We start from the raw sequence: 72,089 nt of genomic DNA, 5'->3' as shown, positions 1-72,089 counted from the left end.
TCTGCTATGTGACTTCGCGATACAAGACTTGTCCCCAGTGCTCCGCTTTGTGCCTTTCCCTGGGAAAAATGATTTCTCTGATGAGGAACGGGTTGAAAGGCGCCGCCCTGACAGATTCCGAAGTGTGTCCATCAGCCAAGGCATGCTGTGCTTTGTGCACATTGACAATGACTTCCATGGGCCGCCTCCTGCGAGAAAAAGCCGAGGCCAGCAGAAGCGGCCTACCCAGGATATCACCGTTTGGACGTTGGACTCCAACAAGTTCGAGTGGAAGCTACATCATGTGATCAACCTGTATTCTCTCTGGGCACAACCTGGCTACCTAGATCTGCACATAGATCAGCGTCTTCCTGAGTTCCCAACCATCAGCTTGGATGACCCGAATGTTCTTTGCTGCCTGTTAACAGAGGAGGAGTTTGATGGTGATGGGTGGAATATCATGGTTGGCGAAAATGCACATCTGCTGTCATGTGAGTCTCTGGGTGTGGAACATCGCCGTAGCCGCATTCCTGCTACCCCCCTACTTCCATCTGTCTTCTGCAAATACCTTGAAAGGCCAACAGGTAACTAGAAGAAGCTCTCTTAATATTCAAATGCTATGATTCCCACCTAACTGGGTTGCCTTTGCTTAGCTTTCTGTTGGATATGGTACCGTAACACTTAATTTTGCTCGTTTATCTGACCGTATGATGCAATACATATAATAACTACTGTATCATTAGCATATCTCTGCCCAACGACTTCTAGACCCATACTGCTCTACTAATCAGGGTTGTTTGCCCTATGTTATGCTCTGCTGCTTTGCTCCAGTCTCAAGATTCCAATTTTGCTATTTTGCATCATGAATCTCTAGTCTCGCTGTGTTATAATAATAATATATACACCCTCCGTCCTGAATTAGTTGTCTTAGATTTGTCTCTCTAGATATATATCAAGACATGTTCTAGTGTTAGATAGGAGTACATCCTTATCTAGACACATATAGGACAACTAATTTGGGATGGAGGTAATACTCCCTCTGCCCGAAAAAGCTTGTCCCTCAAATGGATGTATCTAGCACTAACTTGATGCTAGATACATCCATTTGAGGGACAAGCTTTTTCGGACGGAGGGAGTATTAATTAACTGAATCATTTAATACATTGTTGCCATGAATCTTCTGTTAGGCTGTTCAAGAGCCGCTCCTATTGTGTAGGTGCACTTCACTGTACTCAGTTTCCAAACATAAGACGTTTTATGTTTGGAAACGGAGGGAGTACATCAATAATAGCTTTGGTACTTCCGCCATCTAGTTGCCCTTGGGAGTTCAAATGTAGGCTATTTTGAAGAGAATTCTAGGAACCACACTATTCTGATTGCTCTTTTACAGCATAAAAATTATGTTGTCCTCTGTTTTCTGTACCGGAGCAAATGTCTCGTGCATTTAGATGATATATACGAAGCCCTTTATACATAATTTTTTCTGTTGGCAAAAAGTTTTAGAATGTGTTTCGTTGGGTACTTGGGTTACTTGTGGGTCAATCAGGGCACACATTTTTGGCTGTTTCTGTTATCTAGAATCCTTTTGTTTCAGATAGCGTGTACTTAGTATATCGTGTAACTGGATACTGGGCCAGTGAAAAGCCATTCTCCCTCCATGAGAATGCCATTAGGTAAAACTCTTGTAGTATTAGCCTTGCTGGTCTTATCATGTGAATCTTCCTCCTGATTCTAGGGATGAGCCTTGTTTTTATTGTCACAAAAAGAAAAAGACAACACTTCGATGACAAGTTAGCTGAAGAGCGTGATGTCCGGTTACCATCTTAAGCCAGATCAAGTATATGATGCAATTACGTTTACATTAATATTGAAGGTGCAACAGTTTCCTTTATCAATATATTCCAATGCATTGTCATTTCTCCTTGTATGTCTTTCTTTTTTTGGACTATTATTGTGTACTCTGTTTTTTAAGTGGCAATTCATCTTATCTGTCCGTACTGCTTGCAAGATGTTCCGATGGTGTATGTACCTGAGTTACTTCTATTTCTATTTGTAAAAGGGATAGCATGTGACAACAAGCCAACTTGTCTTTCAGTGGACCCTAAGAAGCATAAGCAATCTGCCAGTTAAAGGGCTGGAATCTGCTAACTGCTGTGGAACACTTTGGTGTTGCTCAAATCGAAGATGATGTTTGGTTCTGGTTCATCGTGCACTGCAGGCACAATCAAGTCAATTTGGGCAAAATATTGCTTTGATGTGATGAAGATGAAGTACCTATGAATATCTATTAGAGTAAATGATATGTAATGGTATGTTTAAGAGTTATAAAAGTTTGAGATTTGAACATCTTTTCTTTCATATTAGACAGATATGAAATTGGAATTGAGGGAGGCGTTAATTATGTTTTACTGGGCCAATTTTAGTTTCGAACTGACTGCATGGCTGATCGTTTGCTACTTGAACTGTTGATTCTTCATCTGTCACCCGCATTTCAGCAATTTCATTGCTCCTAGGCCACAACCTTCTAACAAAGCCAGCCTACCTAAAAAAAGAAAACTAGCTGTGCCCAGGCGTCGCCGCTTCACGCTGTGCCTGTGTGACAATCCATGGCTAACTAAGTTAGAGCTTGATGTGTTATTGTTCAGATTGTGGAATTCTTCAGCATACAGTGGGGGGTGAATGAAAAAGCATAATAAAATTGTTAGAATTTAGTACGTGGTGGACTTCCATTACGTGAATGTTATCTAGGATGAACAATAAACCTTTTTCAGCTATTTGTAATTGGCGATTTAGTATTTGTGGCCCGGGTTTGATGCAGCTTTGCTGCTTTTCCTTTACATGTATGTGTTCCTTTGTGGAGGTACATCGTTTTGCCTAAATGTAAACATGTGCTCCTTTGTTTGGGAGCAACCACAATAGAAGATGGACTTGAATGCAAAAATAGAAAATGTAGTCCTCAGCCGCCAGATCATACATAAATGGAAACCCCCCCTACCTCGTCTTCCTCTCCAGGGGTGGACCTAGAGAGAAAATGACCCGGTGTCCTGTCATATGATCACTCATATTTTTCATTTAAAGATGGAGTGTCGCACATTATATTTGCATGAAACTTACAAAGAAAATATATTGCACCCGGTCTCCTATGCACCCGGGTAGCTCAACTTGGGTACGCTCCAATCCATTTGTCCAGCAACCATTTATAGTACACTGGCACATCGATGATGCCCCCAACCCTCTTAGTCTTATAAAATCTTTGCACATATATATTGCATGAAGTTCATGTATATTTTAGTGCATTAGGGCATCTCCAAGGGAGACCCACAAAGCTCCGGTATATGTCCGGCCGTACACATTTGTTTACTTCTGCAATTTAATGAAGACACATATCGGTCCGTGAAGTGGTCCGGCTGTCCGTTTTCCGGCAAATTGGTGACAAAAGTAGAAAGATATACCGGAGTCCAGACATCCATTTGACCAACCAAAAGCCTCCGAGTGGTCCTCCTCTTTTCTCTCTCCCCACATGCACAGTCCCCCTCTCCTTTCTCTCCTAACCAGACAGCACTCCACAATATCCCACCACATGTAATAGCGCTGGATGGCTCACTCCCGTATCATGTCCGCGGACCACGTCCGGACACAAAAACGGACGTATACCCGAGGAATTTGCGGGTCGGCATTGCAGATGCCCTTAGTGGATTGTACAACATCACTAATTATGCATGGAAGTTGTACATATTTGTCGCCAAAAGTTATATCAATATCCAGCACAATTATGCGATCCCCTTCAAGCATAACTAAATATACATGTCAGACTAGAACAAGAGACTCGCATACATATCAAGTGATACATAAGAGAATCATTTTTAGTACTTGACTAGCAAGACTAACTCTTAACTATAAAGGACTAATATAATCATAGCTCAACAAGCATTGCTATTAACAATTGCATCAGCTTTACTATCTTCAGGGTACAACATCGAGAAGCTCTAGCATTTCCCTCCAGTTCTGCTGCTTCTTGCTCATCAAGCTTCATGTGCCGGGAGAAATCACGCCAAACAAACACGATTCAGTTAAGCACAGGTATGCCAGTGGATGCTTAATAAAATAATTAGAAATTTCTTGCAGATAAATTCTTGTGATTGCAAGGGAACAATTAAAATTATCTTTGCTAAACGCTTCTTCTCTCCATCTCTAGTCCTTATGCTTCCAGTTATCACATCATCATCCATCTACAAATACGATGACACTTTTATAGTTTACATCACCGGGCAAGACATAGAAAATTATGGAAAATATTTTAATCAAGCATAACTAAATGTACAAGCTGTATTTCTGTGTAACGCATACCACACCAAACAAGGACTCAACCTCCTCAACTTATTTGGAAGACGCTTCAGATTGTAACTACAATAACTTGGAAGAGGTTACTTCAAAATGAAAAAAGTGCAGTGTCACAGAAGTTGTAGCTAGAAGTGAATGCTACTTCTCCCAGAAGTTGGTAACATGTTTCAGAGAAAATACTCTGAAGCATTACAAAACGGATGCTTCATTCTTTGTGTTGCTGCATCTATTCTTCAAGGTACATTATGCTCAAGAATGCTCATCTTTAGAGTTTCTTCTGTTAAAAGTTTTCAGCGGGTTAGCACATTATCTTGTTAGTTTTATTGTCCTAGATTTAGCTCATTTCTACGTGTTCTGTTTCCTGCTGAAAACAGTATTTCAGTTTCCCCTAATCTGTACTATGATGTGCTCTCCAACATATAACCTTTAGTCCTTCATGTTGCTTTATCCCCCTTAATAATGAGGTCCGGCAGCAAAGTAAAACGATTTCCTGTGATTTCGAGTAAATTTCTGGAATACCGATGTAGTATACTTTGAATTAAATTCGTCAACAATCAATTTGTTTGTAGCTAGAGGATATGCTTTATGACTTAGCCATTTCTAACGGAGTATGAGGAACATCATGGTCAGTGGGGATTTGAAATCGCTACATTCTCATTAATACTAGCAAATACAACATTCTTACGTCTAAAAATCCAGTGTGTTGGGTTGAAATTAACTTCTTGTACTGACAGAACTAGTTTCAGGTTAAGTCGGCTCTTAACAGATGGATCTTCGATAAAGTAGTGTAAGATAACTAATGTAAGAGGGTAATAGATCAAAGTGGATTGCACATAGCAATAAATAAATAAACAAATTCAGGGTACATTTATTCAGAGTATATTAGTAATGGAAACATGAGTAACACCCTTCGCCATGACAGTGTTCTCATCTTGTTAAATACACGACTGAGGTTAATTGATTGGAGTGAGCAATATCTTTCTTCTGGTAATAAAGAGATTTTGATAAAGTCGGTTGCTCAAGCTATACCCACCTACATCATGAGTGTGTTCAGGTTACGGCCTCTGTTTGTGATGATCTAACACGGATGATGAGGCAGTACTGGTGGGGAGTGGAGAATGGAAAGAAGAAGATGGCTTGGCTAAGTTGGGAGAAAATGAAACTACCCAAAGCAATGGGAGGCATGGGTTTCAGGGATATGAGTGCTTTTAATCAGGCGTTGTTAGCAAAACAGGCCTGGTGTTTGTTGGACAGCCCTGATAGTCTATGTGCTTGTTTATTGCGCGCAAAATATTTCCCTAATGGGAATTTGTTGGATACAGTATTTCCTAGCAGCTCTTCGGCGGTATGGAAAGGTATTGTTCATGGACTTGAATTGTTGAAGAAGGGCATTATCTGGCGGGTTGGTGATGGTACACTAATTAGAACTTGGCGGACCCTTGGATTCTGCGGGGTTATGATCTAAGACCAGTCACGCCAAAATGGAATTGTCGGTACAATTGGATAGCGGACTTTCTGGATGAACATGGAGCATGGGATGTGCAGAGATTAAGAGAACACTTCTGGGACATGGATGTTAATGAAATTCTGAAAATTAGGACGTCGCCAAGGAATAGACAAGATTTTCTTGCATGGTTCCCGGAGAAGTCCGGATGTTTCTCGGTCCAAAGTGCTTATCGGCTAGCTACAGCTGAACATAATAGTCTGGTGGCGGGTGGGGCATCAAGTACTATTCCTACGCTAGTAGAAAAAGGCCCATTCGTCCCGGTTCCAGAGGCCCATTTGTCCCAGTTTTGGAACCGGGACTAAAGGGTCGGGACTAAAGCCCAATACCTTTAGTCCCGGTTCGCTTACAAACCCGGGACAGATGGGGCTCCACGTGGCCATTGCGGCGAGCCCGGGCATGAGGGCCTTTAGTCCCGGTTGGTAACACCAACCGGGACCAAAGAGCATCCACGCGTCAGCAGCTCAGGAGCTGGGTTTTTTTTTGAAACGGGGGGGGGGGGGGGTTGGGGGTTTTGGAGGGCTAATTTGGGGGTTTCATATATTGTGTTAGCTAGCTAATAGCTAGAGAGAAGTGACCTCTCTTATCTTCGTGCTTGGTCGACGCTACGTACTATACGTATAGAGAGGACTCGACACGCTAGCTAGTAAGAAAATGAAGGAAACCATTAAGTACAGAAGATCGTCATGAACATATACAGAGAGAAGTGATCGACCTCTCCTTCTCCGAGAGATTGGTCGAACAACAAGTTTTCGTATATCTATCCGACGCTACTAGCTACATATATACAATATAAGATCTCTTACAATCCCTAACATCTGAAGTCAAGTTCCACATGGTATTCTCTGGCTTTATTGATGACGTGGTCAAGAAAGAATCCCGCTGAATCCTATTGACTTGCTCGTATGCGATCTTGTGGTAGGAGATCATCCCGCATCTGCCAGATCTAAATCGAAGAAGAGGGTCAATACATGTGTATGAATGAAACTCAACACAAATGATGGTAATAAAATAAAACTGTGAATATTTTTGCTTACGCACTTCATACTGTTTTTCAGAGTAGCCCCGCTTATTCTTGGCCGTCTCGTTGTAGATGAACTCGCAAACGTAGTATCCACAGAAATCATTCCCGCGTTCCTGCCACAAGCACTTTATGAGAAATAGAGGTCAATCAAACTGATAAGCAAGCATGCTAAATGGTATTGATGAAACTAGCTAGAATCAATGGGAGATGCGCAGAACTAGGTAGTAGTACTTACTTTTGGGTGTTTAAATTTCAGCTCGGCCGGCAGTCCCGGAGAAATTGCGGTGAACTCTTTCAAAACCCTGCCAGACAAATAAAATTATTACTTGATATCAGGAAATGAACAAAGTTGCCGATAAGGTGCGATAATGATCGATTGAACTTACTTATGGAGCATTTCAGTCATGTCTGCATACTCCCGGGGATCTTTTCGTCTCGAGTCTAAGACGGTTACTAGTCCCTGCTCAAGCTTAATCTCTAGGAGAATAAAGTGGAAGCTGCGCACGCATGCATAACTCATCAGTTACATTACTATAACCTTGAGTAATAAGGGAAACCGAATATGCACAAGACAGTACCACTCACCTGAAGTTGTAAGGAAAGAGTAGTTTATCTTTGCTTTGATTTTTTAGCAACGATTTGAGCAAGCTATCCTCGGTTTATGAGACATTATTTTTAACCGTCCATTCATGTATGACATTTGGTTTAATGAACCCAATGTCATAGATTTGTGCTTTTCTGCATTCAACGATCTTCAATCTGCATAATATAGTGAGAATAATTATATATACATGCAATGAAAGAGCTGAGCTATATATAGAGACTTAATTACGAAAAGTAGTACTTACAGACAGTAGCAAGCCACGAGTAATTTGTCGAGGGCCTTTTGATTGTAGAACTAGAAAAACTCGTCAAAATCAACAGTTAACAGTTCTTGTCCAATGAAGTCATGGTCCTCTTTAATTCTCATTGACAAAGCATCCTTCCAAGACTCGCTGCAGGTTTTCATGTACCATTCATGGAATCTTCGCATCATCGTTGTTAGAGCAAGAGTTCCATCTTTGACGAGAGGCTTCCTGTACTGGTATCTGAATTCGTCCACCTCCATTTTATCAAAATGTACATCGTCGGATAGGTAATCACTAGGATTGGTACCGGGCAGCATCCGCGGCAGATTTGCGACGATATCGCTAGACACCTTTGATGTCTACTACGCAACTTTATTCTTGTAGACACGTGTTGGGCCTCCAAGCGCAGAGTTTTGTAGGACAGTAGCAATTTTCTCTCAAGTGGATGACCTAAGGTTTATCAATCCGTGGGAGATGTAAGATGAAGATAGTCTCTCTCAAACGACCCTGCAATCAAATACAAGAAATCTCTTGTGTCCCCAACACACCCAATACAATGGAAAATTGTATAGGTGCACTAGTTCGGCGAAGAGATGGTAATAGAAGTGTAATATTGATGGTAGAAATATATTTTTATAATCTGAATAAATAAAAACAGCAAGGTAGCAAATAGTAAACGGGCACAAAAACGGTATTGCAATGCTTGAAAATGAGGCCTAGGGTCCGTACTTTCGCTAGTGCAATCTCTCAACAAAGCTAATATAATTGGATCATATAACCATCCCTCAAAGTGCGATGAAGAATCACTCCAAAGTTCCTATCTAGCGGAAAACATAAGAATAAATTGTTTGTAGGGTACGAAACCACCTCAAAGCTATTCTTTCCGTTCGATCTATTCAAGAGTTCGTACTAAAACAACACAAAGCTATTCTTTCCGTTCGATCTATCCTAGAGTTCATACTAAAATTAACACCAAAGCAAATTCATATTCATAATACTCAATCGAACACAAAGAACTTCAAAGAGTGCCCCAAGATTTCTACCGGAGAAACAAAGACAAGAACGTGCATCCACCCCAATGCATAGATTACCCCAATGTCACCTCGGTAATCCGCGAGTTGAGTGCCAAAACATATATCAAGTGAATCAATACGATACCCCATTGTCACCACGAGTATTCAATTGCAAGACATATATCAAGTGTTCTCAAATCCATAAAAGTATTCAATCCGATAAAACGAAATCTCAAAGGGAAAACTCAATTCATCACAAGATAGAGAGGGGAAAACACCATATGATCCGACTATATTAACAAATCCCGCGATACATCAAGATCGTGACATCTCAAGAACACGAGAGAGAGAGAGATTAAACACATAGCTACTGGTAAAATCCCTCGGCCCCGAGGGTGGACTACTCCCTCCTCATTGTGGTGGCCGCCGGGATGATGAAGATGGCCACCGGAGATGATTCCCCCCTCCGGCAGGGTGCCGAAAAGGGTCTAGATTGGTTTTCGGTGGCTACAGAGCCTTGCGGCGGCGGAACTTCTGATCTAGGGTAACCCCTAAGGGTTTCCGAATATTTGGGAATTTATAGTGCAAAGAGGGGTGCAGGAGGCCACCGAGGTGGGCACAACCCACCAGGGCGCGCCCCTCGGGGAACCCCCCAGGTGCTGCTCTGGTCCATCGGGAGTCTTCTGGCCCATAAAAAATCCACAAAAAGTTTCGCAGTGTTTGGACTCCATTTTATATTGATTTCCTGCGATGTAAAAAACAAGCAAAAAACAACAACTGGCACTGGGCACTGATACGTCTCCGTCATATCTATAATTTTTGATTGTTCCATGCCAATATTCTACGACTTTCATACACTGTTGGCAACTTTTTATACTATTTTTGGGACTAACATATTGATCCAGTGCCCAGTGCCAGTTCCTGTTTGTTGCATGTTTTTTGTTTCGCAGAAAATCCATATCAAACGGAGTCCAAACGGGATAAAAACTGACAGAGATTTTTTTGGAATATATGTGAATTTTGGGAAGTGGAATCAACGCGAGACGATGCCCGAGGGGCCCATGAGGGTGAGGGGCGCGCCCCAGGGGGTCAGGCGCGCCCTGGGCCCTCGTGGCCACTCCGTAAGGCGGTTGGTGCCCTTCTTTCGCAGCAAGAAAGCCAATATCCAGATAAAAACGTGTCCAAATTTCAGCCCAATCGGAGTTACGGATCTCCGGGAATTTAAGAAACGGTGAAGGGCCAGAATCTGGAACGCGGAAACAGAGAGAGACAGAGAGACAGATCCAATCTCGGAGGGGCTCTCGCCCCTCCCATGCCATGGATACCAATGACGAGAGGGAGAACCCTTCTCCCACTTAGGGAGAAGGCCAAGGAAGAAGGAGAAGGAGGGGGGCTCTCTCCCCCTCGCTTCCGGTGGCGCCGGAGTGCCACCGGGGCCATCATCGTGCGACGGCGATCTACACCAACACCTCCGTCATCTTCACCAACATCTTCACCACCTTCCCCCATCTATCTACATGGTGCTTTATGTTGGAAATCGTAGCATAATTTTAAAATTTTCCTACGTTCACCAAGATGCATCTATGGAGTCTACTAGCAACAAGGGGAAAGGAGTGCATCTACATACCCTTGTAGATCGCGAGCGGAAGTGTTCCAATGAACGTGGATGACGGAGTCGTACTCGCTGTGATCCAAATCACCGATGACCGAGTGCCAAACGGACGGCACCTCCGCGTTCAACACATATCTCTCGACCCGGGAATGAGCTTGGAAAACCAATTTCAGCTCCTCGAACATCTCATATGCTCCATGTTTCTCAAAACGCTTTTGGAGACCCGGTTCTAAGCTGTAAAGCATGCCGCACTGAACGAGGGAGTAATCATCAGCACGCTGCTGCCAAGCGTTCATAACGTCTTGGTTTTGTGGGATTGGTGCTTCACCTAGCGGTGCTTCTAGGACATAATCTTTCTTGGCTACTATGAGGATGATCCTCAGGTTCCGGACCCAGTCCGTATAGTTGCTGCCATCATCTTTCAGCTTGGTTTTCTCTAGGAACGCGTTGAAATTGAGGACAACGTTGGCCATTTGATCTACAATACATAGTGTAAAGATTTTAGACTAAGTTCATGATAATTAAGTTCATCTAATCAAATTATTTAATGAACTCCCACTCAGATAGACATCCCTCTCGTCATCTAAGTGAAACATGATCCGAGTTTAACTAGGTCGTGTCCGATCATCACGTGAGACGGACTAGTCAAGATCGGTGAACATCTCCATGTTGATCGTATCTTCTATACAACTCATGCTCGACCTTTCGGTCCTCCGTGTTCCGAGGCCATGTCTGTACATGCTAGGCTCGTCAAGTCAACCTAAGTGTATTGCGTGTGTTCCGAGGCCATGTCTGTACATGCTAGGCTCGTCAACACCCGTTGTATTCGAACGTTAGAATCTATCACACCCGATCATCACGTGGTGCTTCGAAACAACGAACCTTCGCAACGGTGCACAGTTAGGGTGAACACTTTCTTGAAATTATTATAAGGGATCATCTTATTTACTACCGTCGTTCTAAGCAAATAAGATGCAAAAACATGATAAACATCACATGCAATCAAATAGTGACATGATATGGCCAATATCATTATGCTCCTTTGATCTCCATCTTCGGGGCACCATGATCATCTTCGTCACCGGCATGACACCATGATCTCCATCATCATGATCTCCATCATTGTGTCTTCATGAAGTCGTCACGCCAACAATTTACTTCTACTTCTATGGCTAACGCGTTTAGCAACAAAGTAAAGTAAATTACATGGCGTTATTCAATGACACGCAGGTCATGCAAAATAATAAAGACAACTCCTATGGCTCCTGCCGGTTGTCATACTCATCGACATGCAAGTCGTGATTCCTATTACAAGAATATGATCAATCTCATACATCACATATATCATTCATCACATCTTCTGGCCATATCACATCACATAGCACTTGCTGCAAAAACAAGTTAGACGTCCTCTAATTGTTGTTGCAAATTTTTACGTGGTTTGTAGGTTTCTAGCAAGAACGTTTTCTTACCTACGTATGACCACAACGTGATTTGCCAATTTCTATTTACCCTTCATAAGGACCCTTTTCATCGAATCCGTTCCGACTAAAGTAGGAGAGACAGACACCCGCTAGCCACCTTATGCAACTAGTGCATGTCAATCGGTGGAACCTGTCTCACGTAAGCGTACGTGTAAGGTCGGTCCGGGCCGCTTCATCCTACAATGCCGCTGAAACAAGAAACGACTAGTAGCGGCAAGAAGAATTGGCAAACTCAACGCCCACAACTGCTTTGTGTTCTACTCGTGCATAGTAACTACGCATAGGCCTGGCTCATGATGCCACTGTTGGAAATCGTAGCATAATTTTAAAATTTTCCTACGTTCACCAAGATGCATCTATGGAGTCTACTAGAAACGAGGGGAAAGGAGTGCATCTACATACCCTTGTAGATCGCGAGCGGAAGCGTTCCAATGAACGTGGATGACGGAGTCGTACTCGCCGTGATCCAAATCACCGATGACCGAGTGCCGAACGGACGGCACCTCCGCGTTCAACACACGTACGATGCAGCGACGTCTCCTCCTTCTTGATCCAGCAAGGGGGAAGGAGAGGTTGATGGAGATCCAGCAGCACGGCGGCGTGGTGGTGGATGTAGCGGGTCTCGGCAGGGCTTCGCCGAGCTTCTGCGAGACGGAGAGGTGTTGCAGGGGAGGAGGGAGGCGCCCAAGGCTGTCTTCTACTGCCCTCCCTCCCCCCTTTATATAGGCCGCCCTGGGAGGGGGGGGGCGCCGGCCACAAGCCATCTAGGGCAAGGGGCGGCGGCCAAGGGGGGTGACTTGCCCCCCAAGGCAAGTGGGAAACCCCCCCACCCTAGGGTTCCCAACCCTAGGCGCATGGGGGGAGGCCCATGGGGGGGCCCAGCCCACTAGGGGCTGGTTCCCTTCCCACTTCAGCCCACGGGGCCCTCCGGGATAGGTGGCCCCACCCGGTGGACCCCCGGGACCCTTCCGGTGGTCCCGGTACAATACCGGTAATCCCCGAAACTTTCCCGGTGGCCGAAACTTGACTTCCTATATATAATTCTTCACCTCCTGACCATTCCGGAATCTCTCGTGACGTCCGGGATCTCATCCGGGACTCCGAACAACTTTCGGGTTTCCGCATACACATATCTCTACAACCCTAGCGTCACCGAACCTTAAGTGTGTAGACCCTACGGGTTCGGGAGACATGCAGACATGACCGAGACGCCTCTCCGGTCAATAACCAACAGCGGGATCTGGATACCCATGTTGGCTCCCACATGTTCCACGATGATCTCATCGGATGAACCACGGTGTCGAGGATTCAATCAATCCCGTATACAATTCCCTTTGTCAATCGGTATGTTACTTGCCCGAGATTCGATCGTCGGTATCCCAATACCTTGTTCAATCTCGTTACCGGCAAGTCTCTTTACTCGTACCGCAATGCATGATCCCGTGACTAACGCCTTAGTCACATTGAGCTCATTATGATGATGCATTACCGAGTGGGCCCAGAGATACCTCTCCGTCACACGGAGTGACAAATCCCAGTCTCGATCCGTGCCAACCCAACAGACACTTTCGGAGATACCCGTAGTGCACCTTTATAGTCACCCAGTTACGTTGTGACGTTTGGCACACCCAAAGCACTCCTACGGTATCCGGGAGTTGCACGATCTCATGGTCTAAGGAAAAGATACTTGACATTGGAAAAGCTCTAGCAAACGAAACTACACGATCTTTTATGCTATGCTTAGAATTGGGTCTTGTCCATCACATCATTCTCCTAATGATGTGATCCCGTTATCAATGACATCCAATGTCCATAGTCAGGAAACCATGACTATCTGTTGATCAACGAGCTAGTCAACTAGAGGTTTACTAGGGACACGTTGTGGTCTATGTATTCACACATGTATTACGATTTCCGGACAATACAATTATAGCATGAACAATAGACAATTACCATGAACAAAGAAATATAATAATAACCATTTATTATTGCCTCTAGGGCATATTTCCAACACTTTATACTTCATATTATTATCCAATGATGTGTTGCCATCCTATGATGTCTGAGTAGATTTTCGTTGTCCTATCGGTAATTGGTGAATTGCTATGATTGCTTTAATTTGTTTGTGGTTATGTTGCTGTCCTTTGGTGCCCATCATATGAGCACGTGCGTGGATCACACCATAGGGTTAGTTGTATGTTGATAGGACTATGTATTGGAGGGCAAGAGTGACAGAAGCTTCAACCTAGCATAGAAATTGATGCATACGGGATTGAAGGGGGACCAATATATCTTAACGCTATCTTTGGGTTTTACCTTAATGAACGTTAGTAGTTGCGGATGCTTACTAATAGTTCCAATCATAAGTGGATAGAATTCCAAGTTAGGGATGACATGCTAGCAGTGGCTTCTCCAAAATAAAACTTGCTATCGGTCTAGTAAAGTAGTCAATTGCTTAGGGACAATTTCGCAACGCCTACCACCACTTTCCCACACTCGCTATATTTACTTTATTGCTTCTTTATCTAAACAGCCCCTACTTTTTATTCACGTGCTCTTTATTATCTAGCAAACCTATCCAACAACACCTACAAAGTACTTCTAGTTTCATACTTTTTCTAGGTAAAGCGAACATTAAGCATGCGTAGAGTTGTATCGGTGGTCGATAAAACTTGAGGGAATATTTGTTCTACCTTTAGCTCCTCGTTGGGTTCGACACTCTTACTTATCGAAAGAGGCTACAATTGATCCCCTATACTTGTGGGTTATCATGCCCCAACCAGGAAAAGGAATAGTGCTGCAATACTTAATAAGAAGTTTAAGAGGCTCAGATATGCTCTAAAGTAATGGTACACTAGTCTGTCTAAGATGAAGTTGTTGATGCAAGCATGTAATGCCATTATTTTGGCTTTTGATAATCTTGAGGACCAGAGACCACTCTCAAGACCTGAATTCAATTTTAGGAAAATTGTTAAATTACACCTGGAGGGTTTGCTTCATGTGCAATATGTATATTGGAAACAAAGGTGTACCATTAGATGGATTAAAGTAGGGGAGGAAAACTCCAAATTCTTTCAGGCAATGGCAACTGAAAGATTCAGAAGGAATGCTATTTCTAGCTTGAAAAATGAGGATGGGATTGTGGTGTCTGAACATCATCAGATGGCTGGTCTCTTGTGGGGATATTTTAAGAATAGAATGGGAGTTGCATCTGCTATTGATATGAAGTTTGTGTTGGGGAACGTAGTAATTTCAAAAAAAATCTTACGCACACGCAAGATCATGGTGATGCATGATGACCCACAAGTATAGGGGATCTATCGTAGTCCTTTCGATAAGTAAGAGTGTCGAACCCAACGAGGAGCAGAAGGAAATGACAAGCAGTTTTCAGTAAGGTATTCTCTGCAAGCACTGAAATTATAGGTAACAGATAGTTTTGTGATAAGATAATTGGTAGCAAGTAACGAGTAACAAATGTAAATAAAGTGCAGCAAGGTGGCCCAATCCTTTTTGTAGCAAAGGACAAGCCTGGACAATTTCTTATATGAAGGAAAACGCTCCCGAGGACACATGGGAATTATCATCAAGCTAGTTTTCATCACGTTCATATGATTCGTGTTCGTTACTTTGATAATTTGGTATGTGGGTGGACGGTGCTTGGGTGTTGCCCTTACTTGGACAAGCATCCCACTTATGATTAACGACTCTTGCAAGCATCCGCAACTACAAAAGAAGTATTAAGGTAAACCTAACCATAGCATGAAACATATGGATCCAAATCAGCCCCTTACGAAGCAACGCATAAACTAGGGTTTAAGCTTCTGTCACTCTAGCAACCCATCATCTACTTATTACTTCCCAATGCCTTCCTCTAGGCCGAAATAACGGTGAAGTGTCATGTAGTCGACGTTCACATAACACCACTAGAGGGGAGACAACATACATCTCATCAAAATATCGAACGAATACCAAATTCACATGACTACTAATAGCAAGACTGTAGGGGAACGCAGCAGAAAACAAAAAATTTCCGACCTACGCACCAGCCTAGGACCACTATGGAGACTGCATACATGGTTTGATCTTTTTCGTTACCGACTCGTAGCGCAGCGGGAAGTAGAGTCGATGACGATCGGCGGTGCAGATCCCCGCAGCTAGGATTTACAACCTCCCAACCGCGAGGATGTATACCCTCATCTGCTCCTTAGACAGCTCTCCAGGAGGCGGTCGAACAGCCCCCCGGACGGTGTCGTGGACAGCCCTTCGGGAGGACCTTCGAAACTCGAACGGTCACTCGGACAGCCCTTCGGGAGGACCTTCGAAACTCGGACGGTCACACGGACAGCCCTTCGGGAGGCACTCACGAACTAAGACCGAAACTACGATCTCTCTACAGAGTTGCACACATACGGTGTCATCTATCCGGCAGGGCTTCGCCGTCCAGAACTAGTTCCTGCCGGAACCCAGACAGCCTTACGGCTCTACGAAACTCTTTTCGTGGGAGGGAGAGAAGAAGCCAGATAATGCATGGCATGTGTATGAGAGCAAGGGATGAGTGTGGAGGGCTGCCCCTCCACCTCTATTTATAGGAAATCCCAAGGGGGTAGGGTAGTTTCACAAAAAACCCAAAATGCACATGAATGAAGTCCTTCCACAAGGGCCTAGGAGTGAAACCAAGGAACAAGAGGGTCCCCAAGGGGGGATACCCCATGTGGCCGGCCACACCCCCATGAGGGGCCCAAAAAATGGCTCCTATCCATCCATGTCATCCCCAAGATCTTTTGGAGCAAAGCCCCAAAAGGTGGCTTTCCATAAAGTAACCATAAAGCTGATTTTCACTATTCACGACGACATTTTTCAGCGTCTGATCGAACTGAAAATATTTATGTGGGCTAAGAACATTTCCAGTACCCACTAAAATGATTTTCAACGCGTTCCGAAACAATTCCGGTTTTAGTGATTTTCATCTGCGAAACGCATCTGAAGTGGCTCCGGCAGCTCCGGAACATTTCCGGTTTTTATCTCAGAAAATTCCAAAAAGCTTCCAGAATGATTCTGGCATCCTCCAAGAATTATCAGGCATGTGCCGAAACCAATTTGACTTAATGGTGTATCCCGAAACAACTTTTCGGTATCATCGAAACTTATCCGATGACCTCTCTCTGCGGTACGATTCCGCTGTCCGAAACTTTTCGGTGTCCGAAACTTTTTCGGTGATTTTCTCTCAGACTCCCTATCTAGTATTCAGCAGATAGATGACCCTTAAGCGTGTGACCCTATAGGTTCGGTGAAGTATAGACATGACCCGGAACCCCTTCCGATCAATGATCAACATCGGAGCCGTGGACACCCATATTGACCCCTATACCCACACGAATAAATATTCGAGTGAACCTCCAGTTGCCGTGTGCTATTCCTGTTGCTTCGCGATATGTTACAAATACCCGAGGTGAGACATGTTGGCATTCCCGTGGATCAACAACTTGTCCACTATGCTAGTTACCTCGTTACCGGTATTGTTCTCTTTTCTCGTTATCGTGTTCCGGCATCCCCGTGATCAAATCACAAAGTGTCTGGCCAGACGATGATGGATACCGTAACACCGAGAGGGCCCAGAGATATCTCTCCATCGTCGGAGGAGCAAATCCCAATCTTGAGCTATCAAGTTACTTGACACACTTTTCCATGAACCCGTAAGCCGCCGTAATAGCCACCCATTTACGGATGACGTTTAACAAACCCCAAAGTTCATGAAGCAAGCATGAAGAAACTCGATACTCTCATGGTCTAAGGAATCATGCAAACATTAACCATCTCTTTGTTATGTACCAATAAACTTGTGACGAATGAATCTCATAGCATAACATCATGCCGGGTCGATTCAACACAAATGTTCTCTTAACATTATGCCCTCAAGGTTGCTGACATAGACATGCCCATGATCAGGAAAACATAACCATCATGCAACACTTGAGCTAGTCTTAGAGGCCAGACTAGGAATACATTTTACCGTTTATTATTCCACACGTGCATATGAGTCTTCCTCCGAGCCTCGTGGTTATTGCAGACTCGAGAACCATAGCAGTTATAGCATGGAACATAAACATAATTATGAACTCGGAGATAAATAATATCATTTATTATTGCCTCTAGGGCATATCTCCTACAGACTCCCACTTGCACTAGAGTCAATAATCTAGTTAATGCTAATGCACTTTACACCTGTGGCACACCGGTGTAAATATGCTTCGCTTGTGGTATAACCTGATGTCCAACGGATCTGACGACTTCAGTTCCGTGTGTATCTTTGCATGTCCTCGCGTTTTCACGTTTTCACAAAATTCATATTTTGTGTGGACTTGGCTTTGTATGTATGTGAATCACAGGTCGAACCTGGATTCCTCAGACTGAGTTATGGAGCAACTACCTGCAGTAGTGTCCCATTGTCAAAAGCCATCTTGGAACTATACTAAGTTCATGAATGAACTATATGATTCAACATCTTCTTTGTCGCTTCTAAAGCGTCAACATACTTAGCCCTTGTTATAGAATTCGCCACAATAACTAGTTTGAACAAATTCCAACTAACTGTGCCACCACATTGTGTGTTACACAAAACCCTTAACTTAAATCGAAAATCGCACGGTGAAAAGATGAAGACTATCGATGTAACATTTTACAACGAACTCTTCATGATCTCCGCTTGCAAGAAAACATATCATCAGTACTTACTCTAGTACTCAATGACATCTTTCACTGTTGTCCCACGATCAGTACTTTGATCACTTTAGTATCCATACTCGCAACACCTTGGGAGTATCGGACATATCTGGTTGTTTTACATACCATGGAATACATGATTAATCCAAACACAAAAGTGTGTGGAATCTGCATCATGTATTTTACTCATCAGTGTTTTGGGACACCGAGTCTTGCAAAAACTCCTTCCATGTGACTTTGGCAAGAATCACTCCTTGGCGTTTTAAATGCTAAAAGGTTTTAGCATCTTGTCAATATGTATTCATTGCTTAGCCCCATTAGGTAAATCTATCTCCATAGATCATCATGCCTAATATTGAGGCTATTTAGCCTAAGCACTTCATCGAAAAACTATTTTCAAATGAAGTCCTAATTCGTGTCAAGAAATTTATTTCCAATTACCAATGTGCCAAGCACATAAGGTTTTTAGAAATATTATTACGCTCCCACTTACTTTCTTGAATTACAAGCATCTTCGTTACCCATTGATGAAGTCAAAACCCCTTTGACCATTTCATCAAAACACGAAGATTCCAACTCCATTTTGCTCTCTTCTGTCCATTGCTGGAACTCTGAAGTTTGCATACCTACTAGCATCCTCTGGATCGACAAATTACTTTGGACTGTATCATATACAAGTCCTAGCTTTCATTTCCATCAGATGGAAATCCTTTTATCATCCATGTTTCATATCTCATGATTGAAATATGTATTAATTGCTAGTTCAACCCGAACCGACTTTAAGCATCGCTACGATGAAAACAACCTCATCGTAGTCAACTCTTGAACTTGTTATTTCAACAAGTCGAGCTTTATGGATAAAACATTTTTATCCATATCAGTTTTAAGTTCCATAAATATTCTTTAGACTCTAAGTCTTCCGAAAGGTGTATCAAGGTTTTAATCTTGAATCACTTATATGGAAACTAACTTGGGTTGTATTGGCATTTAGCCAATTCCGGAGTCAGGGCCCATCAACGCTTCCTTGTGTATCGTAGGTATAATGTTGTCTAACAACAATATCTCGTTTGCGCACCTGAGAGGTTTGCACGAGCCTTGCCTACGTGGTTCAGCTGCAAGTTCGACCGAAGTTCATACATTTTATTGTAGAGACTTCCGTATCAGTCGCAGTAGGAAACTATGGAATTACTTCCAAGGTCTCTTTCCTTTGATCTGATGACTTAGATACTGTTTATCTCGTCGAGTTGCACTATTCTCCCACTCACCTTTTTGAAAGAACCATTCTCTTTAAAAGCACACCGTTTCGCGGCAAAACTATTTGCCTCGGTATAGTGAGGGAGGAATACCCAACATTTTGGTATAACCTACAAAGTAGCACTTGTCTGATTTGGAATAGGTTTGTAACCTTTTATACAAGCCCCATATTCCAAATGTTAAGAAAAGATATAACATGTTTGGGCGTACCATACCATGGCTTCATTTCAACAGACCCGATGTAGCTCTTTTCAGTGTAAAAGCCGCAGTCTCTAAAGCATCACTTTAAAAAGGATAATGGCAAATTTATTTATGTCATCTTTGACCTTACCATGTCATAAATGGTTAGATTACATCTCCACGGACTTTTCACTTGCAGTGGTGTTCCAGGAGGTGCAAGTTATGAAACCCCTTTCACAACTCATCAGACATTCGCTAAACATGTAACTCAAATATTCCTTTGTGCAATCAAATTGCAGAAACATAATTTTCTTGTTACAATAACTTCTACTTCATTTTTGAAAACCTTTCGAATGATTTCAAAAGATCCAGACTTCCGTCTCATCAAGTAAATATCCATATATCTACTTGAGTCATTTCTGAAGATAAATAAATCCACCACTAACAACACTTATCGGACTACACACATCAAATGTATGATCACTAATAAGTTTGTTGTTCGTTCCTTATTGCCTATGAACGGTATTTTAGTCACTTCACATTTCGGAGGAAAGTTGCAAGTGTCAGATGATTCAAAATCAAAAAGACTTCAAAATCCATCATAATGGAATTTTCCATGCGGGTTTCTCCAATGTGACCAAATGTAGTGCCACACTTGTGTGGTATTCTTTTAGTCTTGCGACATTTAGCGTCAGTGTTATGGATGTATCATATTGCCCTCAATATTCATAACATACGTCCCATCATGGATGGAAGCATGGCCCTTCATGTTATTCATAATACTTAACAACAATTGTTGTTTTTATGAACAACTCTTTTGCAACAAACATTGTGCAATGGGCTAGAGTGTATGAAACTCTAAAATGAATTATGAAAGTAAACCCAGAGGTATTGTATTATTATCAATATTCATAACATACATCTCATTCATAATGAAAGTATGGCCCTTGTGTTATTCATAACATCGAACATAAAAGGTTCTCTTATGAACAACCTTCTTGCAAGATACCTTATGCAATGGGCTAGAGTTTGTAAAACTCTAAATGAATTATGAAAATAAATACAGACGGCAATACACCGATGGAAGGTATAGTAACATTTACTATGTTCCCTGTGTATACCTTAACCTCATTTCTGGCTAGTCTTTTTAGGCCACAATAGCTCTTACAGTGATTCGCAATTGAATGCAATCGAGCGGGTATCTTTGTGATTAACTCACAATACCCAAGAATTAGGGATTAACATGTTTAACCATAATTCCCAAGAACTATATCTTTGACCAGCCTACTATACAACAAAAACTTGTATGACATTCATACATGAGCTGGATATTCCAGTCATCTTTCTTTCTGCCTTTTTACTTCTAACAGTTTAACTTTTAGTATTTCTCCTACTCGCAAAAGAAGCACCCAACTTAAGAGTGGCGTTAGCCCCGGACTTCCTAGGCGTGTAAGTCATACTAACACCCTTTGGACACTTCCTTTCTCTTTAAGTTGTTGTTTTATTCACCTTTCATTATATGACAAGCGTTCTTCTGGATCCCTTTCCCAACAGTCAAATGCATAGTAAACACTTTTACTAATACTTGCAAACAAACATTGCTTTGTTTGTATCTGAAAATAATTTTCAGTTCCATGAATATCATATAACTATCCCAACTTTCGAAGTTTGGGTTTCATGGAAGCAAACATATTGCACTTGACTGAAACGGAAATATAGCTTTTGGATCGAAGGACGAGAGTCACATGATCCATAGCTTTAGCGGGAGGATACGGAAAGCATGCGATAGGACAAAGTCCTTCTCGGCACTTTTGAGGACAATCCTCATATTACGTTACCAATCGTAAAGTTTTAACCAGATATTTAACAGTTATTCAATTTTAATAGGGAAGGTGGAAACGCGAGCCATTATTCTACAACTATTTTGCAAGAAACACTTAGACAGTGTTCATAATTAATTGCACTGAGAATTAAACATGTTAATTCAACAGTACGCTCCCACTCAAATCAATATCTCTCACAATTAATTTTGAGTGATACAAGATCCAGACTTCAATTCATCGCCATAGAATCATCATCTCATAACGGGAATTTTAATCGGTAGGCCAACTTGCCGATCACATCTCTATGTGACTCTTGCTCATCTTTCGATGCGTGTGTTCCGAGCTCAGGACGATCCTGCCATGAACGTCAAGACAACCAAGTGATCTTGCTGCGAGGTCTGACCTCACCCGCCTCACACTTCTCTAATCGTTCGTACCCATGCATCCATGGCGCACCCCGAAAAGATAGGTGCCGTGACGGTGCTACACTTGGGAGAACACTAACTACTTGATATTTTAAGTGAGAGATCACCCTAATAAAAGCGACTACTGCGCAATCAAGAAGGGTGCATCATAAGGGATAAACATCTCAGGCAATTCATAATAGCATGATATGGTATAGCCCTTTCTGACGGAGAAGTATTTCATTTCTTCGTCTTCGGCATTCGCGTCGGTGGTCACCTTCACGAAGATTGCCACCACCTTATCGATGCACCAGATAATATTGCTATCTCTATAGCTAACAAAATAATGCATTACAACAAGGTTGACACGCAGGTCATTAAAATGCAATCATATGGCTCCAGCCATCATGCCGAATCATGACACGCAGGTCATGTTAATCAAATTACATCATATAGTCATCTCATACATAATCGAATTAGTATGAGCACTGCTATACCACATCACATGCACATCCTGCAAAACCAAGTTAGACGCCTCTAATAGGTTTATGCAAAATTTTATTTTACGTGGCTTCTAAGGTTTTGACTTAAACCGCAGCTACCAACGTTTTATCATCAAGTATGATTATTCAGGTTGCTAGATTAACATCTCGGGGTGTATGAAACACGGGATAATTAAATCTCGAGCCCCATACTAAACTTCGTCATACGCATGACCCCCGTGCAGATCATATCTGCAATGCCCTTTCATCTGCGAATTTCATCTTTCTTTTGACTACGGCAGAACCCAAAGAACTGATAGCACTTCCATGATCAATCAGGATCACGGATTGCCAGAACTTTGTCAAATTCCACCATGCTGTCTCGAGATTGAGCAAACGCAAATTCTAGGGAAGCAACAAGAACCTCGGGTAATAGATTTCATCTGTCACCCGCATAAATAATTTTCAGCAATAGATCTCATCTACTACCTAATTATATTATGCAATACCCATACATCTCCATGTATTCTAGATCGAAACCTGCATCGACGCATAGCACGGCTCTTGATGCCACTGTAGGGGAACGCAGCAGAAAACAAAAAATTTCCGACCTACGCACCAGCCTAGGACCACTATGGAGACTGCATACATGGTTTGATCTTTTTCGTTACCGACTCGTAGCGCAGCGGGAAGTAGAGTCGATGACGATCGGCGGTGCAGATCCCCGCAGCTAGGATTTACAACCTCCCAACTGCGAGGATGTATACCCTCATCTGCTCCTTAGACAGCCCTCCAGGAGGCGGTCGAACAACCCCCCGGACGGTGTCGTGGACAGCCCTTCGGGAGGACCTTCGAAACTCGAACGGTCACTCGGACAGCCCTTCGGGAGGACCTTCGAAACTCGGACGTTCACACGGACAGCCCTTCGGGAGGCACTCACGAACTAAGACCGAAACTACGATCTCTCTACAGAGTTGCACACATACGGTGTCATCTATCCGGCAGGGCTTCGCCGTCCAGAACTAGTTCCTGCCGGAACCCAGACAGCCTTACGGCTCTACGAAACTCTTTTCGTGGGAGGGAGAGAAGAAGCCAGATAATGCATGGCATGTGTATGAGAGCAAGGGATGAGTGTGGAGGGCTGCCCCTCCACCTCTATTTATAGGAAATCCCAAGGGGGTAGGGTAGTTTCACAAAAAACCCAAAATGCACATGAATGAAGTCCTTCCACAAGGGCCTAGGAGTGAAACCAAGGAACAAGAGGGTCCCCAAGGGGGGATACCCCATGTGGCCGGCCACACCCCCATGAGGGGCCCAAAAAATGGCTCCTATCCATCCATGTCATCCCCAAGATCTTTTGGAGCAAAGCCCCAAAAGGTGGCTTTCCATAAAGTAACCATAAAGCTGATTTTCACTATTCACGACGACATTTTTCAGCGTCTGATCGAACTGAAAATATTTATGTGGGCTAAGAACATTTCCAGTACCCACTAAAATGATTTTCAACGCGTTCCGAAACAATTCCGGTTTTAGTGATTTTCATCTGCGAAACGCATCTGAAGTGGCTCCGGCAGCTCCGGAACATTTCCGGTTTTTATCTCAGAAAATTCCAAAAAGCTTCCAGAATGATTCTGGCATCCTCCAAGAATTATCAGGCATGTGCCGAAACCAATTTGACTTAATGGTGTATCCCGAAACAACTTTTCGGTATCATCGAAACTTATCCGATGACCTCTCTCTGCGGTACGATTCCGCTGTCCGAAACTTTTCGGTGTCCGAAACTTTTTCGGTGATTTTCTCTCAGACTCCCTGTCTAGTATTCAGCAGATAGATGACCCTTAAGCGTGTGACCCTATAGGTTCGGTGAAGTATAGACATGACCCGGAACCCCTTCCGATCAATGATCAACATCGGAGCCGTGGACACCCATATTGACCCCTATACCCACACGAATAAATATTCGAGTGAACCTCCAGTTGCCGTGTGCTATTCCTGTTGCTTCGCGATATGTTACAAATACCCGAGGTGAGACATGTTGGCATTCCTGTGGATCAACAACTTGTCCACTATGCTAGTTACCTCGTTACCGGTATTGTTCTCTTTTCTCGTTATCGTGTTCCGGCATCCCCGTGATCAAATCACAAAGTGTCTGGCCAGACGATGATGGATACCGTAACACCGAGAGGGCCCAGAGATATCTCTCCATCGTCGGAGGAGCAAATCCCAATCTTGAGCTATCAAGTTACTTGACACACTTTTCCATGAACCCGTAAGCCGCCGTAATAGCCACCCATTTACGGATGACGTTTAACAAACCCCAAAGTCATGAAGCAAGCATGAAGAAACTCGATACTCTCATGGTCTAAGGAATCATGCAAACGTTAACCATCTCTTTGTTATGTACCAATAAACTTGTGACGAATGAATCTCATAGCATAACATCATGCCGGGTCGATTCAACACAAATGTTCTCTTAACATTATGCCCTCAAGGTTGCTGACATAGACATGCCCATGATCAGGAAAACATAACCATCATGCAACACTTGAGCTAGTCTTAGAGGCCAGACTAGGAATACAATTTACCGTTTATTATTCCACACGTGCATATGAGTCTTCCTCCGAGCCTCGTGGTTATTGCAGACTCGAGAACCATAGCAGTTATAGCATGGAACATAAACATAATTATGAACTCGGAGATAAATAATATCATTTATTATTGCCTCTAGGGCATATCTCCTACAAAGACTTCTCCCATGTCCTCAGGAACAAACGTAACTACTCACAAAGAATATTCATGTTCATAATCAGAGGGGTAATAATGTGCATATAGGATCTGAACATATGATCTACCCCCGTATATAAAGGAGCAGGGGGAGGAGGCCGGCCGGCCCTAGGGGGCGCGCCAGGAGGAGAAGTCCTCCTCCTAGTAGGAGTAGGACTCCCCTCTTTCCTACTCCTACTAGGAGGGGGAAAGGAAGGGGGAGAGGGAGAAGGAAAGGGGGGCGCCGCCCTCCCTCTCCTAGTCCAATTCGGACCAGGGGGAGGGGCGCGCGGCCAGCCCTGGCCAGCCCTCTCTCTCCACCAAGGCCCATAAGGCCCATTACTTCTCTCGGGGGGGTTCCGGTAACCCTCCGGCACTCCGGTTTTCTCCGAAATCACCCGGAACACTTCCGGTGTCCGAATATAGTCGTCCAATATATCGATCTTTATCTCTCGACCATTTCAAGACTCCTCGTCATGTCCATGATCACATCCGGGACTCTGAACTACCTTCGGTACATCAAAACACAAAACTCATAATACCGACGTCATCAAACTTTAAGCGTGCAGACCCTACGGGTTTGAGAACTATGTAGACATGACCGAGACACGTCTCTGGTCAATAACCAATAGAGGAACCTGGATGTTCATATTGGATCCCACATATTCTACGAAGATCTTTATCGGTCAAACCGCATAACAACATACGTTGTTCCCTTTGTCATCGGTATGTTACTTGCCCGAGATTCGATCGTCGGTATCTCAATACCTAGTTCAATCTTGTTACCGGCAAGTCTCTTTACTTGTTCTGTAATGCATCATCCCGCAACTAACTCAGTAGTTACAATGCTAGCAAGGCTTATAGTGATGTGCATTACCGAGTGGGCCCAGAGATACCTCTCCGACAATCGGAGTGACAAATCCTAATCTCGAAATATGCCAACCCAACAAGTACCTTCGGAGACACCTGTAGAGCACCTTTATAATAACTCAGTTACGTTGTGACGTTTGGTAGCACACAAAGTGTTCCTCCGGTAAACGGGGGTTGCATAATCTCATAGTCATAGGAACATGTATAAGTCATGAACAAAGCAATAGCAGAATACTAAAACGATCAAGTGCTAAGCTAACGGAATGGGTCAAGTCAATCATATCATTCTCCTAATGATGTGATCCCTTTAATCAAATGACAACTCATGTCTATGGTTAGGAAACATAACCATCTTTGATCAACGAGCTAGTCAAGTAGAGGCATACTAGTGACACTCTGTTTGTCTATGTATTCACACAAGTATTATGTTTCCGGTTAATACAATTCTAGCATGAATAATAAACATTTATCATGATATAAGGAAATAAATAATAACTTTATTATTGCCTCTAGGGCATATTTCCTTCGGTTTGACCTGCAAAATCTCATTCATCAAGTACCATGATTAGAATCTCTCTCATCCCCCTTTACCCAGGATGAAATCAACACAGTGTTGAAGGAATTACCAGTTGACAGAGCACCTGGTCCTGATGGTTTTACTGGACTGTTTGTAAAAAGATGTTGGCATATAATTAAGGAAGATTTCATGTAGCTCATAAATGATTTCTGGGCAGGGAATGTTAGCCTTGCTAGTATTAATGGTTCCCTAATCACCCTCATACCAAAGATTCTTTCTCCTGAGGGTCCCAACGATTTTAGGCCAATCACTTTGACAAATACTTGTCTAATAGGTTGCTGAAAGTTATCTTGGCCTGTATACAAAAAAATCAATATGGTTTCCTCAAGAGTGGATCAATTCAAGATTGTATTGCATGGACACTTGAGTATCTTCACCAATGTCATGCATCCAGGAAGCCAATATTGATCCTAAAGCTTGATTTTGCCAAGGCCTTTGACACTGTAGAGCGTGATTTGATTCTTCTGATGTTAAAGTACAAGGGTTTTGATGATAAGTGGATATCCTGGGTTAAAGAACATTTGGGTTCTGGTTCTTCATCTGTTCTTCTCAATGGAGTACCTGGAAAATAGTTTGAATGCAAGACTGGTGTTTGGCAGGTGATCCACTCTCACCTATGTTATTTGTTATTGCTACTGATCTACTGCAGTTAGTTACTAATGATATGCTCACCAGAGGAGAACTGACCTTGCCCATTGAGACAAATAACCCTGATTTTCCTATAGTCCAGTATGCTGATGATACATTACTAATTATACCTGCTGTTGATGCCCAGATTGTTGCTCTCAAAAACATGCTACTAGATTTTCAGGCCTCAACTGGTCTTAAGGTGAATTTTCACAAATCCTGTATTCTCCCAATTAATGTGGACACTGTGGAAACTGCTAGATTGGCTACACTTTTTGGATGTCAAGTGGGATCTTTACCTTTCACTTACCTAGGCCTCCCAATTGGCACCACCAAACCCAGAATTCAAGACTTGGTACCAGTGGTGGATAGAATGGAAAGAAGGTTGACAACAACTTCTTGCTTTTTATCTCAAGGGTCAAGACTGTAGTTGGTTTTATCTGCATTATCATCCATGCCAATCTATTTCTTATGCAGCTTGAGCCTCCCTTTGGGTATCATAAAGCAGCTTGAAAGGATTCTAAGGCAGTGCTTGTGGAGAGGTAATTCGGACACACCTAAGCAATCCTTAGCTGCTTGGCCTATGGTTTGCAGACCCAAGGAGAATGGTGGTATGGGGATCCTAAATCTGGCAGTGTAGAACAAGGCTCTCCTTACAAAGCATCTGTCGAAATTCTATAATAAGGCTGATATACCTTGGGTTTCTTTAATCTGGTCAACATACTATGATGGTTGAGTACCACATGCCACTATTCTTTGTGATTCCTTTTGGTGGAGGGATATAATGAAATTGAATGACACTTTCAGAGCTCACTCTGAGATCATAGTTCATAGGGGAGATTCTGCCCTTTTCTAGCATGAAACTTGACACTTCATGGGAAATTCTAACCCTATAAAAGAAAGATATCCTAGACTGTTCTCATATGTCATTGATGACAAGATATCTGTCCAAGATTTTGCTCTCAATCCAGACCCAGCTGATCTTTTTCACCTACCCCTATCAATGGAAGCCTTGACTGAGTTTCATGACATTCTAGCTGGGCTAAATTCAATGCAGAGAAATGATATTGACAATGACATCTGGAACTGGGTTCCTGCCAAGGGTCCTTTCTCAGCAAAGAGTTATTACAAAGTGATGCATGCTCATATGCCCCCGGATGAGCCGAGCAAATGGTTGTGGAGTAGCAGATGCACTATGAAAATCAAGGTGTTTGCATGGTTGCTGTTAAATGATAGATTGAATACCAGGGATATGCTCTTGAGGAGGCATTGGAGATCTCTGGATGAGGACAACAATTGTCCAATTTGCCCAACTCAAACTCTGGAAGCTCGGGATCATTTAATTTTTACATGTGTTTTTGCTACCAGAGTTAGGAACTATCTTCAGATCCGTTGGCAACAAGGTTTATCTCCCAAAAAATGCATCTTGCAGGCAAGCTGAAGTTTTGGGCATCCTTTCTTCCTTGAGGTAGTTTTTGTTGCATCTTGGAACATATGGCTGATCAGAAATGGCAGAATTTTCAGGGATGAGCAACCAACTTTTGGAGCATGAAAGTGGAATTTCATCCATGATATTACCCTGCTGTCACATAGGTTTAAGACCTCTGTGAGACCTCTCCTCCTAACATGGATTGAGAATCTGCCTCAGTGTTGTTTAGAGGGTAACCTTGTATATTTTTGTAAATAGTAAGTTTGTATAGGTAAGTTATTTTATGTTTTGTTCATTGTAAGGACCCTTAGTGGTTTTATTTAATAAAAGGTCGTGGGGCTTTTGCCTCACAGTATTCAGTCAAAAAAAAAAAGAAACAAGCGCTAGAACCTGAGAGCACAGCTGTCATGACTTATGCATTGTGTGTAGCTAATGTTGGGTGCATCATGACTGGATCTTTTCTAACATGAATTACAATGTTTAGTCGCTACTTGAACTTTGGAGGTGCTCTGCATTTATATTTTGCGGTGTCATAAAGGGCTAGCGAGATACCACTATTGTCATATTATATCATGATTGTTTTGACAATGTGTTGCCGTTTGAGATACCTTATTATTGCTCGCTAGCCGATTATGTCATTGATATGAGTCATTATAATCTTTAAGAGTTATTTTTGGCATGGTTAGTTATAATGTTGGCCGAAAACTTGGGTGCTGTTTAAGCTTATTTATGCAAACAAGAGCAATAGAATTCATAAAAGTTCTTCTTTTCACTTTCATTTATGAACTGAATTGCTTGAGGACAAGCAAAGGTTTAAGCTTGGGGGAGTTGATACGTCTCCAACATATCTACTTTTCCTCTAGTTTTCGACTCTAATTTGCCTGATTTGAATGAAACTAACCCCGGACTGACGTTGTTTTCAGCAGAACTACTATGGTGTTGTTTTTGTGCAGAAATAAAAGTTCTCGGAATGGAACGAAACTTTGCGAGGAATTTTTATACAGTAAATAAGAATTTATGGAGCCAAGACCTGCCGGAGAGGGGCACCTGGGTGGGCACAACCCACCAGGGCGCGCCCCCTCTCCTAGCGCGCCCAGGTGGGTTGTCCCCACATGGTGGCTCTGCAGACCCTGAAACCGACGCTATAAAATCCTATTTTTCCAGAAAAAAAGTTAGGAAGAAAGAATTATCGCGATCCATGAGACAGAGCCGCCATCACCTCTTGTTCTTCATTGGGAGGCCAGATCTGGAGTCTGTTTGGGGCTCCGGAGAGGGGAATCTTCGTTCTTTGTCATCACCAACCCTTCTCCATCGCCAATTCCATGATGCTCCCCACCGGGAGTGAGTAATTCCTTTGTAGGCTCGCTGGTCAGTGAGGAGTTGGATGAGATTCATCATGTAATCGAGTTAGTTTTGTTAGGGCTTGATTCCTAGTATCCACTATGTTCTAAGATTGATGTTGCTATGACTTTGCCATGCTTAATGCTTGTCACTTTGGGCCCGGGTGCCATGATTTCAGATCTGAACCGTTTATGTTATCACCATTATATCCATGTTCTAGATCCGATCTTGCAAGTTATAGTCACCTACTACGTGTTATGATCCGGTAACCCCGGAGTGACAAAAACCAGGACTTCTTCCGGTGATTATCGTAGTTTGAGGAGTTCATGTATTCAGTATGTGTTAATGCTTTGTTCCGGTTCTCTATTAAAAGTAGGCCTTAATATCCCTTAGTTTCCAATATGGACCCCGCTGCCACGGGAGGGTAGCACAACACATGTCATGCAAGTTCTTTCCATAAGCACGTATGACTATTTACGGAATACATGCCTACATTATATTGACGAACTGGAGCTAGTGCCGTATCGCCCTAGGTTATAACTGTCTCATGATGAATATCATCCAACAAGTCACCGGTCCAATGCCTATGAATTTATCTTATATTGTTTCTGCTAAGTTACTACTGCTATCATCATTGTTACATTTGCTACAAAATATTGCTATCACTGTTACCGTTACCGTTACTACTGCTACTATTATCAAAACTATCATACTACTTTGCTACTGATTACTTGCTGCAGATAATTAATCTCCAGGTGTAGTTGAATCGACAACTCAGCTGCTAATACCTTCAAATATTCTTTGACTCCCCTTGTGTCGAATCTATAAATTTGGGTTGAATACTCTACCCTCAAAAACTGTTGTGATCCCCTATACTTGTGGGTTATCACCTACACAAACAAACACCAACTTGCACCCAACGCGATAAAGGGGTTGTCAATCCCTTCATGGTTATTTGTAAAGTGAGATCTGATAGAGATAGATAAATGGTAAAGTAATATATTTTTTGGTATTTTTGGTTTATGGAACGGAAAGTAAAAGATTGTAAAGAAAGTAAATAGGAAACTAAAATTGTAGATCGGAAACTTATATGATGGAAAGTAGATCCGGGGGCCATAGGTTTCACTAGAGGCTTCTCTCAAGATAAAAGATATTACGGTGGGTGAACAAATTACTGCCGAGCAATTGATAGAAAAGTGCAAAGTTATGACGATATCTAAGGCAATGATCATGAATATAGGCATCACGTCCGTGTCAAGTAGACCGACACATGCTTGCATCTATTACTATTACTCCACACATGGACCGACTCCTGCCTACATCTAGAGTATTAAGTTCATGAAGAACAGAGTAACGCATTAAGTAAGATGACATGATGTAGAGGAATAAACTCAAGTAATATGATGTAAACCCCATATTTTTATCCTCGATGGCAACAATACAATACGTGCCTTACTGCCCCTACTGTCACTGGGAAAGGACACCGCAAGATTGAACCCAAAGCTAAGCACTTCTCCCATTGCAAGAAAAACCAATCTAGTTGGCCAAACCAAATCGATAGTTCGAAGAGACTTGTAAAGATATCAAATCATGCATATAAGAATTCAGAGGAGATTCAAATAATATTCATAGATAAGCTGATCATAAATCCACAATTCATCTTATCTCGGCAAACACACTACAAAAAAGTATTACATCGAATAGATCTCCGAGAACATCGAGGAGAACATGGTATTTAGAATCAAAGAGAGAGAAGAAGCCATCTAGCTACTAGCTATGGACCCGTAGGTCTGTGGTAAACTACCCACGCTTCATCGGAAGGGCAATGGTGTTGATGTAGATGCCCTCCGTGATTGAATACCCCTCCGGCAGGACGCCAGAAAAGGTCCCTAGATGGAATCTCATGGGTACAGAAGGTTGCAGCGGTGGAAAAGTGTTTTCGTGGCTGCCTCTGGTGGTTTGGGGATATATGGGAATACATAGGCAAAAGACTTAGGTTAGGAGGTGCACGAGGGGCCCACAAGGGTGGGGGCGCGCCCTACCCCCCTGGGCGCGCCCCCCGTCCTTGTGGCCGCCTCGTGGCTCCTCCGACTTCATCTCCAAGTCTCTTGGTTGTCTTCTTGTCCAAGAAAAATCATCGCGAAGGTTTTATTCCGTTTGGTATTCCTTTTCTGCGAAGCCCAAAAACAGGGGGAAAATAGGAATTGGCACTAGGCTCTAGGTTAATAGGTTAGTCCCAAAACTAATATAAAATAGCATACTAATGCATATAAAACATTCAAAACAGATAATATAAGCGAGACCCAGGAGCGTTGGATACCTATTTGGCGCTTCAGGCGGCCGATATAGACCATTTTGCTAGCGGGCGAAAACTGCTCATGCGTGCGCCAGGTGTATTTCGAACCTGCGACCTCATGGATTCGTACGCTGCACTAACGACCACATCCACCTCCCTTTACATGATGTGCTCGTTCACATTTTCTTCCTTCTTTTCTTCTTACATCTTTTTCTCTTTTCTATTTCTTTTTTCTTTGGAACGCATTTCTTTCTTCTTATCCGATGAACTTTTTTTCAACATTGAATGGATTTTTTTCAAAACTTATGAACTTTTTTCAAAATCAATGATTTGTTTTCAAAATCAATGATTTGTTTTCAAAATCTATGAACTTTTTTCCAAAATTGATGAACTTTTTTTCAAGATCAGTGATATTTTTTTTCAAAATCAATCAAATTCTTTTGTAAAATCGATGAACTTTTTTCAAATTGAGTGATTTTTTTAAAGATCGATGAACCTTTTCCATTTTTATGGATTTTTTCTTCTAAATTCGTCAACTATGTTTAACCTGTGATCTTTTTTCTGTGAATGAATTTTTTAATTCCTGATTAAAAAACACTTTTTTGAATAGTCAACGGTGAAATAGTCAGATCGGTCAACCGCGGCCTGGCAACCGCGACCAAGGGAATTCCACCACGACCGTCCGTTCGCTGGCTGGGCCAGCCCACGAAGGTGTGCGCGTGAGCGCCAGTTCCGCTCGCTGGAGCTTAAGCCGCCCAATAAGGGCCTGGCGGCGTTCCCTCTAGTTAGGGTTTTGGTTCTCCTGGAGGCGACTCTGCCGCCGCCGTCGAGTTTTCTTGACCTTCCCTCCTCCGATCTCCCTTGACTGAACGATTAGGGCCGAGTGACCTTGATCGGTGTCCTGGGAAGAAAAGAGAGATAGGGTCCCCCCCCTAGCTTATCGCCCGATCTGAGTTTCCTCGGGCAAGTTTCTTTGATTATGGCAGCAGATGGATCTGGGTCTTCGGGACCGAACACTGCTACCGAAGTGGAAAGGATGATGGCCAAGCTTGGTCTGCGGGAGGAAGATCTTGATGATGTGGTGTACGACGAGAAGGATGCGCCACCAGATGCTGCAAGGTGGGTGGCGCTGGCTAGGGTTCACATCGATAAACCCTATAGCCAAACCTGGTTTTTCAAGAACATGCGGGCTGCATGGGATCTAGCTCATGACGTGAAGTTCCGTCCGCTGGAGGACAATCTGTATTCCCTCCAGTTGTTTTGCCTAGGCGACTGGGAACGAGTTATGCAAGAGGGGCCCTGGAATTTTAGGGGCAACGCGGTGGTGTTGGTTCCCTATGATGGTGTCACGAAGCCTACCATGGTGAAGCTCGACACAATTGATATCTGGATCCAAATTCATGACGTTCCGGATAAGTATGCACACCTGGTTGGTGCGCTGGCAGCAAAGGTGGGAGAAGTCTTGTTTGCGGAACCAATCACTCAAGATTTTGCCGGGAACTTTTACCGGGTCTGGGTGAAGATAAATGTTTATAAGCCCCTGAAGAACACAGTCTCAATGATCCGGGGAGGAGAAAGGCAGATTTATTTGGTGAAGTATGAAAGGCTCCCGGATTGGTGTGCGGTGTGTGGACATTTGGGCCACGTCTTCAAGGGACATGGCAATGGAATACATGCCCCATCAGCTCTGTTTTTCAAGGATCTAAGGGCAACCTGGAACATGCGCGTGGGTCAAGGACCGGGTGGCGGCCGTGGCCGTGGAAGGTGCGGTGGTCGCCGGGGTGGACGCTCGGGAGGCCGAGCAAGCAACCAACCTGGAACAGATGACAAAGAGGACCTGGAGCAGGATATGGACCTAGAGATGCAGCATGCTGAAGAAGCGAACAGGAAGCGCGCCTCTGAACTATCTGAACCAATGGACGGTGCCGGGACGGTAGCGTCGGCAAAAGAGACCACACTAGCCCTGCCTCCTCCAGCGATCCCTGCCAGCCCATCGTCAAAGCAGGATCCGAAGAGAATCAGGACAAGTGCTGAGAAGAATAATGGGAATAAAGTACCAACAAGTGAAAAACAAAATGATGCAAAATCGGCGACCTCCCGAGGGGAGGATCGCCGAGCACAATGAATCTTCTGTGTTGGAATTGTCGTGGTGTGGGCAAAGCTGCGACAATTCGTGAGCTTCGCGACCTAGCGAAGCAATTGGCCCCGACAGTGCTATGCATAGTAGAAACTCAGATATCTAAAGCACGTGTCGAAAATCTTGCTGGTACTTTAGGTTTTAATCACTCTTATGTTGTTGGTAGTTCGGGCCGTAGTGGCAGCATTGGTGTTTTTTGTAATGATGGAATAGAGCTAGATGTTTTTGGTTACTCGGAGTATCACGTAGATGCTACTGTTTCTATCCCAAATTTTTCAGAGTGGAGGCTTACTTGTGTGTATGGCGAGGCGCAAGCGGGGGAAAGATACAAAACCTGGGATTTGCTAAAGTCCTTGACGGCTGAAAGCAACTTGCCGTGGCTGTGTATTGGGGACTTCAATGAAGTTCTACACCAACATGAACACTCCGGGGCTGGTCAATGCAGGTCTTCTCAGATTGAAGGATTTCGGGAAGCCATGGATGTGTGTGGCCTTCAAGATCTAGGCTATCATGGGAAAGCATGGACTTTTGAGAAGAAGACGTCAGGTGGGGGTTACTGCCATGTCCGGCTTGACCGTGCTATGGCAAGCTCGGAGTGGACAGCTTTGTATCCCCAGGCAAGTCTGTTCCACGAGACGGGCGCAGCTTCAGATCATTGCCCGATCAGACTAGCTCTCGAGCCCAGTGAGCCGGCGTCTATCCAAAGGAAGCTATTTAAGTACGAGTTGTACTGGGAAAAGCATGAGGAATTTGGTGATTGCCTCGAGGGCATGTGGACAGCGGCACCCCAAGGAGCTGCACTAACCACCGCATCCACCTGCCTTTACATGATGTGCTCGTTCACATTTTCTTCCTTCTTTTCTTCTTACATCTTTTTCTCTTTTCTATTTCTTTTTTCTTTGGAACGCATTTCTTTCTTCTTATCTGATGAACTTTTTTTCAACATTGAATGGAATTTTTTCAAAACTTATGAACTTTTTTTCAAAATCAGTAATTTGTTTTAAAATCTATGAACTTTTTTCCAAAATTGATGAACTTGTTTTCAAGATCAGTGATTTTTTTTTCAAAATTGATCAAATTCTTTTGTAAAATCGATGAACTTTTTTCAAATTGAGTGATTTTTTTTAAAGATCGATGAACCTTTTCCATTTTTATGAATTTTTTCTTCTAAATTCGTCAACTTTGTTTAACCTGTGATCTTTTTTCTGTGAACGAATTTTTTTAATTCCTGATTAAAAACACTTTTTTGAATAGTCAATGGTGAAATAGTCAGATCGGTCAACCGCGACCAGGGGAATTCCACCGCGACCGTCCGTTCGCTGGCTGGGCCAGCCCACGAAGGTGTGCGCGTGAGCGCCAGTTCCGCTCGCTGGAGCTTAAGCCGCCCAATAAGGGCCTGGTGGCGTTCCCTCTAGTTAGGGTTTTGGTTCTCCCGGAGGCGACTCTGCCGCCGCCGTCGAGTTTTCTTGACCTTCCCTCCTCCGATCTCCCTTGACTGAACGATTAGGGACGAGTGACCTTGATCGGTGTCCTGGGAAGAAAAGAGAGATAGGGTTCCCCCCCCTAGCTTATCGACCGATCTGAGTTTCCTCGGGCAAGTTTCTTTGATTATGGCAGCAGATGGATCTGGGTCTTCGGGACCGAACACTGCTACCGAAGTGGAAAGGATGATGGCCAAGCTTGGTCTGCGGGAGGAAGATCTTGATGATGTGGTGTACGACGAGAAGGATGCGCCACCAGATGCTGCAAGGTGGGTGGCGCTGGCTAGGGTTCACATCGATAAACCCTATAGCCAAACCTGGTTTTTCAAGAACATGCGGGCTGCATGGGATCTAGCTCATGACGTGAAGTTCCGTCCGCTGGAGGACAATCTGTATTCCCTCCAGTTGTTTTGCCTAGGCGACTGGGAACGAGTCATGCAAGAGGGGCCCTGGAATTTTAGGGGCAACGCGGTGGTGTTGGTTCCCTATGATGGTGTCACGAAGCCTACCATGGTGAAGCTCGACAAAATTGATATCTGGATCCAAATTCATGACGTTCCAGATAAGTATGCACACCTGGTTGGTGCGCTGGCAGCAAAGGTGGGAGAAGTCTTGTTTGCGGAACCAATCACTCAAGATTTTGCTGGGAACTTTTACCGGGTCTGGGTGAAGATCAATGTTTATAAGCCCCTGAAGAACACAGTCTCAATGATCCGGGGAGGAGAAAGGCAGATTTATTTGGTGAAGTATGAAAGGCTCCCGGATTGGTGTGCGGTGTGTGGACATTTGGGCCACGTCTTCAAGGGACATGGCAATGGAATACATGCCCCATCAGCTCTGTTTTTCAAGGATCTAAGGGCAACCTGGAACATGCGCGTGGGTCAAGGACCGGGTGGCGGCCGTGGCCGTGGAAGGCGCGGTGGTCGCCGGGGTGGACGCTCGGGAGGCCGAGCAAGCAACCCACCTGGAACAGATGACAAAGAGGACCTGGAGCAGGATATGGACCTAGAGATGCAGCATGCTGAAGAAGCGAACAGGAAGCGCGCCTCTGAACTATCTGAACCAATGGACGGTGCCGGGACGGTAGCGTCGGCAAAAGAGACCACACTAGCCCTGCCTCCTCCAGCGATCCCTGCCAGCCCATCGTCAAAGCAGGATCCGAAGAGAATCAGGACAAGTGCTGAGAAGAATAATGGGAATAAAGTACCAACAAGTGAAAAACAAAATGATGCAAAATCGGCGACCTCCCGAGGGGAGGATCGCCGAGCACAATGAATCTTCTGTGTTGGAATTGTCGTGGTGTGGGCAAAGCTGCGACAATTCATGAGCTTCGCGACCTAGCGAAGCAATTGGCCCCGACAGTGCTATGCATTGTAGAAACTCAGATATCTAAAGCACGTGTCGAAAATCTTGCTGGTACTTTAGGTTTTAATAACTCTTATGTTGTTGGTAGTTCGGGCCGTAGTGGCAGCATTGGTGTTTTTTGTAATGATGGAATAGAGCTAGATGTTTTTGGTTACTCGGAGTATCACGTAGATGCTACTGTTTCTATCCCAAATTTTTCAGAGTGGAGGCTTACTTGTGTGTATGGCGAGGCGCAAGCGGGGGAAAGATACAAAACCTGGGATTTGCTAAAGTCCTTGACGGCTGAAAGCAACTTGCCGTGGCTGTGTATTGGGGACTTCAATGAAGTTCTACACCAACATGAACACTCCGGGGCTGGTCAATGCAGGTCTTCTCAGATTGAAGGATTTCGGGAAGCCATGGATGTGTGTGGCCTTCAAGATCTAGGCTATCATGGGAAAGCATGGACTTTTGAGAAGAAGACGTCAGGTGGGGGTTACTGCCATGTCCGGCTTGACCGTGCTATGGCAAGCTCGGAGTGGACAGCTTTGTATCCCCAGGCAAGTCTGTTCCACGAGACGGGCGCAGCTTCAGATCATTGCCCGATCAGACTAGCTCTCGAGCCCAGTGAGCCGGCGTCTATCCAAAGGAAGCTATTTAAGTACGAGTTGTACTGGGAAAAGCATGAGGAATTTGGTGATTGCCTCGAGGGCATGTGGACAGCGGCACCCCAAGGAGCTGCACTAACCACCGCATCCACCTGCCTTTACATGATGTGCTCGTTCACATTTTCTTCCTTCTTTTCTTCTTACATCCTTTTCTCTTTTCTATTTCTTTTTTCTTTGGAACGCATTTCTTTCTTCTTATCTGATGAACTTTTTTTCAACATTGAATGGAATTTTTTCAAAACTTATGAACTTTTTTTCAAAATCAGTAATTTGTTTTAAAATCTATGAACTTTTTTCCAAAATTGATGAACTTGTTTTCAAGATCAGTGATTTTTTTTTCAAAATTGATCAAATTCTTTTGTAAAATCGATGAACTTTTTTCAAATTGAGTGATTTTTTTTAAAGATCGATGAACCTTTTCCATTTTTATGAATTTTTTCTTCTAAATTCGTCAACTTTGTTCAACCTGTGATCTTTTTTCTGTGAACGAATTTTTTTAATTCCTGATTAAAAACACTTTTTTGAATAGTCAATGGTGAAATAGTCAGATCGGTCAACCGCGACCAGGGGAATTCCACCGCGACCGTCCGTTCGCTGGCTGGGCCAGCCCACGAAGGTGTGCGCGTGAGCGCCGGTTCCGCTCGCTGGCGCTTAAGCCGCCCAATAAGAGCCTCACTGTCTCCCTTCCTTCCTTCCCGTCCATCAGTCCCCCCACCAGAAACTAGGGTTAGGGTTAGGGAGGCGGCGGCTGCTTTATTCCCGATGCCGATCGCCATGGACACTGGAGGCGCGCCGTAGCCGGAGCCGGAGGAGGAGACCGTCGTCCTCCCTCATTGGGTGGTGCTGCACCGCAAGGGCAACACCCACCGCCACAACAGCCTAGAAACTGCTCGTGTGGCTGTCGACAAGGACAAGACCGCCGCTCCGGTCGACATGGACGGCGGCCCCTCCTGCTACGTGACCTTCACCCTCGCGGCTCCTCAAAAAGGGATCTCCTGCCTCAACCTCCACTTGCCGGAGGGACCTCCAATTGCCTTACACACCCCGCCCGCCTATGCCTTCCTCCGGGCAACCGACAACAACCTCGTCCTCTTTCAAATGTCCTACCCGCAGAAAAAAGTCAAGGAAATCGTCCTCTTCGACATCAACAACCCGAGCTACTGGGATCCCCCGGCAGATCTGTTCGTCTACAAGGCCGGCGGTCCTCGCCCCTCGGTGCAGCGGCTCCCACCGTACACAATCGAGAGCAATAGGCCGTTCCTGATGGGTTTCGTCACCACAGGCATCCTGCGGCTCAAAGATGAGGATCGCTACATCGTTGTCGATATCGATGTCTGCCGCGGAAAAAATGGTATCTGTGCCCAACTCTGCGTCTTCCGCTCTGGGGCTAAACAGTGGGAACTCAGCCCCGAGATGCCTGCCCCTCATTCGCAGGACCAGAGCAATGGCGGTCAGTTCCCCAACCTCTGGTCAACCGACAATCTGCTTGCTTTTGCCGGCCGTTTCCTGTGCTGTATTGACTACATGAGTGGTGTTCTGCTATGTGACTTCGCGATACAAGACTTGTCCCTAGTGCTCCGCTTTGTGCCTTTCCCTGGGAAAAATGATTTCTCTGATGAGGAACGGGTTGAAAGGCGCCTCCCTGACAAATTCCGAAGTGTGTCCATCAGCCAAGGCATGCTGTGCTTTGTGCACATTGACAATGACTTCCATGGGCCGCCTCCTGCGAGAAAAAGCCGAGGCCAGCAGAAGCGGCCTACCCAGGATATCACCGTTTGGACGCTGGACTCCAACAAGTTCGAGTGGAAGCTACATCATGTGATCAACCTGTATTCTCTCTGGGCACAACCTGGCTACCTAGATCTGCACATAGATCAGCATCTTCCTGAGTTCCCAACCATCAGCTTGGATGACCCGAATGTTCTTTGCTGCCTGTTAACAGAGGAGGAGTTTGATGGTGATGGGTGGAATATCATGGTTGGCGAAAATGCACATCTGCTGTCATGTGAGTCTCTGGGTGTGGAACATCGCCGTAACCGCATTCCTGCTACCCCCTACTTCCATCTGTCTTCTGCAAATACCTTGAAAGGCCAACAGGTAACTAGAAGAAGCTCTCTTAATATTCAAATGCTATGATTCCCACCTAACTGGGTTGCCTTTGCTTAGCTTTCTGTTGGATATGGTACCGTAACACTTAATTTTGCTCGTTTATCTGACCGTATGATGCAATACATATAATAACTACTGTATCATTAGCATATCTCTGCCCAACGACTTCTAGACCCATACTGCTCTACTAATCAGGGTTGTTTGCCCTATGTTATGCTCTGCTGCTTTGCTCCAGTCTCAAGATTCCAATTTTGCTATTTTGCATCATGAATCTCTAGTCTCGCTGTGTTATAATAATAATATATACACCCTCCGTCCTGAATTAGTTGTCTTAGATTTGTCTCTCTAGATATATATCAAGACATGTTCTAGTGTTAGATAGGAGTACATCCTTATCTAGACACATATAGGACAACTAATTTGGGATGGAGGTAATACTCCCTCTGCCCGAAAAAGCTTGTCCCTCAAATGGATGTATCTAGCACTAACTTGATGCTAGATACATCCATTTGAGGGACAAGCTTTTTCGGACGGAGGGAGTATTAATTAACTGAATCATTTAATACATTGTTGCCATGAATCTTCTGTTAGGCTGTTCAAGAGCCGCTCCTATTGTGTAGGTGCACTTCACTGTACTCAGTTTCCAATCATAAGACGTTTTATGTTTGGAAACGGAGGGAGTACATCAATAATAGATTTGGTACTTCCGCCATCTAGTTGCCCTTGGGAGTTCAAATGTAGGCTATTTTGAAGAGAATTCTAGGAACCACACTATTCGGATTGCTCTTTTACAGCATAAAAATTATGTTGTCCTCTGTTTTCTGTACCGGAGCAAATGTCTCGTGCATTTAGATGATATATACGAAGCCCTTTATACATAATTTTTTCTGTTGGCAAAAAGTTTTAGAATGTGTTTTGTTGGGTACTTGGGTTACTTGTGGGTCAATCAGGGCACACATTTTTGGCTGTTTCTGTTATCTAGAATCCTTTTGTTTCAGATAGCGTGTACTTAGTATATCGTGTAACTGGATACTGGGCCAGTGAAAAGCCATTCTCCCTCCATGAGAATGCCATTAGGTAAAACTCTTGTAGTATTAGCCTTGCTGGTCTTATCATGTGAATCTTCCTCCTGATTCTAGGGATGAGCCTTGTTTTTATTGTCACAAAAAGAAAAAGACAACACTTCGATGACAAGTTAGCTGAAGAGCATGATGTCCGGTTACCATCTTAAGCCAGATCAAGTATATGATGCAATTACGTTTACATTAATATTGAAGGTGCAACAGTTTCCTTTATCAATATATTCCAATGCATTGTCATTTCTCCTTGTATGTCTTTCTTTTTTTGGACTATTATTGTGTACTCTGTTTTTTAAGTGGCAATTCATCTTATCTGTCCATACTGCTTGCAAGATGTTCCGATGGTGTATGTACCTGAGTTACTTCTATTTCTATTTGTAAAAGGGATAGCATGTGACAACAAGCCAACTTGTCTTTCAGTGGACCCTAAGAAGCATAAGCAATCTGCCAGTTAAAGGGCTGGAATCTGCTAACTGCTGTGGAACACTTTGGTGTTGCTCAAATCGAAGATGATGTTTGGTTCTGGTTCATCGTGCACTGCAGGCACAATCAAGTCAATTTGGGCAAAATATTGCTTTGATGTGATGAAGATGAAGTACCTATGAATATCTATTAGAGTAAATGATATGTAATGGTATGTTTAAGAGTTATAAAAGTTTGAGATTTGAACATCTTTTCTTTCATATTAGACAGATATGAAATTGGAATTGAGGGAGGCGTTAATTATGTTTTACTGGGCCAATTTTAGTTTCGAACTGACTGCATGGCTGATCGTTTGCTACTTGAACTGTTGATTCTTCATCTGTCACCCGCATTTCAGCAATTTCATTGCTCCTAGGCCACAACCTTCTAACAAAGCCAGCCTACCTAAAAAAAGAAAACTAGCTGTGCCCAGGCGTCGCCGCTTCACGCTGTGCCTGTGTGACAATCCATGGCTAACTAAGTTAGAGCTTGATGTGTTATTGTTCAGATTGTGGAATTCTTCAGCATACAGTGGGGGGTGAATGAAAAAGCATAATAAAATTGTTAGAATTTAGTACGTGGTGGACTTCCATTACGTGAATGTTATCTAGGATGAACAATAAACCTTTTTCAGCTATTTGTAATTGGCGATTTAGTATTTGTGGCCCGGGTTTGATGCAGCTTTGCTGCTTTTCCTTTACATGTATGTGTTCCTTTGTGGAGGTACATCGTTTTGCCTAAATGTAAACATGTGCTCCTTTGTTTGGGAGCAACCACAATAGAAGATGGACTTGAATGCAAAAATAGAAAATGTAGTCCTCAGCCGCCAGATCATACATAAATGGAAACCCCCCCTACCTCGTCTTCCTCTCCAGGGGTGGACCTAGAGAGAAAATGACCCGGTGTCCTGTCATATGATCACTCATATTTTTCATTTAAAGATGGAGTGTCGCACATTATATTTGCATGAAACTTACAAAGAAAATATATTGCACCCGGTCTCCTATGCACCCGGGTAGCTCAACTTGGGTACGCTCCAATCCATCTGTCCAGCAACCATTTATAGTACACTGGCACATCGATGATGCCCCCAACCCTCTTAGTCTTATAAAATCTTTGCACATATATATTGCATGAAGTTCATGTATATTTTAGTGCATTAGGGCATCTCCAAGGGAGACCCACAAAGCTCCGGTATATGTCCGGCCGTACACATTTGTTTACTTCTGCAATTTAATGAAGACACATATCGGTCCGTGAAGCGGTCCGGCTGTCCGTTTTCCGACAAATTGGTGACAAAAGTAGAAAGATATACCGGAGTCCAGACATCCATTTGACCAACCAAAAGCCTCCGAGTGGTCCTCCTCTTTTCTCTCTCCCCACATGCACAGTCCCCCTCTCCTTTCTCTCCTAACCAGACAGCACTCCACAATATCCCACCACATGTAATAGCGATGGATGGCTCACTCCCGTATCATGTCCGCGGACCACGTCCGGACACAAAAACGGACGTATACCCGAGGAATTTGCGGGTCGGCATTGCAGATGCATGGAAGTTGTACATATTTGTCGCCAAAAGTTATATCAATATCCAGCACAATTATGTGATCCCCTTCAAGCATAACTAAATATACATGTCAGACTAGAACAAGAGACTCGCATACATATCAAGTGATACATAAGAGAATCATTTTTAGTACTTGACTAGCAAGACTAACTCTTAACTATAAAGGACTAATATAATCATAGCTCAACAAGCATTGCTATTAACAATTGCATCAGCTTTACTATCTTCATGTGACACCCAAAATTTCATTTGGATTTTTCAAAAAATTTACTTGACTTGAGGGAGGTGATTTAAAAATTTTCTTCAAAAGAACCCTCCCTTTCAAAAAAATTTATTTGGCAAGAGTTTTATTTGGATTCACCCAAGACTTGTTTTTGGTCTTGGAGGTTCTTGCTTTTTATTTTGGACTCAAGCCAAAATGCTTTTCACTTGGGAAAAATGTCTTTTGGAAATTTCTTTGAAAATGCCCTATAGCTTTTGGAATGATCTTTTCCCACTTTCAACAAATCTCTCTTGCCATGACCTTAGTGCAAATCCACTCTCATAAACCTTTCCTCATCTTTGGATCATGTTTTACTTCAAATCCAGCAAGTTGAACCTCCCCATATATTTATTTTCTTTTACTTCTTATCAAAACAATTTCTGCCATATATCTTGGTCCTTGGAGATTTACAAACGAACTACTCCTTCTGCTTTGATTTTTGCCCCCAAACCTTTTTCCCTTCCTAGTCCTTTGAACCCTCAACCAAGATCCATGAAGATCCACTGGTCTCCAGTTCAAATTTTTCAAACTAGACTTGCTGCAAGTTTGGACCAGATTTGCCAAATTTGATGAAATTCATTCAAATCCTTCTCCAAAAATTCTGAGTAAAATCAGGCAGCCTCTGGGTGCATTGAGTGGTCACCTCACCAAGCCCCAGCTCCAGGAAAAATTTTCTTCATACCTAATCATTTCATCGAACACCTTCAGAGCACTGTCAATATCAGGTTCAGTCAAATTCAGTTAACAGTGTCTGAACCACTGTCGTTTCTTCAGTGTCTGTTGTCGATCACACCAGTGCCCCGGCGTCGCCGTGTTTCCTGTCTCCTCCCCCTTGTCCTCTGCACCGCACGAGCACCTGGAAGCTTGCGGACGTCAGCGACGAGCAGCAGAAGGTGCACCGCCCCATGACCGACGCCAGCGGCGGCTTTGCGGCCGTCAGAAGAGTGGCGCAGCGCAGACGGCGCCGTCCGGCGCCGCCCAATCCACCGGAGGTCGCCGCGTGGTCTTCCACTCCCCAGCGCACGCTGCCACCCTCGTCGTGAACTGCTGGGCGCGGAGCGCGCTCTCTGCCGCCGTCGTGCCAGTACGGCGACCCCGACGAGGACCGGCGCCATTACGCCATGCCCGACCGAGTTTAGCAGTGAAACAGGACCAGTAACTCCCACTGATGCTGCCTGGCCACCTAATACCCCTGCCAATCCACTGCCTCGCCGTAATTGCTCGCCGGAGATTCTCCGTTCACGCCACCCCCTCGAGCCGCCTATAAATAGAGGCCCCGAGCTCCAGCTAGTACCCACACCACCTCTACACTCCACCAAGACCCCGCCTAGCCACTGGAAGAGCCCCGAGGAAGTCTCCTTCCTCGACTCCGGCCGCCGCGACCCGCCACGGGATCCAGCTCGATTCACTCCCGTGCGTGCACCTCTGCCTCCCATCTCTTGCCAGAAGCTCTCTAGTGCATCCCTCCTTCTGACCCGCGCTTCAATTCGAAGTTTGCAGCACACCACCGGAGTTCCCCACCATCGCCCGAGCCGCCGTCCGCCGGAGAAAGTGTCGCCGTCGACGTGGTGCTCCCCGACGCCCAAGTCAACCACCCACTGACGCGGAAGGACACGCTGATACTCTTGGTACACTTCGATCTCCCTGACTCGCCGTGGTTCGACGCCGGCGACCACCGCAGCCTTCGGGCGCCGGCGAGGTTTTTCAAACCTGACATGTGGACCCCCCACGTCAGCCTCTCTTCTTTCACCCCCGAAGCGTTTTCTGTTGGCGCCTTCGGGCAGAGTACGTTTTCTCTGCGGGCTGGCGCGTTTCTATTCGAACCATTTTCTGTTTTCTCAGTTAAACCCCTGGAACTTTTCTGTTTCATTACAGATGAGTCCCTGGACAGAAACCCTTATAACTTTTTAATAAAAAGTGATTTCTGAGTGATTCTTTTTCTGACAGTCTTAAAATTTTGTCTAGTTTTTTATGGGATTTATTTGAAAAACAATTTGGAACAACTTTTATGCACGCTTTGGTTTTCACGTTAGTGTGCATTTCTCGCTATACCGTAGGTTCCGGGAGAGGTGACGGAGCCGCGAACTTCACCGAGCTAGGCTCCGACTTCTCCAAACCAGGCAAGCATGTTTGAACTTTTGATATGATAGGTGTTTTGCATGATTGCGTGAAAGATTGTGCAAGGCATATGAGCATCGATGAGTATCTCGTTGCATGTAAGGTGACTACCCGCGTGTTCCGAAGTTACTATGATCTCTGATGAGAGATGGCCTAGTCATGTGGGGACATGAAGGGCAGTAAGGTGGTACTGTTGTAGCATGCCAGCCTTACGTCATCCGTTAAATTCCGACGTTAACGTGGACGGAGTCACGTTATCGTTCTTCCCCCTTCCGTGCCGCCACATGTTTTCTGCCAGAATGCGGTTTAGTAAGTTGGTAACTGCTGGGAATCGTAGCATAATTTTAAAATTTTCCTACGCTCACCAAGATGCATCTATGGAGTCTACTAGCAACGAGGGAAGGGAGTGCATCTACATACCGTTGTAGATCACGAGCGGAAGCGTTCCAATGAACGTGGATGACGGAGTCGTACTCGCCGTGATCCAAATCACCGATGACCGAGTGCCGAACGTACGGCACCTCCGCGTTCAACACACGTACGGTGCAGCGACGTCTCCTCCTTTCTTGATCCAGCAAGGGGGGAGGAGAGGTTGATGGAGATCCAACAGCACGACGGCGTGGTGGTGGATGTAGCGGCTCTCCGGCAGGGCTTCGCCGAGCTTCTGCGCGCGAGAGAGAGGTGTTGCAGGGGAGGAGGGAGGCGCCAAAGGCTGTAGTGTGCTGCCCTCCCTCCCCCCCTTTATATAGGCCCCCAAGGGGGGTGCGCAGCCCTTGGAGATGGGATCTCCAAGGGGGGGGCGGCGGCCAAGGGGGGAAGGGGTTGCCTTGCCCCCCAAGGCAAGGGGGAACTCCCCCCTAGGGTTCCCAACCCTAGGCGCATGGGGGGGAGGCCCAAGGTGGCGCCCCAGCCCATTAGGGGCTGGTTCCCCTCCACTTTCAGCCCACGGGGCCCTCCGGGACAGGTGGCCCCACCCGGTGGACCCCCGGGACCCTTCCGGTGGTCCCGGTACAATACCGATAACCCCCGAAACTTTCCCGGTGGCCAAAACTGGACTTCCTATATATAATTCTTCACCTCCGGACCATTCCGGAACCTCTCGTGACGTCCGGGATCTCATCCGGGACTCCGAACAACTTTCGGGTTTCCGCATACATATATCTCTACAACCCTAGCGTCACCGGACCTTAAGTGTGTAGACCCTACGGGTTCGGGAGACATGCAGACATGACCGAGACGCCTCTCCGGTCAATAACCAACAGCGGGATCTGGATACCCATGTTGGCTCCCACATGTTCCACGATGATATCATCGGGTGAACCACGGTGTCGAGGATTCAATCAATCCGTATGCAATTCCCTTTGTCAATCGGTATGTTACTTGCCCGAGATTCGATCGTCGGTATCCCAATACCTTGTTCAATCTCGTTACCGGCAAGTCTCTTTACTCGTACCGCAATGCATGATCCCGTGACTAACGCCTTAGTCACATTGAGCTCATTATGATGATGCATTACCGAGTGGGCCCAGAGATACCTCTCCGTTTACACGGAGTGACAAATCCCAGTCTCGATCCGTGCCAACCCAACAGACACTTTCGGAGATACCCGTAATGCACCTTTATAGTCACCCAGTTACGTTGTGACGTTTGGCACACCCAAAGCACTCCTACGGTATCCGGGAGTTGCACGATCTCATGGTCTAAGGAAAAGATACTTGACATTGGAAAAGCTCTAGCAAACGAAACTACACGATCTTTTATGCTATGCTTAAGTTGGGTCTTGTCCATCACATCATTCTCCTAATGATGTGATCCCGTTATCAGTGACATCCTATGTCCATAGTCAGGAAACCATGACTATCTGTTGATCAACGAGCTAGTCAACTAGAGGCTTACTAGGGACAGGTTGTGGTCTATGTATTCACACATGTATTACGATTTCCGGACAATACAATTATAGCATGAATAAAAGACTATTATCATGAACACAGAAATATAATAATAACCATTTATTATTGCCTCTAGGGCATATTTCCAACAGTAACCTCTTTCCGTGTACACACCAAATAGAGGGGCCGGGATGAGGGTTCCATGGCCCTGGATTAAAGCCAGTCATCCGGTCAGGGGGCATGGGTGTTTCCGGTTGGGACCGAGAGGGGGGCACCCCTTAGAGCGCGCGTATATAAATTTGATCCCATGCTACGCGAGGTTGTAGCCTCCCCATCTCAAGGTTTTTCTTGAACGTTGCCGAGGGTGATTCCTGGCTTCGAAATGTTGAATGGGTGTGTACTGGTTAGATGTGTTTCTTCCAAAACACCGTAAACGGAACTAGTCCCCGTGACAACAGAAATCCGTTGGCTGTGGTTAAAGTACAAACTCTGCAGAGTCAAATCCTTCCGAGTCATCGTATCCATGGTCAAGTATTCACAGTGATCAGTGTATCCTTATCTACGTCAAGCCCTCGTGGTTTATTCTTCTTTCCGGTAAGCGAGCATGAGTAGTAAACTGGGCTGAACGTTACTCCTGTGGATGGACTAACCCTGTTGTTTATCTCATGCCTGATTATTCTCTGGATATGATTTAAATTCTTGAGCTACTAAGATGTTAAGTTATGAAGCCCTTTACGTGATGTCGCTCAGACGTCCGACTGTGGCATGTTTGTTATTTACTTTTGTATGAGCCCTTTACGTGATGTCGCTCAGACGTTCGACTGTGGCATGTTTGTTATTTACTTTCGTATAAGCCCTTTATGTGATGTCGCTCAGACGTCCGACTGTGGCATGTTGGTTATTTACTTTTGATATAAGCCCTTTCTGCGATGTCGCTCAGACGTCCGACTGTGGCACGCACTATCTTTTATTTTCTATTATAAGCCCTTTATGTGGTGTCGCCCTGACGCCCGACTGCGGCATTGTTATTCTTGCATTTTCCTCTCGAGGAGTCATTCAGACCCTCATTTGGCACCCAGTATTTAATTTGGGATTTCGGGAGGACTACCGCCCGACTTCTCTTTTATTCCCCATGCATTATTGTCTCTATGTCTGAATGCACTTGTTAATCTGTTCAATTGCTTCATGTTTACATTTGTTATATCTTATGTCCGAACTGTCTTGCGAGTACTTTCATAGTACTCACCTGGCTTGTTGATTTGGCCAGATGTTGACGAAGGCGATCTCTTGGATGAAGAGTTTGATAGTGCGTCCGACGCCTAGAGGAGTCCTAGTCAGTCCCGTGCGATCCTGGATATGGTCACTTGTATTTTATACGCTTCCGCCACCCACAATAAGTCTCCTCGAGCCTCACTCCGACGCTCGAAGAGCTGTAGTTTTCAGGAGTAATATCACCCACTTCGCGGTGATATTTCCACCACCGTTGTTATCGTGAGTTAGTAGTTATGCCACCCAATCCACCGTTATGTTTTATCGGCGTTCGTGTAATAAATTGCTGAGCAGTCTCCGCTCAACTTGGTATCATATTCAGTACTCCTGGTATTTTTCTTCTGTGACCAAGATATTGTCTACCAGTGAGAAGGAATTCTTCTTTACTGGTCCGTAAAAGGGATTGGTCTCTCAATAAATATTTTATTGAAAAACCGGTCGTGACACTTCAGGGTACAACATCGAGAAGCTCTAGCATTTCCCTCTAGTTCTGCTGCTTCTTGCTCATCAAGCTTCATGTGCCGGGAGAAATCACGCCAAACAAACACGATTCAATTAAGCACAGGTATGCCAGTGGATGCTTAATAAAATAATTAGAAATTTCTTGCAGATAAATTCTTGCGATTGCAAGGGAACAATTAAAATTATCTTTGCTAAATGCTTCTTATCTCCATCTCTAGTCCTTATACTTCCAGTTATCACATCATCATCCATCTACAAATACGATGACACTTTTATAGTTTACATCACCGGGCAAGACATAGAAAATTATGGAAAATATTTTAATCAAGCATAACTAAATGTACAAGCTGTATTTCTGTGTAACGCATACCACACCAAACAAGGACTCAACCTCCTCAACTTATTTGGAAGACGCTTCAGATTGTAACTACAATAACTTGGAAGAGGTTACTTCAAAATGAAAAAAGTGCAGTGTCACAGAAGTTGTAGCTAGAACTGAATGCTACTTCTCCCAGAAGTTGGTAACATGTTTCAGAGAAAATACTCTGAAGCATTACAAAACGGATGCTTCATTCTTTGTATTGCTGCATCTATTCTTCAAGGTACATTATGCTCAAGAATGCTCATCTTTAGAGTTTCTTCTGTTAAAAGTTTTCAGCGGGTTAGCACATTATCTTGTTAGTTTTATTCTCCTAGATTTAGCTCATTTCTACGTGTTCTGTTTCCTGCTGAAAACAGTATTTCAGTTTCCCCTAATCTGTACTATGATGTGCTCTCCAACATATAACCTTTAGTCCTTCATGTTGCTTTATCCCCCTTAATAATGAGGTCCGGCAGCAAAGTAAAACGATTTCCTGTGATTTCGAGTAAATTTCTGGAATACCTATGTAGTATACTTTGAATTAAATTCGTCAACAATCAATTTGTTTGTAGCTAGAGGATATGCTTTATGACTTAGCCATTTCTAATGGAGTATGAGGAACATCATGGTCAGTGGGGATTTGAAATCGCTACATTCTCATTAATACTAGCAAATACAACATTCTTACGTCTAAAAATCCAGTGTGTTGGGTTGAAATTAACTTCTTGTACTGACAGAAGTAGTTTCAGGTTAAGTCGCCTCTTAACAGATGGATCTTCGATAAAGTAGTGTAAGATAACTAATGTAAGAGGGTAATAGATCAAAGTGGATTGCACATAGCAATAAATAAATAAACAAATTCAGGGTACATTTATTCAGAGTATATTAGTAATGGAAACATGAGTAACACCCTTCGCCATGACAGTGTTCTCATCTTGTTAAATACACGACTGAGGTTAATTGATTGGAGTGAGCAATATCTTTCTTCTGGTAATAAAGAGATTTTGATAAAGTCGGTTGCTCAAGCTATACCCACCTACATCATGAGTGTGTTCAGGTTACCGGCCTCTGTTTGTGATGATCTAACACAGATGATGAGGCAATACTGGTGGGGAGTGGAGAATGGAAAGAAAAAGATGGCTTGGCTAAGTTGGGAGAAAATGAAACTACCCAAAGCAATGGGAGGCATGGGTTTCAGGGATATGAGTGCTTTTAATCAGGCGTTGTTAGCAAAACAGGCCTGGTGTTTGTTGGACAGCCCTGATAGTCTATGTGCTTGTTTATTGCGTGCAAAATATTTCCCTAATGGGAATTTGTTGGATACATTATTTCCTAGCAGCTCTTCGGCGGTATGGAAAGGTATTGTTCATGGACTTGAATTGTTGAAGAAGGGCATTATCTGGCGGGTTGGTGATGGTACACTAATTAGAACTTGGCGGACCCTTGGATTCCGTGGGGTTATGATCTAAGACTAGTCATGCCAAAATGGAATTGTCGGTACAATGGGGTAGCGGACTTTCTGGATGAACATGGAGCATGGGATGTGCAGAGATTAAGAGAACACTTCTGGGACATGGATGTTAATGAAATTCTGAAAATTAGGACGTCGCCAAGGAATAGACAAGATTTTCTTGCATGGTTCCCGGAGAAGTCCGGATGTTTCTCGGTCCGAAGTGCTTATCGGCTAGCTACAGCTAAACATAATAGTCTGGTGGCGGGTGGGGCATCAAGTACAATTCCTACGCTAGTAGAAAAAGGCCCATTCATCCCGGTTCCAGAGGCCCATTTGTCCCAGTTCTGGAACCGGGACTAAAGGGTCGGGACTAAAGCCCAATACCTTTAGTCCCGGTTCGCTTACAAACCGGGACAGATGGGGCTCCACGTGGCCATTGCGGCGAGCCCGGGCATGAGGGCCTTTAGTCCCGGTTGGTAACACCAACCGGGACCAAAGAGCATCCACGCGTCAGCAGCTCAGGAGCTGGGGTTTTTTTGAAACGGGGGGGGGGGTTGGGTTTTGGAGGGCTAATTTGGGGGTTTCATATATTGTGTTAGCTAGCTAATAGCTAGAGACAAGTGACCTCTCTTATCTTCGTGCTTGGTCGACGCTACGTACTATACGTATAGAGAGGACTCGACACGCTAGCTAGTAAGAAAATGAAGGAAACCATTAAGTACAGAAGATCGTCATGAACATATACAGAGAGAAGTGATCGACCTCTCCTTCTCTGAGAGATTGGTCGAACAACAAGTTTTCGTATATCTATCCGACGCTACTAGCTACATATATACAATATAAGATCTCTTACAATCCCTAACATCTGAAGTCAAGTTCCACATGGTATTCTCTCACTTTATTGATGACGTGGTCAAGAAAGAATCCCGTTGAATCCTATTGACTTGCTCGTATGCGATCTTGTGGTAGGAGATCATCCCGCAAATGCCAGATCTAAATCGAAGAAGAGGGTCAATACATGTGTATGAATGAAACTCAACACAAATGATGGTAATAAAATAAAACTGTGAATATTTTTGCTTAAGCACTTCATACTGTTTTTCAGAGTAGCCCCGCTTATTCTTGGCCGTCTCGTTGTAGATGAACTCGCAAACGTAGTATCCACAGAAATTATTCCCGCGTTCCTGCCACAAGCACTTTATGAGAAATAGAGGTCAATCAAACTGATAAGCAAGCATGCTAAATGGTATTGATGAAACTAGCTAGAATCAATGGGAGATGCGCAGAACTAGGTAGTAGTACTTACTTTCGGTAGTTTAAATTTCAGCCCGGTCGGCAGTCCCGGAGAAATTGCGCTGAACTCTTTCAAAACCCTGCCAGACAAAGAAAATTATTACTTGATATCAGGAAATGAACAAAGTTGCCGATAAGGTGCGATAATGATCGGTTGAACTTACTTATGGAGTATTTCAGTCATGTCCGCATACTCTCGGGGATCTTTTCGACTCGAGTCTAAGACGGTTACTAGTCCCTGCTCAAGCTTAATCTCTAGGAGAATAAAGTGGAAGCTATGCACACATGCATAACTCATCAGTTACATTACTATAACCTCGAGTAATAAGGGAAACCAGATATGCACAAGACAGCAACACTCACCTAAAGTTGTAAGGAAAGAGTAGTTTATCTTTGCTTTGATTTTTGAGCAACGATTTGAGCAAGCTGTCCTTGGTTTCTGAGACATTCTTTTTAACCGTCCATTCATGTATGACATTTGGTTTAATGAACCCAATGCCATAGATTTGTGCTTTTCTGCATTCGACGATCTTCAATCTGCATAATATAATGAGGATAATTATATATACATGCAATGAAAGAGTTGAGCTATATATAGAGACTTAATTACGAAAAGTAGTACTTACAGACAGTAGGAAGCCATGAGTAATTTGTCGAGGGCCTTTTGATTGTAGAATTGGAAAAACTCGTCAAAATCAACAGTTAATAGTTCTTGTCCAATGAAGTCGTGGTCCTCTTTAATTCTCATTGACAAACCATCCTTCCCAGACTCGCTGCAGGTTTTCATGTACCATTCATGGAATCTTCGCATCATCGTTGTTAGAGCAAGAGTTCCATCTTTGACGAGAGGCTTCCCGTACTGGTATCTGAATTCGTCCACCTCCATTGTATCAAACTGTACATTGTCGGACAGGTAATCACCAGGATTGGTACCGGGCAGCATCCGCGGCAGATTTGCGACGATATCGCTAGACACCTTTGATGTCTACTACGCAACTTTATTCTTGTAGACACGTGTTGGGCCTCCAAGCGCAGAGTTTTGTAGGACAGTAGCAATTTTCTCTCAAGTGGATGACCTAAGGTTTATCAATCTGTGGGAGGCGTAAGATGAAGATAGTCTCTCTCAAACGACCCTGCAATCAAATACAAGAAATCTCTTGTGTCCCCAACACACCCAATACAATGGAAAATTGTATAGGTGCACTAGTTCGGCGAAGAGATGGTAATAGAAGTGTAATATTGATGGTAGAAATATATTTTTATAATCTGAATAAATAAAAACAGCAAGGTAGCAAATAGTAAACGGGCACAAAAACGGTATTGCAATGCTTGAAAATGAGGCCTAGGGTCCGTACTTTCGCTAGTGCAATCTCTCAACAAAGCTAATATAATTGGATCATATAACCATCCCTCAAAGTGCGATGAAGAATCACTCCAAAGTTCCTATCTAGCGGAAAACATAAGAATAAATTGTTTGTAGGGTACGAAACCACCTCAAAGCTATTCTTTCCGTTCGATCTATTCAAGAGTTCGTACTAAAACAACACAAAGCTATTCTTTACGTTCGATCTATCCTAGAGTTCATACTAAAATTAACACCAAAGCAAATTCATATTCATAATACTCAATCGAACACAAAGAACTTCAAAGAGTGCACCAAGATTTCTACCGGAGAAACAAAGACAAGAACGTGCATCCACCCCTACCCCAATGTCACCTCGGGAATCCGCGAGTTGAGTGCCAAAACATATATCAAGTGAATCAATACGATACCCCATTGTCACCATGAGTATTCAATTGCAAGACATATAACAAGTGTTCTCAAATCCATAAAAGTATTCAATCCGATAAAACGAAATCTCAAAGGGAAAACTCAATTCATCACAAGATAGAGAGGGGAAAACACCATATGATCCGACTATATTAACAAAGCCCGCGATACATCAAGATCGTGACATCTCAAGAACACGAGAGAGTGAGAGATTAAACACATAGCTACAGGTAAAAACCCTCAGCCCCGAGGGTGGACTACTCCCTCCTCATTGTGGTGGCCGCCGGGATGATGAAGATGGCCACCGGAGATGATTCCCCCCTCCGGCAGGGTGCCGAAAAGGGTCTAGATTGGTTTTCGGTGGCTACAGAGCCTTGCGGCGGCGGAACTTCTGATCTAGGGTAACCCCTAAGGGTTTCCGAATATTTGGGAATTTATAGTGCAAAGAGGGGTGCAGGAGGCCACCGAGGTGGGCACAACCCACCAGGGCGCGCCCCTCGGGGAACCCCCCCAGGTGCTGCTCTGGTCCATCGGGAGTCTTCTGGCCCATAAAAAATCCACAAAAAGTTTCACAGTGTTTGGACTCCATTTTATATTGATTTCCTGCGATGTAAAAAACAAGCAAAAAAACAACAACTGGCACTGGGCACTGATACGTCTCCGTCGTATCTATAATTTTTGATTGTTCCATGCCAATATTCTATGACTTTCATACACTGTTGGCAACTTTTTATACTATTTTTGGGACTAACATATTGATCCAGTGCCCAGTGCCAGTTCCTGTTTGTTGCATGTTTTTTGTTTCGCAGAAAATCCATATCAAACGGAGTCCAAACGGGATAAAAACTGACGGAGATTTTTTTGGAATATATGTGAATTTTGGGAAGTGGAATCAACGCGAGACGATGCCCGAGGGGCCCACGAGGGTGAGGGGCGCGCCCCAGGGGGTCAGGCGCACCCTGGGCCCTCGTGGCCACTCCGTAAGGTGGTTGGTGCCCTTCTTTCGCAGCAAGAAAGCCAATATCCGGATAAAAACGTGTCCAAATTTCAGCCCAATCGGAGTTACGGATCTCTGGGAATTTAAGAAACGGTGAAGGGCCAGAATCTGGAACGCAGAAACAGAGAGAGACAGAGAGACAGATCCAATCTCGGAGGGGCTCTCGCCCCTCCCATGCCATGGAGACCAATGAACAGAGGGAGAACCCTTCTCCCACCTAGGGAGAAGGCCAAGGAAGAAGTAGAAGGAGGGGGGCTCTCTCCCCCTCGCTTCCGGTGGCGCCGGAGTGCCACCGGGGCCATCATCGTGCGACGACGATCTACACCAACACCTCCGTCATCTTCACCAACATCTTCATCACCTTCCCCCATCTATCGGTCTAGTAAAGTAGTCAATTGCTTAGGGACAATTTCGCAACGCCTACCACCACTTTCCCACACTCGCTATATCTACTTTATTGCTTCTTTATCTAAAGAGCCCCTACTTTTTATTTACGTGCTCTTTATTATCTAGCAAACCTATCCAACAACACCTACAAAGTATTTCTAGTTTCATACTTGTTCTAGGTAAAGCGAACATTAAGCGTGCATAGAGTTGTATCGATGGTCGATAAAACTTTGAGGGAATATTTGTTCTACCTTTAGCTCCTCGTTGGGTTCGACACTCTTACTTATCGAAAGAGGCTACAATTGATCCCCTATACTTGTGGGTTATCATGCCCCAACCAGGAAAAGGAATAGTGTTGCAATACTTAATGAGAAGTTTAAGAGGCTCAGATATGCTCTAAAGCAATGGTACACTAGTCTGTCTAAGATGAAGTTGTTGATGCAAGCATGTAATGCCATTATTCTGGCTTTTGATAATCTTGAGGACCAGAGACCACTCTCAAGACCTGAATTCAATTTTAGGAAAATTGTTAAATTACACCTGGAGGGTTTGCTTCATGTGCAATATGTATATTGGAAACAAAGGTGTACCATTAGATGGATTAAAGTAGGGGAGGAAAACTCCAAATTCTTTCAGGCAATGGCAACTAAAAGATTCAGAAGGAATGCTATTTCTAGCTTGAAAAATGAGGATGGGATTGTGGTGTCTGAACATCATCAGATGGCTGGTCTCTTGTGGGGATCTTTTAAGAATAGAATGGGAGTTGCATCTGCTATTGATATGAAGTTTGTGTTGGGGAACGTAGTAATTTCAAAAAAATCCTACGCACACGCAAGATAATGGTGATGCATGATGACCCACAAGTACAGGGGATCTATCGTAGTCCTTTCGATAAGTAAGAGTGTCGAACCCAACGAGGAGCAGAAGGAAATGACAAGCGGTTTGCAGTAAGGTATTCTCTGCAAGCACTGAAATTATAGGTAACAGATAGTTTTGTGATAAGATAATTGGTAGCAAGTAACGAGTAACAAATGTAAATAAAGTGCAGCAAGGTGGACCAATCCTTTTTGTAGCAAAGGACAAGCCTGGACAATTTCTTATATGAAGGAAAACGCTCCCGAGGACACATGGGAATTATCGTCAAGCTAGTTTTCATCACGTTCATATGATTCGCGTTCGTTACTTTGATAATTTGGTATGTGGGTGGACCAGTGCTTGGGTGCTCCCCTTACTTGGACAAACATCCCACTTATGATTAACGACTCTTGCAAGCATCCGCAACTACAAAAGAAGTATTAAGGTAAACCTAACCATAGCATGAAACATATGGATCCAAATCAGCCCCTTACGAAGCAACACATAAACTAGGGTTTAAGCTTCTGTCACTCTAGCAACCCATCATCTACTTATTACTTCCCAATGCCTTCCTCTAGGCCCAAATAATGGTGAAGTGTCATGTAGTCGACGTTCACATAACACCACTAGAGGAGAGACAACATACATCTCATCAAAATATCGAACGAATACCAAATTCACATGACTACTAATAGCAAGACTTCTCCCATGTCCTCAGGAACAAACGTAACTACTCACAAAGCATATTCATGTTCATAATCAGAGGGGTAATAATGTGCATATAGGATCTGAACATATGATATTCCACCAAATAAACCAACTAGCATCAACTACAAGGAGTAATCAACACTACTAGCAACCCACAGGTACCAATCCCAGGCTATGAGACAAGAAAAGGATACAAGAGATGAACTAGGGTTTGAGAGGAGATGGTGCTGGTGAAGATGTTGATGAAGATTGACCCCCTCCCGATGAGAGGATCGTTGGTGATGACTATGGTGATGATTTCCCCCTCCTGGAGGGAAGTTTCCCCGGCAGAACAGCTCTGCCGGAGCCCTGGATTGGTTCCGCCAAGGTTCCGCCTCGTGGCGGCGGAGTCTCGTCCCGTAAGCTTGCTTATGATTTTTTTCCAGGGTAAAAGACCTCATATAGCAAAAGATGGCCACCGGAGGGCCAACAGGGGGCCCACGAGGCAGGGGGTGCGCCCAGGGGGGTAGGGCGCGCCCCCCACCCTCGTGGATGGTGGGTGGCCCCCCTCTGGTATTTCTTCCGCTCAGTATTTTTTATATATTCTGAAAATGACTTCCCTGGAGTTTCAGGACTTTTGGAGTTGTGCAGAATAGGTCTCTAATATTTTCTCCTTTTCCAGCCCAGAATTCCAGCTGTCGGCATTCTCCCTCTACATGTAAATCTCGTAAAATAAGAGAGAATAGGCATAAGTATTGTGACATAATGTGTAATAACAGCCCATAATGTAATAAATATCAATATAAAAGCATGATACAAAATGGACGTATCAATGCATAGCAACGAGAGGGGAGAGTGTATCCACGTACCCTCGTAGACCGAAAGCGGAAGCGTTAGCACAACGCGGTTGATGTAGTCGTACGTCTTCACGATCCGACCGATCCAAGTACCGAACGTACGGCACCTCCGAGTTCAGCACACGTTCAGCTCGATGACGTCCCGCGAACTCCGATCCAGCAGAGCTTCACGAGATTGTTCCGTCAGCACGACGGCGTGGTGACGGTGATGATGTTGCTACCGTCGCAGGGCTTCACCTAAGCACCGCTACGATATGGCCGAGGTGGAATATGGTGGAGGGGGGCACCGCACACGGCTGAAATAGATCAACTGATCAACTTGTGTGTTCTAGGGTACCCCTGCCCCCGTATATAAAGGAGCAAGGGGAGGAGGCCGGCCGGCCCTAGGGGGCGCGCCAGGAGGAGTCCTCCTCCTAGTAGGAGTAGGACTCCCTTTCCTACTCCTACTAGGAGGGGGAAAGGAAGGGGGAGAGGGAGAAGGAAAGGGGGGCGGCGCCCCCCTCTCCTAGTCCAATTCAGACCAAGGGGGGATGGGCGCGCGGCCTGCCCTGGCCAGCCCTCTCTCTCTCCACTAAGGCCCATTACTTCTCCCGGGGGGGTTCCGGTAACCCTCCAGCACTCCGGTTTTCTCCGAAATCACCCGAAACACTTCCGGTGTCCGAATATAGTCGTCCAATATATCGATCTTTATGTCTCTACCATTTCGAGACTCGTCGTCATGTCCGTGATCACATCCGGGACTCCGAACTACCTTCGGTATATCAAAACACAAAACTCATAATACCGATCATCATCAAACTTTAAGTGTGCGGACCCTACGGGTTCGAGAACTATGTAGACATGACCGAGACACGTCTCTGGTCAATAACCAATAGAGGAACCTGGATGTTCATATTGGCTCCCACATATTGTACAAAGATCTTTATCGGTCAAACCGCATAACAACATACGCTGTTCCCTTTGTCATCGGTATGTTACTTGCCCGAGATTCGATCGTCGGTATCTCAATACCTAGTTCAATATTGTTTCCGGCAAGTCTCTTTACTCATTCTGTAATACATCATCCCGCAACTAACTCATTAGTTACAATGCTTGCAAGGCTTGTAGTGATGTGCATTACCGAGTGGGCCCAGAGATACCTCTCCGACAATCGGAGTGACAAATCCTAATCTCGAAATACGCCAACCCAACAAGTACCTTCGGAGACACCTGTAGAGCACCTTTATAATCACCCAGTCACGTTGTGACGTTTGGTAGCACACAAAGTGTTCCTCCGGTAAACGGGAGTTGCATAATCTCATAGTCATAGGAACATGTATAAGTCATGAAGAAAGCAATAGCAGAATACTAAAACGATCAAGTGCTAAGCTAACAGAATGGGTCAAGTCAATCACATCATTCTCCTAATGATGTGATTCCTTTAATCAAATGACAACTCATGTCTATGGTTAGGAAACATAACCATCTTTGATCAACGAGCTAGTCAAGTAGAGGCATACTAGTGACACTCTGTTTTTCTATGTATTCACACAAGTATTATGTTTCCGGTTAATAAAATTCTAGCATGAATAATAAACATTTATCATGATATAAGGAAATAAATAATAACTTTATTATTGCCTCTAGGGCATATTTCCTTCAGTCTCCCACTTGCACTAGAGTCAATAATCTAGATCACATCGCCATGTGATTTAACATCAATAGTTCACATCACCATGTGATTAACACCCATAGTTCACATCGTCATGTGACCAATACCCAAAGGGTTTACTAGAGTCAAAAATCTAGTTCACATCGCTATGTGATTAACACCCAAAGAGTACTATGGTGTGATCATGTTTTGCTTGTGAGAGAAGTTTAGTCAATGGGTCTGCCACATTCAGATCCGTATGTATTATGCAAATTTCTATGTCAACAATGCTCTGCACGGAGCTACTCTAGCTAATTGCTCCCACTTTCAATATGCATCCAGATTGAGACTTAGATTCATCTGGATCAGTGTCAAAATTTGCATCGACGTAACCCTTTATGATGAACCTTTTGTTGGAAATATGCCCTAGAGGCAATAATAAAATGGTTATTATTGTATTTCCTTGTTCATGATAATTGTCTATTGTTCATGCTATAATTGTATTAACTGGAAACCATAATACATGTGTGAATACATAGACCACAACATGTCCCTAGTAAGCCTCTAGTTGACTAGCTCGTTGATCAATAGATGGTTATGGTTTCCTGACCATGGACATTGGATGTCATTGATAACGGGATCACATCATTAGGAGAATGATGTGATGGACAAGACCCAATCCTAAGCATAGCACAAGATCGTGTAGTTCGTTTGCTAAGAGCTTTTCTAATGTCAAGTATCGTTTCCTTAGACCATGAGATTATGCAACTCCCGGATACTGTAGGAATGCTTTGGGTGTACCAAACGTCACAACATAACTGGGTGGCTATAGAGGTGCACTACAAATATCTCCGAAAGTGTCTGTTGGGTTGGCACGAATCGAGACTGGGATTTGTCACTCCGTATGACAGAGAGGTATCTCTGGGCCCACTCGGCAATGCATCATCATAATGAGCTCAATGTGACTAATGAGTTAGCCACGGGATCATGCATTACGGAACGAGTAAAGAGACTTGCCGATAACGAGATTGAACGAGGTATTGGGATATCGACGATCGAATCTCGGGCAAGTAACATACCGATGGACAAAGGGAATTGTATACAGGATTGATTGAATCCCCGACATCGTGGTTCATCCGATGAGATCATCATGGAACATGTGGGAGCCAATATGTGTATCCAAATCCCGCTATTGGTTATTGGCCGGAGAGGTGTCTCGGTCATGTCTGCATGGTTCCCGAACCCGTAGGGTCTACACACTTAAGGTTCGGTGACGCTAGAGTTGTTATGGGAAATAGTATGTGGTTACCGAAGGTTGTTCGGAGTCCCGGATGAGATCCCGGACATGACGAGGAACTCCGGAGTGGTCCGGAGGTGAAGATCGATATATCGGACGAAGGGTATTGGAGTCCGGAATTGTTCTGGGAGTACCGGGTGATGGCCAGCATGTCCGAAAGGGGTTTCGGAGGCCCCGGCAAGCGTTGGGGGGCCTTATGGGCCAAGGGGAAGGGGCAAACCAGCCCACTAAGGGGCTGTGCGCCCCTCCCAACCCCTCTCACGTAACTAGGAGAGGTGGGGGCGCCACCCCTAGGGCAGCCGCCCCTCCTGGCTTGGGGGCCAAGTCTCCTAGGGGTGGGGGCGCCCAAAACCCATCTAGGGTTTCCCCTTGGCCGCCGCCCCTCCCCTAGGGCGCCTCCTCCACCCCCCTTCCCCCTATATATAGTGAGGGAGAGAGAGGGCAGCAGCACCCCTTGCCTGGCGCAGCCCTCTCCTCCTCCAACTCCTCCTCCTCCTCTGTAGTGCTTAGCGAAGCTCTCCCTCAACTTCTCCTCTCCTCTTGCTGGATCAAGAAGGAGGAGACGTCCCCGGGCTGTACGTGTGTTGAACGCGGAGGCGCCGTCCGTTCGGCGCTAGATCGGATCTTCCACGATTTGAATCACTGCGAGTACGACTCCATCAACCGTGTTCTTGTAACGCTTCCGCTTAGCGATCTTCAAGGGTATGAAGATGCACTCCCTCTCTCTCCTTGCTAGCATCTCCTAGATTTATCTTGGTGACACGTAGGAAAATTTTGAATTATTGCTACGTTCCCCAACACCTTTTGTCACCTCCATAATCGAGAAAGATATCCTTATTCCAGTAAGGATAATTTTGACCGTTGTCCAGTGATCTACTCTTAGATCACTATTGTACTCCCTTGCCAAACTCAGGGCAGGGTATACAATAGGTCTGGTACACAGCATGACATACTTTTATAGAACCTATGGCTGAGGCATAGGGAATGACTTCCATTCTCTTTCTATCTTCTACCGTGGTCGGGCTTTGAGTCTTTCTCAATTTCACACCTTGTAACACAGGCAAGAACTCTTTCTTTGATTGTTCCATTTTGAACTACTTCAAAATCTTGTCAAGGTATGTACTCATTGAAAAAACTTATCAAGCGTTTTGATCTATCTCTATAGATCTTAATGCTCAATATGTAAGCAGCTTCACCGAGGTCTTTCTTTGAAAAACTCCTTTCAAACACTCTTATGCTTTGCAGAATAATTCTACATTATTTCCGATCAACAATATGTCATTCACATATACTTATCAGAAATGTTGTAGTGCTCCCACTCACTTTCTTGTAAATACGGGCTTCACTGCAAGTCTGTATAAAACTATATGCTTTGATCAATTTATCAAAGTGTATATTCCAACTCCGAGATGCTTGCACCAGTCCATAGATGGATCGCTGGAGCTTGCATATTTTGTTATCACCTTTAGGATTTACAAAACCTTCTGGTTGCATCATATACAACTCTTCTTTAATAAATCCATTAAGGAATGCAGTTTTGTTTATCCATTTGCCAGATTTCATAAAATGCGGCAATTGCTAACATGATTCAGACAGACTTAAGCATAGATACGAGTGAGAAACTCTCATCGTAGTCAACACCTTGAACTTGTCAAAAACCTTTTGCGACAATTCTAGCTTTGTAGATAGTAACACTACTATCAGCATCCGTCTTCCTCTTGAAGATCCATTTATTATCTATGGCTTGTCGATCATCGGCCAAGTCAACCAAAGTCCACACTTTGTTCTCATACATGATCCCACCTCAGATTTCATGGCCTCAAGCCATTTTGCGGAATCTGGGCTCATCATCGCTTCCTCATAGTTCGTAGGTTCGTCATGGTCAAGTAACATGACCTCCAGAACAGGATTATCGTACCACTCTGGTGCGGATCTCACTCTGATTGACCTACGAGGTTCGGTAGTTACTTGATCTGAAGTTACATGATCATCATCATTAGCTTCCTCACTAATTGGTGTAGGAGTCACAGGAACATATTTCTGTGATGAACTACTTTCCAATAAGGGAGCAGGTACAGTTACCTCATCAAGTTCTACTTTCCTCCACTTACTTCTTTCAAGAGAAACTCCTTCTCTAGAAAGGATCCATTTTAGCAACAAAGATTTTGCCTTAGGATCTGTGATAGAAGGTGTACCCAACAATTTATTTTGGGTATCCTATGAAGACGCACTTCTCCGATTTGGGTTCGAGCTTATTAGGTTGAAACATTTTCACATCAGCATTGCAACCCCAAATTTTAAGAAACGACAACTTCGGTTTCTTGATAAACCACAGTTCATACTGTGTCGTCTCAACTGATTTAGATGGTGCCCTATTTAATGTGAATGCAGTTGTCTCTAATGCATAACCCCAAAACGGTAGTGGTAAATCGGTAAGAGACATCATAAATTGCACTATATCCAATAAAGTACGGTTATGACGTTCGGACACACCATTATGCTGTGGTGTTCCAGGTGGCATGAGTTTGTGAAACTATTCCACATTGTTTTAATTGAAGGCCAAACTTGTAACTCAAATATTCGTCTCTACGATCAGATCGTAGAAACTTTATTTTCTTGTTACGATAATTCTCCACTTCACTCTGAAATTCTTTGAACTTTTCAACTGTTTCAGACTTGTGTTTCATCAAGTAGATATACCTATATCTGCTCAAATCATCTGTGAAGGTCAGAAAATAACGATACCCGCCGCGAGCCTCAATATTCACCGGACCACATACATCAGTATGTATGATTTCCAACAAATCTGTTGCTCGCTCCATTGTTCTAGAGAACGGCGTTTTAATCATCTTTCCCAAGAGGCATGGTTCGCAAGCATCAAGTGATTCCAAAAGCCCATCAGCATGGAGTTTCTTCATGCGCTTTACACCAATATGACCTAAACGGCAGTGCCACAAATAAGTTGCACTATCATTATTAACTTTGCATCTTTTGGCTTCAATATTATGAATATGTGTATCACTACGATCGACATCCAATGAACCATTTTCATTGGGTGTGAAACCATATAAGGTTTTATTCATGTAAACAGAACAACAATTATTCTCTAACTTAAATGAATAACCGTATTGCAATAAACATGATCAAATCATATTCATGCTCAACGCAAACACCAAATAACACTTATTTAGGTTCCACACTAATCCCAAAAGTATAGGGAGTGTGTGATGATGATCATATCAATCTTGGAACCACTTCCAACTCTCATCGTCACTTCACCCTTAACTAGTCTCTGTTCATTCTGCAACTCCCGTTTCGAGTTACTAATCTTTAGCAACTGAACTAGCATCAAATACCGAGGGGTTGCTATAAACAATAGTAAAGTACACATCAATAACATGTATATCCAATATACCTTTGTTCTCTTTGCCATCCTTCTTATCCGTCAAGTATCTAGGGTAGTTTCGCTTCCAGTAACCAGTCTCTTTGCAGTAGAAGCACTCAGTCTCAGGCTTAGGTCTAGACTTGGGTTTCTTCACTTGAGCAGCAACTTGCTTGCCATTCTTCTTGAAGTTCCCCTTCTTTCCCTTGCCCTTTTACTTGAAACTTAGTGGTCTTGTCAACCATCAACACTTGATGTTTTTTCTTGATTTCTACCTTCGCTGATTTCAACATCGCGAAGAGCTTGGGAATCGTTTTCGTCATCCCTTGCATATTATAGTTCATCACGAAGTTCTAGTAACTTTGTGATAGTGACTAGAGAATTATGTCAATCACTATCTTATCTGGAAGATTAACTCCCACTTGATTCAAGCGATTGTAGTACTCAGACATTATGAGCACATGCTCACTAGTTGAGCTATTCTCCTCCATCTTGTAGGCAAAGTACTGTCAGAGGTCTCATACCTCTCGACACGAGCATGAGTGTGAAATACCAATTTCAACTCTTGGAACATCTTATATGCTCCGTGGCGTTCAAAACATTTTTTAAGTCCCGATTCTAAGCCGTAAAGCATGGTGCACTAAACTATCAAGTAGTCATCATACCAAGCTTTGTCAAACGTTCATAACGTCTGCATCTACTCCTGCAATAGTCCTGTCACCTAGCGGTGCATCAAGAAAATAATTCTTCTGTGCAGCAATGAGTATAATCCTTAGATCACGGACCAAGTCCGCATCATTGCTACTATCATCTTTCAACATATTTTTCTCTAGGAACATAAAAGATAACGGGGAGCAACATCGCGAGCTATTGATCTACAACATAGATATGCTAATACTACCAGGACTAAGTTCATGATAAATTTAAGTTCAATTAATCATATTACTTAAGAACTCCCACTTAGATAGACATCCCTCTAATCATCTAAGTGATCACGTGATCCAAATCAACTAAACCATGTCTGATCATCACGTGAGATGGAGTAGTTTTCAATGTTGAACATCACTATGTTGATCATATCTACTATATGATTCACGCTCGACCTTTCGGTCTCAGTGTTCCGAGGCCATATCTGCATATGCTAGGCTCGTCAAGTTTAACCCGAGTATTCTGCGTGTGCAAAACTGGCTTGCACCCGTTGTAGATGAACGTAGAGCTTATCACACCCGATCATCACGTGGTGTCTCGGCACGACGAACTTTGGCAACGGTGCATACTCAGGGAGAACACTTTTATCTTGAAATTTTAGTGAGAGATCATCTTATAAATCTACCGCCAAAACAAGAAAAATAAGATGTATAAAAGATAAACATCATATGCAATCAAAAATATGTGACATGATATGGCCATGATCATCTTGCGCCTTTGATCTCCATCTCCAAAGTACCATCATGATCTCTATCATCACCGGCATGACACCATGATCTCCATCATCTTGATCTGTATCAACGTGTCATCACATGGTCGTCTCGCCAACTATTGCTCTTGCAACTATTGCTATCGCATAGCGATAAAGTAAAGCAATTATTTGGTGCTTGCATCTTATGCAATAAAGAGACAACCATAAGGCTTTTGCCGGTTGCCGATAACTTCAACAAAACATGATCATCTTATACAACAACTTATATCTCATCATGTCTTGACCATATCACATCACAACATGCCCTGCAAAAACAAGTTAGACGTCCTCTACTTTGTTGTTGCAAGTTTTACGTGGCTGCTACAGGCTGAGCAAGAACCGTTCTTACCTACGCATCAAAACCACAACGATAGTTCGTCAAGTTGGTGTTGTTTTAACCTTCACAAGGACCGGGCGTAGCCACACTCGGTTCAACTAAAGTTGGAGAAACTGACACCCGCCAGCCACCTGTGTGCAAAGCACGTCGGTAGAACCAGTCTCGCGTAAGCGTACGCGTAATGTCGGTCCGGGCCGCTTCATCCAACAATACCGCCGAACCAAAGTATGACATGCTGGTAAGCAGTATGACTTGTATCACCCACAACTCACTTGTGTTCTACTCGTGCATATAACATCAACGCATAAAACCAGGCTCGGATGCCACTGTTGGGGAACGTAGTAATTTCAAAAAAATTCCTACGCACACGCAAGATCATGGTGATGCATAGAAACGAGAGGGGAGAGTGTGTCCACGTACCCTCGTAGACCGAAAGCGAAAGCGTTAGCACAACGCGGTTGATGTAGTCGTACGTCTTCACGATCCGACCGATCCAAGTACCGAACGTACGGCACCTCCGAGTTCAGCACACGCTCAGCTCGATGACGTCCCGCGAACTCCGATCCAGCAGAGCTTCACAAGAGAGATCCGTCAGCATGACGGCGTGGTGACGGTGATGATGTTGTTACCAACGCAGGGCTTTGCCTAAGCACCGCTATGATATGACCGAGGTGGAAGATGATGGAGGGGGGCACTGCACACGGCTGGAATAGATCAACTGATCAACTTGTGTGTTCTAGGGTACCCCCTGCCCCCGTATATAAAGGAGCAGGGGGAGGAGGCCGGCCGGCCCTAGGGGGCGCGCCAGGAGGAGGAGTCCTCCTCCTAGTAGGAGTAGGACTCCCCTCTTTCCTACTCCTACTAGGAGGGGGAAAGGAAGGGGGAGAGGGAGAAGGAAAGGGGGCCTCCGCCCCCCCTCTCCTAGTCCAATTTGGACCAAGGGGGGAGGGGCGCGCGGCCTGCCCTGGCCAGCCCTCTCTCTCTCCACTAAGGCCCATAAGGCCCATTACTTCTCCCGGGGGGGTTCCGGTAACCCTCCGGCACTCCGGTTTTCTCCAAAATCACCCGAAACACTTCCGGTGTCCGAATATAGTCGTCCAATATATCGATCTTTATGTCTCGACCATTTCGAGACTCCTCGTCATGTCCGTGATCACATCCGGGACTCTGAACTACCTTTGGTACATCAAAACAAAAAACTCATAATACCGATCGTCATCAAACTTTAAGCGTGCGGACCCTACGGGTTCGAGAACTATGTAGACATGACCGAGACACGTCTCTGGTCAATAACCAATAGAGGAACCTGGATGTTCATATTGGCTCCCACATATTGTACGAAGATCTTTATCGGTCAAACCGCATAACAACATATGTTGTTCCCTTTGTCATCGGTATGTTACTTGCCCGAGATTCGATCGTCGATATCTCAATACCTAGTTCAATCTCGTTATCGGCAAGTCTCTTTACTCGTTCTGTAATACATCATCCCACAACTAACTCATTAGTTACAATGCTTGCAAGGCTTATAGTGATGTGCATTACCGAGTGGGCCCAGAGATACCTCTCGACAACAGGAGTGACAAATCCTAATCTCGAAATACGCCAACCCAACAAGTACCTTCGGAGACACCTGTAGAGCACCTTTATAATCACCCAGTTACGTTGTGACGTTTGGTAGCACACAAAGTGTTCCTCCGGTAAATGGGAGTTGCATAATCTCATAGTCATAGGAACATATATAAGTCATGAAGAAAGCAATAGCAGAATACTAAAACAATCAAGTGCTAAGCTAACGGAATGGGTCAAGTCAATCACATCATTCTCCTAATGATGTGACCCCTTTAATCAAATGACAACTCATGTCTATGGTTAGGAAACATAACCATCTTTGCTCAACGAGCTAGTCAAGTAGAGGCATACTAGTGACACTCTGTTTGTCTATGTATTCACACAAGTATTATGTTTCTGGTTAATACAATTCTAGCATGAATAATAAACATTTATCATGATATAAGGAAATAAATAATAACTTTATTATTGCCTCTAGGGCATATTTCCTTCAGTTTGACCTGCAAAATCTCATTCATGAAGTACCAGGATTAGAATCTCTCTCATCCCCCTTTACCCAGGATGAAATCAACACAGTGTTGAAGGAATTACCAGTTGACAAAGCACCTGGTCCTGATGGTTTTACTGGACTGTTTGTAAAAAGATGTTGGCATATAATTAAGGAAGATTTCATGTAGCTCATAAATGATTTCTAGGCAGGGAATGTTAGCCTTGCTAGTATTAATGGTTCCCTAATCACCCTCATACCAAAGATTCTTTCTCCTGAGGGTCCCAATGATTTTAGGCCAATCTTTTTGACAAATACTTGTCTAATAGGTTGCAGAAAGTTATCTTGGCCTGTATACAAAAAAATCAATATGGTTTCCTCAAGAGTGGATCAATTCAAGATTGTATTGCATGGACACTTGAGTATCTTCACCAATGTCATGCATCCAAGAAGCCAATATTGATCCTAAAGCTTGATTTTGCCAAGGCCTTTGACACTGTAGAGCGTGATTTGATTCTTCTGATGTTAAAGTACAAGGGTTTTGATGATAAGTGGATATCATGGGTTAAAGAACATTTGGGTTTTGGTTCTTCATCTGTTCTTCTCAATGGAGTACCTGGAAAATAGTTTGAATGCAAGACTGGTGTTTGGCAGGGTGATCCACTCTCACCTATGTTATTTGTTATTGCTACTGATCTACTGCAGTTAGTTACTAATGATATGCTCACCAGAGGAGAACTGACCTTGCCCATTGAGACAAATAACCCTGATTTTCCTATAGTCCAGTATGCTGATGATACATTACTAATTATACCTGCTGTTGATGCCCAGATTGTTGCTCTCAAAAACATGCTACTGGATTTTCAGGCCTCAACTGGTCTTAAGGTGAATTTTCACAAATCCTGTATTCTCCCAATTAATGTGGACACTGTGGAAACTGCTAGATTGGCTACACTTTTTGGATGTCAAGTGGGATCTTTACCTTTCACTTACCTAGGCCTCCCAGTTGGCACCACCAAACCCAGAATTCAAGACTTGGTACCAGTGGTGGATAGAATGGAAAGAAGGTTGACAACAACTTCTTGCTTTTTATCTCAAGGGTCAAGACCGCAGTTGGTTTTATCAGCATTATCATCCATGCCAATCTATTTCTTATGCAGCCTGAGCCTCCCTTTGGGTATCATAAAGCAGCTTGAGAAGATTTTAAGGCAGTGCTTGTGGAGAGGTAATTCGGACACACCTAAGCAATCCTTAGCTGCTTGGCCTATGGTTTGCAGACCCAAGGAGAATGGTGGTATGGGGATCCTAAATCTGGCAGTGCAGAACAAGGCTCTCCTCACAAAGCATCTGTCGAAATTCTATAATAAGGCTGATATACCTTGGGTTTCTTTAATCTGGTCAACATACTATGATGGTTGAGTACCACATGCCACTATTCTTTGTGGTTCCTTTTGGTGGAGGGATATAATGAAATTGAATGACACTTTCAGAGCTCACTCTGAGATCATAGTTCATAGGGGAGATTCTGCCCTTTTCTGGCATGACACTTGGGCACTTCATGGGAAATTCTAACCCTATAAAAAAAAGATATCCTAGACTGTTCTCATATGTCATTGATGACAAGATATCTGTCCAAGATTTTGCTCTCAATCCAGACCCAGCTGATCTTTTTCACCTACCCCTATCAATGGAAGCCTTGACTGAGTTTCAAGACATTCTAGCTGGGTTAATTCAATGCAGAGAAATGATATTGACAATGACATCTGGAACTGGGTTCTTGCCAAGGGTCCTTTCTCAGCAAAGAGTTATTACAAAGTGATGCATGCTCATATGCCCCCGGATGAGCCAAGCAAATGGTTGTGGAGTAGCAGATGCACTATGAAAATCAAGGTGTTTGCATGGTTGCTGTTAAATGATAGATTGAATACCAGGGATATGCTCTTGAGGAGGCATTGGAGATCTCTGGATGAGGACAACAACTGTCCAATTTGCCCAACTCAAACTCTGGAAGCTCGGGATCATTTAATTTTTACATGTGTTTTTGCTACCAGAGTTCGGAACTATCTTCAGATCCTTTGGCAACAAGGTTTATCTCCCAAAAAATGCATCTTGCAGGCGAGCAGAAGTTTTGGGGATCCTTTCTTCCTTAAGGTAGTTTTTGTTGCATCTTGGAACATATGGCTGATCAGAAATGGCAGAATTTTCAGGGATGAGCAACCAACTTTTGGAGCATGAAAGAGGATTTTCATCCATGATATTACCCTGCTGTCACATAGGTTTAAGACCTCTGTGAGACCTCTCCTCCTAACATGGATTGAGAATCTGCCTTAGTGTTGTTTAGAGGGTAACCTTGTATATTTTTGTAAATAGTAAGTTTGTATAGGTAAGTTATTTTATGTTTTGTTCATTGTAAGGACCCTTAGTGGTTTTATTTGATAAAAGGTTGTGGGTCTTTTGCCTCACACTATTCAGTCAAAAAAAAAAGAAACAAGCGCTAGAACCTGAGAGCACAGCTGTCATGACTTATGCATTGTGTGTAGCTAATGTTGGGTGCATCATGACTGGATCTTTTCTAACATGAATTACAATGTTTAGTCGCTACTTGAACTTTGGAGGTGCTCTGCATTTATGTTTTGCGGTCTCATAAAGGGCTAGCCAGATACCACTATTGTCATATTATATCATGATTGTTTTGACAATGTGTTGCCGTTTGAGATACCTTATTATTGCTCGCTATTATGTCATTGATATGAGTCATTATAATCTTTAAGAGTTATTGTTGGCATGGTTAGTTATAATGTTGGCCGAAAACCTGGGTGTTGTTTAAGCTTATTTATGCAAACAAGAGCAAAAGAATTCATAAAAGTTCTTCTTTTTCACTTTCATTTATGAATTGAATTGCTTGAGGGCAAGCAAAGGTTTAAGCTTGGGGGAGTTGATACGTCTCCAACGTATCTACTTTTCCTAAGCTTTTCCTCTTGTTTTGGACTCTAATTTGCATGATTTGAATGAAACTAACCCCGGACTGACGCTGTTTTCAGCAGAACTACTATGGTGTTTTTTTTGTGCAGAAATAAAAGTTCTCGGAATGGAACGAAACTTTGCAAGGAATTTTTATACAGTAAATAAGAATTTCTGGAGCCAAGACCTGGCGGAGAGGGGCACCTGGGTGGGCACAACCCACCAGGGCGCGCCCCCTCTCCTGGCGCGCCCAGGTGGGTTGTCCCCACATGGTGGCTCTTCAGACCCTGAAACCGACGCTATAAAATCCTATTTTTCCATTAAAAAAGTTAGGGAGAAAGAATTATCGCGATCCATGAGATAGAGCCGCCATCACCTCTTGTTCTTCATCGCGAGGCCAGATATGGAGTCCGTTTGGGGCTCCGGAGAGGGGGATCTTCGTTCTTCGTCATCACCAACCCTTCTCCATCGCCAATTCCATGATGCTCCCCACCGGGAGTGAGTAATTCCTTTGTAGGCTCGCTGGTCGGTGAGGAGTTGGATGAGATTCATCATGTAATCGAGTTAGTTTTGTTAGGGCTTGGTTCCTAGTATCCACTATGTTCTAAGATTGATGTTGCTATGACTTTGCCATGCTTAATGCTTGTCACTTTGGGCCCGGGTGCCATGATTTCAGATCTGAACCGTTTATGTTATCACCATTATATCCATGTTGTAGATCCGATCTTGCAAGTTATAGTCACCTACTACGTGTTATGATCCGATAACCCCGGAGTGACAAAAACCAGGACTTCTTCCGGTGATTACCGTAGTTTGAGGAGTTCATGTATTCGGTATGTGTTAATGCTTTGTTCCGGTTCTCTATTAAAAGTAGGCCTTAATATC

At 43.9% G+C, this 72,089-nt stretch overlaps 2 protein-coding genes across 4 annotated transcripts in view; both read left to right on the top strand.

The window, feature by feature from the left end:
- LOC109763456 (uncharacterized) overlaps positions 1–2,380 on the top strand; it is a 3,219-nt gene extending 839 nt beyond the window's left edge. The window contains exons 1-2 of one of the 2 annotated variants that reach the window (XM_020322304.4): positions 1–563; positions 2,075–2,380. The exon at positions 1–563 is cut by the window's left edge and continues 839 nt beyond it. In XM_020322304.4, coding sequence (XP_020177893.3) covers positions 1–563; positions 2,075–2,109 — 598 coding nt within the window. In that variant the 3' untranslated portion in view covers positions 2,110–2,380. Of the gene's footprint in view, positions 564–2,038 lie in introns of both variants that reach the window. The other variant, XM_020322303.4, reaches the window with a different exon arrangement.
- A 36,516-nt stretch (positions 2,381–38,896) lies between these two features.
- Positions 38,897–42,115, top strand: LOC109763467 (uncharacterized). 2 transcript variants are annotated; one of them, XM_073498337.1, is made up of 2 exons: positions 38,897–40,298; positions 41,810–42,115. In XM_073498337.1, exons 1-2 carry the CDS (start codon positions 39,135–39,137, stop codon positions 41,900–41,902), a joined length of 1,257 nt encoding a protein of 418 aa, XP_073354438.1. In that variant the 5' UTR covers positions 38,897–39,134; the 3' UTR covers positions 41,903–42,115. The 2 variants fall into 2 exon arrangements, with proteins under 2 accessions (XP_073354438.1, XP_040246978.2); XM_040391044.3 differs by having other exon boundaries at positions 41,774–42,115.
- The last annotated feature ends 29,974 nt before the right edge of the window (positions 42,116–72,089 follow it).

Source organism: Aegilops tauschii, chromosome 5, assembly GCF_002575655.3.
Source record: "Aegilops tauschii subsp. strangulata cultivar AL8/78 chromosome 5, Aet v6.0, whole genome shotgun sequence".
NCBI classification, from domain to species: Eukaryota; Viridiplantae; Streptophyta; class Magnoliopsida; order Poales; family Poaceae; genus Aegilops; species Aegilops tauschii.
This window is presented reverse-complemented; position numbering and strand designations above follow the sequence as displayed.

What these genes read in the sequence shown, in the direction of transcription:
- LOC109763467 (XM_073498337.1), top strand. Translation starts at nt 39,135, where the DNA reads ATGGACGGCGGCCCCTCCTGCTACGTGACCTTCACCCTCGCGGCTCCT. An exon ending in ATACCTTGAAAGGCCAACAG is followed by an intron (nt 40,299 to 41,809) that starts GTAACTAGAAGA and finishes CTTGTCTTTCAG; the next exon opens with TGGACCCTAAGAAGCATAAG.